The following is a 72089-nucleotide window of genomic DNA, read 5'->3' as shown; positions in this document are numbered from 1 at the left end:
AAGACTGGGTAGGCTTTGTTGAGATTTGAAAATGTAATTTGCTGATCATGCAGACATCAGAAGCCAGTAATTTAATTACCTCAATAACAAACATACCTTACCACTAAATTACTTGTAACACATGAGAGATGACTGTTTACCAAAATTCAAGAAAAAAATGAACAATAGGATTTCCAATCAAGAGCACGCTTGAGAAAAAGATCAAGTTTACACAGACAAAGCAAATGATAACACAAGTTCAATGTATTTCAAACGATGCCAAGTTGGAGGAGGCAAGTCATCTGGAGGGACAAGGGCATTGTTGAGGGTGATATGTTCATTCATATGAGACATGTTGATGGTAGAAGACAATGTTACAGAGTTACAAAAACCCCTCACAGACATTGCATAGACAGTTTATTTCTAATTTGAAAAGGTGATGTAAATGAACTAAAACTGTATCATCAAATGTTTAATCAGAACTGTGTAACTGTTCAGATATTATTAGAGAATAATAACATTTCAAGAACATATTTAGACCGTGCAATCTAAACATTGTTGATTAAGAGCCCCTGAGAGCTAGAGGACTGTGAGATAATGATGCAACAGTTAAATAAGAAGCTTGGACAATTGCTAATAGACCCTCTCCAGAGGTTATTCTATATATAAAGGTCCTATTAACAAAGTTAAATTTACATGTATGGGTTTACTAAAAGTAAATTAACTATTATACTTTTGAGTAACTTTGCTACATTTCTTTTTTACTTTTACGAGTATAGAGATACTCAAAAGTGAAGACTTACCTGTCTCCACTCTCTGAAATAGGGGGTGGAGACAGTAAAAACTTCAAATACAATTGTTAAGTTACTACTAGTAGTCACTTTAGGACTATACATGACGTTCCGCACACGTGGCAGAGATCTTCGCAATTAGGTTGGAGAGCTCCCTATAGTAAAGTATGAAGAAAAGTTTAAATTACAATAAAAAAAAAATAGAAAAAAAAAAATGTATATTTTTTTCAAATATGTTAATTGATTTGATATTTTTGGATGTAGACCAATATGAAAAAGTTACAGCATTACAAACATAATTTTACATTAAATATATTCAAATTTTATTAAATTAAAAATATATATTTTTACAAAGTTTAAACTTAAAAAAATGCACCTAAAGTTAAAATGGTATATTTTATGTTCTATGTTACAATTATTAAAAGTGATTTATAAACTTAATTAAAAGCAATTTTATTATTTTTGAAAAATATCAAAAGTTACACTATTCATTTATTTTTACAACATTTTATGAGATTGCTGAACATACTATAGCGGTAAAGAAACACGTGCATGACCTAATGCAGTAAATAGTTATATGTAGATGTCATTATTCTATATTATGATATCTATCCAGTGCTGTTGCAATAGTCTCTAAATGGTTTGCAAATATTCTTGTGTTTATTCTTTACAGGAATACTATATATCTCTGAAGTGGATTTACACAAGATAGCATATTTTACCCAATCAGTCACCCTTGGAATGGGTCTCTCTCAACCGAACACTGCAGCTCTTCTTTTAGCTACCAGTAGCAGTAAGGGTGTAAGTTATTGGATGTATTTAGGCAGGTCAGTGACATATCAATGCAATACAATCATGGGAGTACATTGTATCACATAGGTCGACATCTTATTAAGTCAGTCACCATAGCATACCAGAAATCATTTAGGGCCAGATGTACCAAAGGTTTGCGACTCGGAAACGGGCAGAATCGCAATTTGCGACAGTGCAAAATCGGAAATGGGATGCAAAAAGCCAATTTCCGACTCGCAAAAAGCGATGGGACCCGTTTGCGAGTCGCATCCGTTGCGACCCCATTTTGCGACCCGCAAATAGCAAGTCGCAATTTGCGAGTCGCAAACCTTATGCAATTGCAACTCGCAAATTGCGACTAGTCGCAAAAAGCCCAGTTTGCATGTCTCATTTACCACTAACTCAGAGCAGGTGGTAACCATTACCAAAGTATAAAAGGGGACCCAGAAGCCATCTGGGTTACTCAAGATGGCGGAGATATACCTGATAGCAGTGAGGAGGAGAGTCTACGCAGCCCAGCAGAGGAGGAGAGGGGCCACAGACAGGAGAAGATATATAGAACCAGGCAGACTCTTTTTCAGCAAACTGAAGAGGAGATCTATGACAAATACCGCCTTAGCAGCGCAGCCATTCTAGAATTAATAGATTTACTCAAACCACAGCTAGAACACCAGACTCTGCGTGGCTGCGCCATTCCTACGCATGTGCAAGTACTATGCTCACTGCACCTCTTGGCCTCAGGGAGCTATCAGGGGGTCATTGCTGTGGCAGGTGGGGTATCCCAAAGTGCAGTGTCAAGGTTCCTCAGGGCCTTCCTAGATGCCTTAGTCACGCACATGTCTCACTTCATATACTTACCAAGGAATGAGGCAGAAATGAACAGCACCAAGCTGGACTTTTACAGGATTGCCCACTTTCCCCATGTCATAGGGTGTGTAGATGGGACACACATTCAAATATGCCCCCCTGCAAATCTGGAACACATTTTCCGCAACAGAAAGTGTACCCACTCACTCAACATACAGGTTGTTTGTGATGCCCATTATGTCATCACGGACATCGTAGCTAAGTTTCCAGGCAGTACCCATGACTCATACATTTTTAGGCATAGTGGGATACATCAACGCCTGGAACGTGGGGAATTCGGAGACGGTTACCTCCTAGGTAGAGCCACAGACACTTGCAGACATACACACAGGTCACTGTGCACGACAATCTGGACTTCCTAACAGTGTACTTTTGTGCCCAACAGGTGATAGTGCCTATGCTCTCAGGCCTTGGATCATGACTCCGTTTTTAACACCCAGCACTGAATCAGAGAGGCAATACAACAGTGCGCATAAGAGGACCAGGAACCTGATAGAGCGCACCTTCAGACTCCTGAAGGCAAGATTCAGATGCCTCCACCGCAGTGGAGGCGCCCTCCAATACACCCCCATTACCGCATTCAAAATTGTGGTCGCATGCGCCATCCTCCACAACATAGCCACCCGACGTGGGCTACCTCTCACCCCTGCAGACCCAGATCCTGATGATGAAGAGCAAGAACAACCACATCGCCATCATGGGGATAGGAGTCTAGCTAATCAAGACAGACTGAGACGGTAACACATTGCAACACAATATTTTGGACGGTACGTGTCAACTCCCACCATACTCACCTATTGACCAAAAACTCCATTTGTTAAGTGGAACAAAAATAACTGTTTTATTACTGTAATTAAGAAACTATATACAAGTCGAAATTGTCCATGGGCAGGAAAATGCCAACCAGTCATGTGGCACATTAACGCCATGTGCCACATTTAATGGTCCTGGGTGTTCTCTATGAACTTCTGCCCCTCCTGCCAGCCTGGCTGGTCCCTGCTGCGTCCGTGGTGCTCTGCCTACCACTCCTGAGCACCCTGCTGTCAGTGGCAGAGACACTGCTCACTGTTGAGCCCTCCTCACTGTCTTGGGGTGTTTCCCCTGTGGCCCTCGACATTTCCTGTGTCTCCATAAGTTCGATGATGTGGGTGAGACGTCCCAGGCCCCTGGCAACATCCCCAGCAAAATGGCCCATCTCTACTTGCAGCCCAACTGTCCTCCTCGACAGGCCTGTTGTATTCATGGCGAGCCTGCCGATCGATGTGGCCATCCTGTCCAGTCTGTGCATTATCTGCCGATCTCTGCGCCGCCCAGCCTCTGCCTGGGCCAGCAGTCCTCCTGCCAGTTCCCTAATGGCAAGGGCAAGGTCCCCAGTGTTCTGGCACATCATGTCCATGCGTCTGTTGAGGTGCTGCATGCTTGCATGGTTGTTTCGCACAAAGCGGTGCAGCACACCACTAATCCTGCCCAAAATTCTGTTCTGCAGGCGCTGACCACGCAGCAGATGTGCCTCACTGGTGGTTGGAGGAAGTATCCCGGATGCAGACTGCAGCCCAGATGGTCTTGACCTGCGACGCCTGCGCAGCGGTGGCTGCCCTGTGCTCCCACCTGTGTCCTCCCTGCCTGTTGCTGGAGCAGCTTCTTGCATGATTGTTGCAGCAGGTGTGGCTACTGCAGGGATGCTGCTGACCGTGCAGGTGGGGGTGCTGGCGGGTCCTGGGGTGTCCTCCTGGGCCTGGGTGCTTGGGGTGTTGGGGTGTCTTGCTGGAGACCTGTGGGACATGGGGAACAGACTGTCAGTGTCTACTATCTATTGCACACATCCTAATAAACATTTGCCTATGAACTGCCTATTTGACTACATTTCCCATAATGCATCATTCTGGCAATTTCTACCCTGAAATGGAGCTATTTTGGTTGTGCATGCACCTGTGTACATGGTGGGTGGGGGTATGGCATTGATAGGGGTACAGGCTTATCACATGGTACTCACCGGTTGATGTGCTGGGCTCTGAGGTGTCCAGGTCCCCAAATCCACACACTGCCTCCTGCTCCAATGTTTCTTCCACCCTTTCTTCCAGGGGTGTGGGTGGTGGCACAGATGATGGTCCCCCTCCTGTGCCTCTCATCTCCCGGAGCCTTTCAGCCACCCTCTCCTTGGTCCGGGAGCGGAGGTCATACCACCTCTTCTTAATGTCCTCGATTGTCCTGTGGCTCACACCCAGGGAATTGATTTTATCCTGAATGTCCTGCCAGAGTTGTTTTTTTGTGACCTCAGGAACATTGAGGGCTGCTCTCCCAAAAAGCTCATCATGGTGCTGACAGCATTCCTCTGTCAGCACCTCCAGCTCCCTCTCAGAAAATTTGAGCTTCCTCTTTCTTGGGGTTCCCTCCATGGCAGCTGCTGTTTGTTCTGTGTGAAGACTGGCAGTTATAAAAGGGTGTGGTCCTCCCTCCTCCCAGGTGTATTTGTAAACTTCCTGGCTGTGATGTCATCATCATGTGCCAGGAAGTGTTTCCAGAGTGTTCTGGTGTGCTTTCTGGAGTGTTCTGCTGCACCTGCAAGCAATTTTCAAGGTAATCACAATTTGCGACACCTACTCGCTAATTGCGAGTTCGTTTTTTGCACACTCGCAAAAAGCGACCTCGCAATCTGCGGACTCGCACACTGCGTTGCGAGTCCGGCTGCGAGTCGCAATATCGGATCGTTTTTTTTTCTGGCATTACATATTGCGACTCGCATTTTGCGAGTCGCATCAACTCGCAAAATGCGAGTCGCAATTTTTATTTTTGCTACATCTGGCCCTCAGTTCCATGCAGTGCAGAGCCATTGGCATAAAGCTGTCAAGAAGGCCCTACATCTTGGACATGTGTGATCTCTATCAAGATTCATTTTACATAACTGCTTGGGGGGTCCTATATATCCAACGGAGAATCTTGCAATGTATCTGCTATTGTCTGTAAGTAGATAACACCTGTGTGGTTTATGCACAGGATCTATGACCATTTATCCTCTGACTATTCTTTTCATACCTCTAGTGGATATTTTTCTATTACTGGTATCTTCACATCATGCATATTGTCTGCAAACCATTTGTAGAGCCTGGTCACCCAGCCCCATTCCCCTTCTAATGTAAATAGTGTGTGTGATTAGTATTCATTCTGCAAGGTAGAATGCTTCTGTTGCACTATGGAATCTACGATATACAAAAAATATCTCACAGGCTACTGGCACCTAAGCCTATGAATTGCACTAAAGCCAGGAACTGGGAGTTCTGAAACTCCTAGCCTACACGTGTCAGACCGTGTTCTCGGAGTACATCTATCACCTCATTACTTTGTATGTGAAGGTGTTACAGTACCAGTGGTTGGCCATGTGTGCTGCAGGCCTTGCTCCAGCTGTTAGCTGGAGTACATTTGCCACAGGCTTAGATTTGTTTTGACTTTAGTAACTATTGACGTTTTGTGACTGAGAATGGGCTTACTCTTTTGTGGAAGCATGACTCTCTATAAACCACTTGCTAATCCTCCCTTAACCCCTCTTAACTCCTCCCTTAATCCTTCCGATTCATAAGTAAGTATTCCCCATTTACAAACTACTTCAATTGCCCCTTCCACATGTGCTGCTAAAACGTTGGCGTAAATGTACAGCGTTATCTGCAATCAGGGCGGTGAATTCCACTCATAAAAGATCGTAGAGGCAGAGACCTTAGGGCCGCAGATTAATGATCTCCTTACAGTCTGTAAATCTATGTTTATGGTTATGATCAAGCTAATATAAGACTCACTTTAAATGTGAAAGGCAGAAGAGATAGTGCCAAGACCCCAAAGGTCAACCCTATAGGCTAATTAGACTTAATATGATTTTTAGTTATGTCTTTATTATTTTCATTACAGTATGTTACAATGTGATCCACTCTCCAGGTGCAGGGTAAAGAAAAGAGTGAAAATCTGTTAAAAGCAAAAATATGCTAGAGAAAAGTTGACCCTCCCCTATGGTGAGAAGAGAGGGAACCAGCTGTGTTTGTTTTAAAGGAGTCCCCTGCTCTCATCCTAACATGAGAAACTAAACTTTCTTGAGGAATTTCTAGGTTGAGGGCAACTTACTTTTGGTGTTTTGTGGGCCTCTACACAATCACAGGTTTGCTTCTCCGCTAGGAAGGTTAGGGTTGGGTAAATGAAGAAGTCATTTAAGGGAAATTGTTTGTCTTAATATTGGGATAATTTAATTAGATTTCTTTGTTCTAGTTATTAGACATGCGGCTAAATGGAGTACAGTGTTTACTGCATTGAGGATTTAGTGACACTTACCATGATAGCACTCAATCAATCAATCACTCAGGATTTATAAAGCACAGCTAATCACCTGATAGGGTATCCAGGTGCTTGCAAGTCCTGGGGGCTTATTCGAACAGCCAGGTCTTGAGGGCCATTTGGAATTCCAGAAGTGAAATGATGGTCCGCAGGTGTGATGGGAGGCTATTCCAGTTTTTTGCTGCAAAACATGAGAAGGAGCGTTCTCCACTTCTACTTCGGTAGATGCAGGGAGTATGGGCAAGTGAAAAAGAAGGTCGAGCGTAGTCTTCTCGATGGTTGGTGGAAGTTCAGGTGATGGTTAATGTATGCTTGTCCTTGGTTGTGTAGAGTCTTGTGTGCATGGGACAGCAGTTTGAACTGGAATCTCTCCTGCACGGGAGCCAGTTGAGTTGCGTGAGGTGGGGTGTGATGTGGTTTCGTCAAGAAAGGCAGAGGATGAGTCTGGATGCAGCATTCTGTATGGTCTGAAGTCTCTGTAGGAGGTGCGTAGATTCCTACATAGAGGGCGTTGCCATAGTCCAGTTGGCTGGTGATGAGGGCCTGTGTCATGGTGTGTCTCATGTGTAGAGGTAGCCACTTGAAGATCTCACGTACCATGCGCAAAGTGAGGAAGTATGAAGAAGAGACAGCGTTGATCTGTGATTTCATGGTGAGCTTGTTGTTAATGGTGATTCTGAGGTTTCTGGCGTGGTCCTAGGTCTGATGGCCACCAGGGGTCGTTCTATGTTTTGGTGCTGTTGCCAAAGATCAGTACTTCCGTCTTGTCTGTGTTCAGATGCAGGCAGTTGTTTTTCTTCCAATCAGGGACGCTTGTCATGCATCTGGAAGCTGGTTCTGGTGGTGGAGGGGTCGTCGGTGAGTGAGAGGATGAGTTGGGTGACGTCTGAGTAGGAAATTATGTTGAAACCGTGGGATCTGATGATGTTGGCCAGAGGGGTCACATATGCGCTGAAGAGCTTGGGGCTGAGGGATGAGCCCTGGGGGACACCACAGGAGATCTCTTTGGGTTCAGAGATGAAAGGTGGGAGGTAGATCTTCTGGATTCTTCCGGTAAGGAAGGAGGTGATCCATCTGAGCGTGTCCCCTTGGATGCCGATGTGGTGGAGTCTTTCGATCAGCATGTGGTGGGATATGGTGTTGAAGCTGTCGAGAGGTCGAGGAGGATCAAAGCTGCTGTTTGTTCTCGGTCGAGGAGGGTTCGGATGTCGTCGGTGGCTGCAACAACATCCCCATCATGCACTGGCCCCATCAATACAGGAAAAAACACACAAAGCCATTGCAACTGAACAGAATTCAGTGTTGGATTTTGTGGACTTATGAATAACTCGAATTTCATTTTTCCAAAAATAAAATTACAGTATCTGTCATAAATACATTCGCACATGGTTTCTGAAACTCATTTTCTGCAAAGGTTCAAGAGCACACATTTGTAGTGCCTCTTTCAGCATTGTGCATGGGCTAGGGCACTTCCTTTTATGCTTTACAGCCTCTGACCCTTGAGGATGAGGGAATAAAACATCAGAGGAAGTGACTTGGTTTGACACTAAATAACATTGAAAATGCATTTTTGAACATCACCAGGGACATTAAAGATATTTAAAGAGCCCGGGCAAGGTTTTATCCAAACTTTCTATTCCTTCAGGCTAGTGGGCCTCTATGCCAATCTCATTTCTTTATTTTTTTTTTTTAGGAAAGAATCTTCCTAGTCTCACAACCTCACTAGCAATGCATTCATGAAAATGCACCCATTTTACAGAAACCTGTAAGATTTCGTCCATTTTTACATATCACTATTGATTGGACAGAAGCAAAATAATCACCTCTACACAGCTAAGTACCAGATCTCCTCTTCCCTACAGAAACATGGCTGACCTCATGGCTGGCCAACGTCACCACGGCTATCGCTGCAGAATACAGACTCGCACATCAAGACCACCAGAACAGACAAGGTGGAGGAATCAAAATCGTGTTTAATGACTCCTTTACTGCACTAGAACCATAGAAACCACAACTCTCTACATGGAGCACCTGGAATTCAAGCTACAGACATCAGCAACATACACTCTAAGTGGATCCCTAATATACCAGCCACCGGGACCTAAAGCCACTTTCGCAGACAACATCACTGACTCCCCGAGAGCCTAGAGAACCTGGGACTGACACAACACATCACCGGACCTACACACTCCACTAGACACCCCCTCGACCCAATTTTCACCACTTTCAACAACATTGAAATCTCAACAACCACATGACTCACCTGGACCGACCACACCATCATAGAATTCCTCATTGGTATATCCCGACACATACATAACCAAAGAAGGCTTAAGCAGCTTCCAGGACTCCAATTGGGTAGACACCCTGAGTCTTTATCAACCGACCTCCGCCAACGACCTAAACAGTAACGGCAAACACCTGAATGATTAGCTTACAAAGTGCCCAAACTCCCTGACACCCCATAAGCATAACGCCCAGAGAAGAACACTGAAGCAGGATGGTTGGTACGCTGAGGAAATCCAAGCAACAAAACAACACTGCAAAAACTGAAAAGGCAAAAAAGAAAATGGAGAATGAACAGTCTAGAACAAGTACAAAATGACATATAATAAAGCACTGAGATACTACCACCGACAAACCAAAGAAATAGGGGAAAATAAATCTCTGAGATCATCAAAGACTTCCCTTCACCAGCGGGCACCACTAACAGCATCACCCCCTTGCAAGAACCATGTGACAACCTCTCAGAACTTTTCAGCGACATAATCAAAGCCATATAAAACAATTTCGACTTGCAACAGAACTACTACAAGCACGCCTTCAGCCTGTGCTTAAACCCCCATGAAAATAAATACCCTAATGGCATGGGAAACACTCACCACAGAAGAAACAGCTAGAACCATAATTACCATCCACTCTGGGGCACTGACATATCCCTGCCCCACCACATCAGAAACATGGGAGCCACGCCTATCAGTGAACACATAATAAACATTTCCAATACTTTTGAGATATTCCCAGATCCCTGCAAACATATGCTGGAGCACCCGCAGAGGTCTTCTTCCCGCCTCGGGTTCAGAAACCGCAATTGCTCTGGTGAGACACCATAACTTAACACACATACTAGAAGTCGACTGGATGTTTGGGCTCAGTGAGGAGTGTGATATTTGGATTCATTCAACATAAACCAACAACATGAGATACATAGATACTTTTAAACACCATGACCAATTTAACCATAGAACAAAACTCCAAACTGAATAAAGGTTCAAAGCTTTATTACAACCACACAGCTAATGTAACATAAATTGTGTGCAAGATTAAGTTATAAACATACATAAAAACCATAGGTTGGTCAAAACGTCTAAAGAGATTAAGCCTACCTAACATCAAAACTATTAAACACTCTAATAGAATAACACAAATTAACAAGACTATAATATGTACATTAAAATCAGATTTCAAAGCAGATGATGGTGACATCAGTAAATCATCAAACTCAGTAACAATTTCTTTTCAGGGCTTGGCCATCCTTATCTCTAATACAAATATTGACTTGCATGTGTGGGAACAGACTAACACATGCAGGCAAAACAAGAGAAAAGGAAAAAATAATTTGAAAAATTATCTAACTGGAGTAACTTACTATAAAAATACAGTGGTGTAATTCTCTAAGCTGAAAAGGAAATGAGAAAACACTTATAAATGATACCTCTCCTCATGGTACAGCAGACAGGAAAGTTATGTCAGGCAGAGTGCTCACAATTTCATAGCATCAGTAGACAGCAGAATCAGGACAGTGCAGAACACGAGCTGTACATAGGGCAGGGCAGCAGTTCAGAATTTATTGGGCATAATATTATTGAACAGCATAAGCAACAGGACATATGCGTCTAAAAGAAAACTCATAACATAAAATTTAAATATTACAGAAGACTTGAAGAGGATCAGGAGGGGACAGCATGAACACACAGGAAGAACTCTCACAGACTGACTAAAAGTTTAAAAAGTCTGTCCCTAACTAGAAATGTCCATGATTGTCCGATTGCCCCTCCAGGTGGGATCATCATGCGCACAAGGATCAAGATCCAATAACAATTTCAAACGCCCATCAGGTTTGCAGCTACTCCACATTTTCTCAGGTAAGATACGTAGTCATCTCTGTGAATTCATACAGTTCTCCCAAAATATTACATTTATTTGTTGATTGAATTTTTGGGATTCTTTTCCGCAGTACCTAGGATGATTTGAACAGTTCTCATACAAAATTAATAAGGCTTCCTGTCTTGTTCAACAGCTAGAAAAAATATTGTTCCATTTGTTGACATCGAAACATGTTCTTAATCTTTAATACAATAGGACATTCACCAACACGTCAGCAACCTAGGAATTAATTCAAGTCAGAGGAAAACAGAATGAATAAGTATTTTTCCTCTACTCCTGCAAAAATGATTTTTCAGGCCTGTTCTAGCTAAGAAAGCCTAAATACACTTTAATGCAATTAACACATACAGGCCCTCATTACAACTCTGGCGGGTGGCAACCGCCGCTCGCCAAGTTGTAACCGCCGCGCGGCCGCCAATGCGGCCACTCTTCCGCGGTGGCCATCACAACATCCCCGCTGGACCGGCGGGCGGAAACCGAGTTTACACCCGCCGGTCCAGCGGGGATGTCGGCAGCAACACGGGGGCCGGCTCCAAATGGAGCCGGCAGTGTTGCGGCGGTGCGACGGGTGCAGTTGCACCTGTTGCACTTTTCACTGTCTGCTATGCAGACAGTGAAAAGCTCCATGGGGCTGTGCCAGGGGGCCCCTGCACTGCCCATGCCAAAGGTATGGGCAGTGTAGGGGCCCCCAGGGGCCCCGCGACTCCCCTTTCTGCCAGCCTTTTCATGGCGGTTCCTACCGCCATGAAAAGGCTGGCGGGAGGGGGACTCGTAATCCCCTGGGCAGCGCTGCCCTGGAAGATTAAATCCGCCGGGACCACTGTGGCAGAAAACCGCCGGTCCCGGCGGTGCCGCGGTCGTAATACACAGGATTGCACCGCCAGCCTTTCGGCAGTGCAACCGACGAAACAGCCGTGACGGTCTTTGACCGCCAGGGTTGTAATGAGGGCCATAGATTCTATTGCAAACCTTACAATTAAAATCAATAATGCAAAGCAAATTATTTAATTGCAAACATTATTTACGAAATATTAGGACACAATTTAAATGTGCATTTATTTCTCTGTACACATGTAACTTATGTTAATGAGTTCCATTTAAATCCATATAAGTATGAATGATTCATGTTCATTTAACATTCATAATATAGGTAATTTCTACTATTCCTCTATAAATAATACTATTAATATTAATTCTTGTCAATAGCTCACTCGAGTATGAATGCACAATATCTTTTATGCCCAAACACAATGTCAAATACAAATGGAGGTCACATTATCATCCATATTTCAAACGTCCACACTCTACATTTCATGTTAATTTCTCTGTTGGGCTTTCAAATGAAGGTTTGTTAGTTGCCATATGCCAACTTCTATGCCACTAATGTATTAGTAGAATTTTATCTCTATCACATACATTGGTCAATGCACTGTTAAAGAAACCTCAGGCAGACCCTACACAACTAGCAAACTACTGCCATATCTCTCTTCTACCCTACCTGGCCAACTCTCCCACCACCTCAGTGCACACAAGCTCCTGGACAACACACACCCAGTTTTCCAGCTGATCAACACCACTGAGACCGCCTTCATTGAAGCAAATGACAACATCAGGATGATCCTAGACCATGGAGAAACAGCTGTCCTTATACTACTCGATCTCTGCACAGCCTTTGACACAGTTTCCCATTCCACCCTGCTCAAAAGACTGTATGAGACATGCATACTATGACCCACCCTGAACTGGGTGCCTTCCTCACAGAAAGAACACAAAGGCCCTCATTACAACCCTGGCGGTCAGTGTTAAAGCGGTGGTAATACCGCCAACAGGGTGGCGGAAAAAAAATGGGATTACGACCATGGCAGAAACCGCCAACATAGACAGCCACTTTAACACTCCGACCGCCACAGCGGTAGAAACAAACAGCGCAGTGGACACCGCCAACAGACAGGCGGGAGACAAAGTACCGCCCACTGTATTACAAGAGGCCTATCCGCCACCTTTTCCGGGGCAGAACCAACGCGATCAAAAGCACGGCGGAAACAGTACACAGAAGGGAAAACACTCACCTCTCGACACCCAACGAGGAACCAGAACGCCATGGAGCCCGAACTTCATGTGTTACCCATGTTGGTTTACCTCCTCTTCTACCAGGAGTACGAACGGCGGCGGCGGTGACCATGGTGAGCACTGCACCTACAACACAGGGGAGGGGGGAGGAAAGAGAGTGACACTCACACGCAACACACAACACCCCCACCCTCACCCTCACACAACAACATACCCACAAATACATGCGGCAACATTACATATACACCCCCCCACCCCCTGGAAGAATGCAAGGACAAAAGGAAATGATTGTAACCAGTGTAGTAATTAAAAATCCATTAGTCAAAAGTCAAAATTCAGTATATACAAATAAGTACACCAACTACTCAAGTCCACATGGTGTACTAATCATTGTCCGTGGATCACTGGGCCCAAAATGCATGGGCGAGGGCCACACATGATACCTGACTGGAAACAGAGAGAACACTGCTGGGGCATCAGATTGAAAATATACAGGCACCTCAGCCTGATGAACGCACAACGCCACTGCTGCACGAGGGGGCTCCATGTCCATTGATGTATCCTGGGGAGTGCAAAGCCACAGTCTCTCAAGTCTCTCAAGTGGGTGGTTTGCCCACTGCTTTATCCTGGGGAGTGCACAGCCACAGTCTCTCAAGCCTCTCAAGTGGGTGGTTTTCCCACTGCTTTATCCTGGGGAGTGCAAAGCCACAGTCCCTCAAGTCTCTCAAGTGGGTGGTTTGCCCACTGCTTTATCCTGGGGAGTGCAAAGCCACAATCTCTCAAGTGGATAACAGTCTCCACTGGTTCTGGAGAGGGCTTTGTGCCCAGAGTGCTTCATCCTGCCAAGGACTGAGGTAGTGGATGTGATACTCCACTGGTTCTGGAGGGGGCTTTGTGCCCAGAGTGCTTCATACTGCCAAGGGCTGAGGTAGTGGATGCCTTTCTCCACTGGTTCTGGGGGGGGCTTTGTGCCCAGAGTGCTTCATCCTGCCAAGGACTGAGGTAGTGGATGTGATACTAAACTGGTTCTGGAGGGGGCTTTGTGCCCAGAGTGCTTCATCCTGCCAAGGACTGAGGCAGTGGATGCCTTTCTCCACTGGGTCTGGAGGGGGCTTTGTGCCCAGAGTGCTTCATCCTGCCAAGGACTAAGGTAGTGGATGTGATACTCCACTGGTTCTGGAGGGGGCTTTGTGCCCAGAGTGCTCCACATGCAGTGTGGCTGGTACAATTCCCTCACCTGGGTGTGCGTGCTACGAGATTTGCGAGGTTCATGTAGCATGATATGCCATGGAGGCAGCGACATACCCCACACTGCTGCGGCTGCGCCTTCCACCTGCAGGTGAAAAAAGTGATGGAAGAAATGCCTCATGGAAGCTGCCCAGGGTCCAGGAACTCTCCTCCAGCCTCAGACGATTGATCACTGGGGATGGTAGCCATGTCAGCGGTGGTGTCTGTGTCCGAGGACGCCGCGGGACCAGTGGCGGTGCTTGCGGCGGTGTCTGTTGCGGCGGTGGTGCTGGCGGCGGTGCATGGGTCAGCACCTGCTGAGGGACACAGCAGAACGTCTCCTGCAGCCTCGGACAGCTGCCCACTGGGGAAGAGGCTGGGGACTGTCATTGAGGCTGTAGACGTGCCGGGGGCGGTGCAGGTGGTGGTGTAGGTGGCGGTTGTGGGGCAGCTAGCGGTGTTTGCCGCCGTACAGGTTGGCGTGGTTGTGGACAGAAAGTGTGACCCTCAGTCGGTGCCACCATGCCCTCTCTTCAGCTTTTGTCCCTTCCCCAGCTTTGATGGTGCCGCAGTTGTCTTGCCACTATCCCCTTTGTTTTTTGCTGAGCCCTTGGTGGCTGGTACTTTCGGCTTCTCCCTCCTGGATGTGGGCACCATTTTCACCTTGGCAGGTGGTGGAATGTCCTTGCCCTTGCTACGTGGCACACTGGCAGCCCTGATGTGTGGCGCACTCGATGGCCTCGCAGTTGCTGGCACCACTGTGCCTGGGGATTTGGTGGCTGAGGTGCTGGGCTGGGACCTGGAAAGCCTGGCCCTAGGGGAAGGATGGGGGGAGGTGAAGGGAAGAGGTCAAGGTTTGCCAGGAAAAGTTTTTTAGACACACTGGGACGGGAAGATAGAGGGGGTTTGGGAGTGAGGTAGAGGTAGTGGTTGTAGGAGGTGTACGTCTGCTGAATTTGGGTGAAGGTGCATGGGCCGGAGGCTGTTGTGAGGTGGATGGCTGTTGGGTGGGTGTGTGCCTGCGTTTGTGTACTTTCGGAGGAGGGCTCACTGACACACTGGGAGAGGACACTGGGGATGTGTGAATGGTAGTGGGGGTGGTGAGTGCACGCGAGCGGTGTGTGGTGATGGGCGTGCTGGTGATGGAGGCAGTGGCTGAGGATGTAGTGCAAGCAGGTGTGAGTGGAGATGAGACAGGGAGGGAGGAGGAGGACATGGAGGAGGGGGCCACAGTGGAGGCACTGGATGTTGCTGTGTTTGCATGGGGATGGTGCTTGTGTGAGTGCCTGTGGGATATGTGGTGCTTATGTTTGCCATGTCCACTATTGTGTGTTGATGAGTGTGCATGCTGGTCTGATGGTCTGCTTGGGATAGGCTGAGGTACAGGGGATTGGGTCTGGGTGGAGGAAGTTTGAGGGGGGAGGCTGGACACAGGGACAATGGCTGCCATCAGTGCTAAGGCCAGAGCCTGAAATGCTCTCTGTTGGGCTGCCTGCCCAGAATGAATGCCCTCCAGGTATGCATTTATTTGTTGCAAATGCCTCTCTACATCCTGGATGGCATTTACAATGGTAGATTGCCCAACAGTGAGGGATCTGATGAGGTCAATAGCCTCCTCACTGAGGGCAGTAGGGCTGACTGGGGAAGGGCCTGAGGTGCCTGGGGCGAAGGAGATGCGGACCCTCCTGGGTGAGCGGGCACGGGACACACGCTGAGGGGCTGCTGGGAGGGCAGTGCTGGTAGGGGGGTGGCGGCTGTATCTGTTGATGCAGTGGGCATAGAGGTGCCCGCCATTGCAAGGGAGCTCCCATCAGAGGAGGAGTCTTTGTCACTGCTGTCTGCTCCTGTCCCCGCCGTGGAGCTCCCCTCGCCCTTCGTCCCACTGGTGGCTTCAGACTCCGTTGTTTCGCCCTCCAGGGCCAAGTAGGTTGCAGCTCCCTCCTGCTCCGGTGCCAATGCTCCTCCGCCTGATGATGCTATTGCACACAAGAACAGGGAGACCACAAAAAGGGGGGGGAAAGACAGAAGAAAGACATGTTCAGTGCATGCAACACCACTACCGTTGGTGGACACAACACACAGGGAGCAGCCCTCAGCACTACGCCATGCACTGACAGTACCTAGAAATTTCAGCTAACCATGGGGTACGAAGCCTAAGACCAATTGCTGCACACCCGGAAGTCACAGGAGCCTGACTAGGTGTAGATGGCTATTACCACTGGTGGGTTTCGGGTGCCACATGGCCTGCCTTACAAGGGACCTTGCCTACCAAGTTCGACCTGGCCTAGGGGAACCCACTGCCCACCTCCCCCATCCAGACACCTCATAATGAGCGCAGAGTCAGCTGAATGAGAGTGTACTCACCCCCTTGTGGCTGCTGTGATGCCCTCAAGCGCCCATCCAACTCCGGATATGTCACCACCAGGATCCGGAACATCAGGGGGGTCATGGTGCGACGGGCACCCCTCCCACGTTGGGAGGCCATCCCCAGCTGGGCCTCCGCCATCTTCTTCCTCCAGTGGCGCAGGTCCTCCCATCTTTTACGGCAGTGGGTGCTCCGTCTGTGGTAGACCCCCAGGGTCTGAACGTCCTTGATGATGGCACGCCAAATATCCTTCTTCTGGTGGGCGCTGACCTAGAGGAATGGTACAGGGGGAAAGGAAATTACTTATCCGTCAGGACCGTCATACTCATTGCCCCCCAGTTCCCACCCTTGCCCTGACGCACATACACTCCCCATCCGCACATGCAGGCCTCAGTCCCCCCCCATGTATCTTCCATCAACACCACGCCAAACAGGCATTGCCCATGCAGCATGCTCACAGTGTACTCACCTGTTTGTCTGGAGGACCGTACAGTTGCGTGTACTGGGGGAGGACCCCATCCACTAGTTTCTCCAACTCCTCCGAAGTGAAGGCAGGGGCCCTTTCCCCAGACACATGAGCCATCGTCGCGTCCAGACACAGGTCACAGCAGCACTTGCAGTGTAGGTCCTCTCCTGTTGAAGGTCAGGTATCAAGTGAGTGAACAGACAGAAAATGGCGGTCATGTCCGCAGCGGTGCGCACCGTCACCGCCGGCGTACATCGCCACTGGCTCCTGGGACCCACAGGGCCCAATGTTAACCAATGCAGAATTGCGCTGCGGTCTTCGACCGCCCACTGCGATGGTGGAGAACGCCAGCGCAGTTACCTCATATCCCCTTGTCCCACCTTACAGGTCAGGCAGCCGCCATTTCAGGAGGCCACATGGGATGGATGTTAACTGCATCACACCTATCTAGGCCGGGAATATAGACAGATACCGGCACATTGCGGATTACTAACGTTTCTGCAAACAACACATTGTGATACCACAGTGTTGGATGACTCTCTGCTCGCTGTTCTCCTCCATAGGGCACGTCCGCTGGGGCAGGTGATGAGATGGCGGCATCCTCCGGTGTACAGACCCCTCGTGGACCTGTCGACAATGGAAGAGAGACACATCCTAGTCACCTACAGACTTGATCGTGCAACAGTCCAGGAACTGTGTGCCCAGTTGGAGCTGGACCTGATGTCAGCTATCCGCCATCCCACAGGAATCCCCCCTCTAGTGCAGGTCCTGTCTGTACTCCATTTCCTGGCCAGTGGGTCTTTTCAAACAACAGTGGCCATGGCATCAGGGATGTCCCAGCCAATGTTCTCTAATGTGTTGTCCAGAGTGTTGTCTGCCCTGCTGAAACACATGCGCAGCTACATCGTGTTCCCTCAGGTGGAGGATTTGCCCACAGTGAAAGGTGACTTTTCTGCCCTGGGACATATCCCCAACATCATTGGTGCCATTGATGGTACACATGTGGCATTTGTACCCCCCACCCGCAGGAATGAACAGGTGTACAGAAACTGGAAGAGCTACCATTCTATGAATGTGCAGATGGTGTGTTTGGCAGACCAGTACATCTCCCATGTGAATGCCAAGTATCCTGGCTCAGTCCATGACGCTTACATTTTGAGGTATAGCAGCATCCCTTATGTGACGGGGCAACTCCAGAGGCACCGTGTGTGGCTAATAGGTGAGCCTAAAGTCCCCACACAGTTTCATTTGCTGTCTGGGTATGGGGCTGTCCCTAAGGGTTAGTGTGTGTCTAACAGTTGCCCCTTGACATTTACAGGTGACTCTGGTTACCCCAACCTGTCATGGCTACTGACCCCAGTGAGGAATCCCAGGACAAGGGCAGAGGAACGCTACAATGAGGCACATGGGCGAACTAGGAGGGTGATCAAACGCACCTTCGGCCTCCTGAAGGCTAGATTCCGGTGCCTCCATCTGACAGGTGGCTCCCTATACTACTCAACGAAGAAGGTGTGCCAGATAATCATGGCCTGCTGTATGCTGCACAACCTGGCTTTGCGACAGCAGGTGCCTTTTCTGCAGGAGGATGGGCCAGATGTTGGTCTTGTGGCAGCTGTGGAGCCTGTGGACAGTGAAGAAGAGGAGGCAGAAGAAGAGGATATCGACAACTGAAACAACATCATCATACAATACTTCCAGTGAGACACAGGTAAGAAGATGCCACTGCTTCCCACATCTCATTCTATTGTTGGAACTGGCATAAGCCTGTCATTTTCATTTAGTGTATGGACCCTGATTTGTCACTTTGACTTTCCATTTCACAGATCTGGGTCCCCCTTTGTGCCATCTGCTATGTTTACTGCTGGCCTACAGCTTTGTTACATTGGTATGTGAACAAGTAAATTGACATTGCTATATTCTATAGTTATTTCAATTATACATTTGTGAAAGCACAGACTGACTCCAGATTGTTTTGTGATTGAAGTGTGTTTATTCCTGTGCCAATAAGTGGAGGGGGTTGTAAAGTGGGCTAGGGGGATGGTGGAGGAATGTCCATGGCAGAGTCCAGTCTATTTGTTTCACGGGTGCATTGTCCAAAGGGTCATAGGAAGTGGAGCAATGGCAGTTTAAGGATGGACAGGGTGACATAGTGGGACAGAAGGGTGACATTCAGGGGGGTCTCATTTCCTGGCGGGGGTCTTGGTAATGTTCTCTGTCTTGTTCCTGGATCTCAGGGACCGTTTGCGGGGTGGTTCTCCATCTGCAGGGTGTGGGGTGCTGGTGTCCTGTTGTGCCTGTGGCTGTGCCTCCTGTCCACTAGGGCCGGCGGAGGTGGAGGGCTGTTCATTGTCCAAGCTAGTGTAAGGGGCCCCTTGTTGTGCCACTGTGTCCCTCCTGGTGTTGACAAGGTCTGCCAGCACCACTGCAATGGTGACCAGGGTGGTGTTAATGGACTTCAAGTCCTCCCTGATCCCAAGGTAGTGTTCCTCCTGCAGCCGTTGGGTCTCCTGAAACTTGGGCAGTACCGTTGCCATCGTCTCCTGGAAATGATGGTAAGCTCCCATGATGTTGGAGAGTGCCTTGTGGAGAGTGGGTTCCCTGGGCCTGTCCTCCCCCTTCCGCACAGCAGTCCTCCCAGTTTCCCTGTTGTCCTGTGCCTCTGTCCCCTGAACCGTGTGCCCACTGCCACTGCCCCCAGGTCCCAGATTTTCTTGGGTTCGTGGGTTTGCCTGGGTTTCCTGTAGTGGTGGACACACTGCTGATTGACGTGTACTGGGGACAGAGGGATGGGCCTGCTGGGTGGGTGCTGTGCTGGTGTTTCCTGAGGGGAGGAGGCTCTGTGGTGGCTTGTGACAGTGTCGGGGGAACCGACTGTCCCGAGGTCCCAGATGGGCCGGGCTGGTCATCTTGATCCAGGAGTGCAGAGCTGCTGTCATCACTGTGGGGAGACTGGATATGTCTGGCACCTCCTGTCTGGTGACGTTGGGTATGGGTCCTGTTGGGGTGTAAATGCATAGTTATTGTATCTGTGTGTGCCATCGTGTGCAATGGTTGAGTGACCCTCTACTCCAGTGCTTGCATTATTGGCTTGTCCTTGTGTGATTGGTGATTTTGGTGCATGAGTGAGTCTCTGTAGTGGACATGCTTGGGTGATGGGTGTCCATGCATTGGTGTTACATGCAGGGCTTGATTTTGGGATGTGTGGGTTGTGTTGGTGGGGTGATGAGTGTGAGTCCAGTCCTCCTGCTACTCCTGCGAGGCCCTCAGGATGCAGTATTGCCAAGACTTGCTCCTCCCCTGTTGTTAGCTGTGGGGGAGGAGGTGGGGGTCCACTGCCAGTCCTCTGTACAGCAATCTGGTGTCTGGAGACCACGGAATGCACCTTCCCCCGTAGGTTGTTCCAACTCTTTCTGATGTCATCCCGTGTTATTGGATGCTGTCCCACTGCGTTGACCCTGTCGACAATTCTGCGCCATAGCTCCATCTTCCTAGCAATGGATGTCTGATGCACCTGTGATCTGAATAGCTGTGGCTCTTCCCAGACGATTTCCTCCACCAAGACCCTGAGCTCCTCCTCAGAAAACCTGGGGTGTCGTTGAGGTGCCATTATGTGGTGTGGGTGATGTGTGAGGTGGTGTCTGTTGTGATGTGTGAGGGTGTGTGTTGGTGTGTGTTGTTTGAGGTGCGTGGATGTTGTGTAAGTGATGGTGTTGTGTGTCTGTGGATGCTGGTGTTGTTTTAGGTAGTGTCTCTCTCTGGCCTGCTTTCAAATTTCTGGTAGTAAGGTTTTGTGGGTAATGTAGGAGTGTGCTTTATATTGGATTGGGTGTGTGGGTGTGGTGTGTGTATGTGTCTCAGGTGTGTGTATTTTGATTTGTTCAAAGTGGTTGTGTTTTGTAAATGTGTGTGTATTTTGATTGCGGCGGTGTGTACCGCCAATGGATTACCGCGGTTGAAAGACCGCCGCGTTGATTCGTGGGTCATGATAGTGTGGGCGTATTCTTGTTGGTGTGACGGTGTCGGTTTTGTTATCGCCAGTTTATCACTGACCTTTGGTGTGGCGGACTTGTGTGGGTGTCTGTATTGTGGCGGATTTCGGGCTATGGGTCGTAATACCTGTAGCGGAATTCCGCGGCCGCAGCGATATGTTCGTGGTCTTCTGCATGGCGGTAAGCGGGATTTACCGCCAGGGTTGTAATGAGGGCCAAAGAGTCAACTTGCCACCATACCCCTCGTAGGTCAAGAATCTCATATGTGGAGTCCCTCAAGTATCATCACTAAGCCCTGTGTTATTCAACATCTACATGACTCAGCTAGCAGACATTGTCATATCTTACAAAATCAATATACTCTCCTACTCAGAGGATACCTAACTGATACTCTCCCTGGCAGTCAAGACCTCTACTACAAAAAACAGCTTTGTAACATGCATGACTGCAGTAACCACATGGATGAAAAACAACTACCTCAAATTGAACGTGGACAATCCTGAAGTAGTGATCTTCAAAAGGAAAGCCTTCGCACGTTCATCCACCTCATAGCCAGCTAACCTCAGACCCTCAAACACCCCCACCACCCATGCAAGAAATCTTGGAATCATCCTGGACGACAAGCTCAACATGATGGTCCAAGTAAACTCATTGACCTCCACCACTTCCACATCCTCAGGATGCTACGAATTATCTTCAAATGGCTTCCTGAGAACATCAGGAAAACGGTCCCACAGACTTTGATCACCAGCAGACTCAATAACAGCAACACACTCCATAGAGGAATCACTAAGAATGTCCTGAACCAACACCAGACCATTCAGAACACCACAGCAAGACTCATACCCAACCTACCCCATCACATCTACACCCCTAAGAGAACTGTCACGGCCCACAATCCACAATCCACAAACACAACCAATTCAAACTGCTCACACACACATACAAAGCACTACAAAACACGTCTTACATACCTTAACAGCCGCTTGCACTTCTACACACTTGCCAGACATCTCCGCTCAGCACACATAACCCCTGCATCCGCAAAGTCAAAGTTGGAGGCCACGCTTTCTCATCTCTCTCCCCAAAGTATGAAATAACCTCCCTGACCACATCAGAGCCTCCTCATTGCTTCTCAAGTTCCGTAAGAAGCTGAAGACCTGTCTCTTCGATTAGCCTCACCAGGATACAGCTGCAGGCCACCTGCAAAGCATCTGGATACCCTCATGGATCATTAGCATGCTTTACAAATACACATGACATAGCAAAGCTAATAGGTCTGGGATATTTTAGGGGATATTGGGTGTCATTTTGAGTTTGGTGGGCGGAAAAGCTCACCCGCCAAACTCCCATGGTCAGATTGCCCCAGTGTGGCTGCCTTCTTGTGAGCTCCATTACAAGTTTCCCGCTGGCCCAGCGGAGAGCAGCCCACAAAATTGATGCTGGCTCATAATTGAGCCTGCTGCAATGTTGTAGTACGTAGGGTGCAACAGCAGACAGTGAAAAGCGCAACATGGCTGTCCATGGCTGTGACATGGCTGTTCATGGGGGCTCCTGCACTGCCGAGGGCATGGGCAGTGCAGGGGCCCTCAGAGGGCATGGGCAGTGCAGGGGCCCACAGAGGGCATGGGCAGTGCAGGGGCCCTCAGAGGACCTACTGCACCCGGTATCTGCTAGCTTTTACATGTCAGTGCAACCGCAATGTAGTATCTGGCGGAGAGGGGCCTTGTAATCCCCAGGACGGCGCTGCCCTGGCAGATTAGGACAGCCAGCATCGCCAGTCCCTCCAGTGGAGGGAAACTGGTGGTGCTGATGGTCCGACCGTGGAGCAACTGCAGTCTTCTGTGACTGTGGTGCCTTATACTTCTTTGTCTGATGAATGTTGCTAAAAAGTGACCCATGACCTGTGTGACTATGAGGAAGTTGTGACTTTTTACTCAGCAGCAGTTTGCAAGCTAGGAAATGTAATGGTAAAAGTGAAGCCACGAATCCCAGAATTAAATATTCTATTGCTTATAAATTTAGGTTGGTTGATGCAGTTTGCACAATATGGGAATATTTGGCAGCTACGATTGCAGCTAGCATCGAAGGAGCTAGAGGGTGATGAGAAGCAGTTCCTACATCTTGTGTCCACCCTCTAAGTGTACGTGAAATATTAAGTCTTATTGGCAGTGGTGACAGAATGATTTTCTGAGTCGGTGCTAGCCAGTGAGTCACGCGCATGACCAGCAGCCTTCCACACCCCCATCAAAGGGATGTTAAACAAAGGGGATACTGAATGAGCAATTCTAGAACTAGCCCTACCTTTCTGGTGTAGAAGGATACCCCCTCCCCTTGTCCCCACCCTCCAACATTTTGGGAAGAATGTCACATAGTGGTGTATTTCAAACCACATTGTTCCAAAAATGTAGATACGATGTTGCACATAAAGCTGATTTATTGATATCACATTCACTATTAAATGACCTCCTGTTGAAGCTGAGAAGTCAGTAGAAACAAGCACTGGAAACCCAACTTATAGACTTAATGAAGTACAATATTTCAGTCTCTTTAGTGAGAGTGTGAATTTTCTTATATGTTTATTAATGATTTTGGTGTAACTAAATGTATTATGAATTAACATGTAAAAAGGGTGACTTTTGAAAATGGTTGCCACAGTTCATTTTCTGTTCCTAACTGAGAAAAACGTTAATTAAATGTCATGGTTATTTTCCATAATTCAATGCTTACATAAAAGTGCATTTCGAGCTTTAGTAGATCTGTCCACAGCTACCCCTAGTGGGTTGCTGCATTATGTCTTACAAGGCCATGTTTTAACCGAGCATTGCATAAGTTGAGTGTTCTATTGTTTGAGAATGTTACTAATATGTGATTTTTCTTCGAGGATGGAAGTAAAGTCGATACTGTAAAAGTTTCTTCCTGAAGAGAGACGTGCTTGGACGGAGATGGAACAATGGAGCTACAGACGAGATGGAAGAGGAAAAGAAACAGTTGAAGAAAATGTTCTAGTTAATGTAGTATTGTCGTATTTTAGGTTATCAATTTAGTTGTTGATTGGCTGAAGCGTAACCACTTCATAGACTGACCAATCATAAGCTTTTTAGAATTTAGTATAGCAACCTAGGTAGATTTGGAGGAAGGAGAGGGGAGAGCAGATGAGATGAGACGAGATGAGATGCAGATGACTGGAGTTTAGATGACTAGAGTCAAGATTCCAGTGTTTCTGTAGCAGTGCGGGTTTAGCCGTTGTTAGGCCCAATTCATCTGAAGACATAACTGATGGTGTCCCCTAGCTGAATTAGACTGCTTGTTGCTATCGGTTTTGGGGTAAAGTATGCCATTGTAATGTTAAATATGTCTCTTTTGCTTTCCAGGTACAAGCTGCAACTTATGGTCTGACTGCTGCATATAAATATTTTTATTTGACCCGAGTTAAAGAGTTTTTCTAAATTTGTGTTACTAAATTCTTTTCACATGAAGCCCAACATGTTGATGCTAATTCGTAGTTAGTGAGGGAATTAACTTGAAATGCTCATAACTTACATTGACATCTTTTGAGTGTTGTCCTAATGAATACTTTGCCATTATTATCAGTTTTGGTATTATTAATAAGTGTAATTCACTTGGAGATCATTTGTTTGGTTGTCTTAATTAAATTGAGATATATAAGACGTTCTAATCAACCTTTATTAATCCTATATGCTTAACATTTGTGTTTGAGAGTTATTTTCGTAACATTAGCATTGTTAATCTAGGGAAATACATTTTATAATTTTTAATAAACAGGTGTGGTTATTGACTGAGGTTTACTATCATTGATTATGTTGATTATTATTGATGCTCACATTACTAATTGATGACATCCCCTCAAACCTATGTCGCTTTGATCCATCGTCCTCTAGCGCAGAATCCACTATTCAGTGTAAATAATAGCTAGGATTCCGTGGCGCTGCAGCCCTTTCTAAGATAGATTTTAAAATGACTGATCAACACATTGTTAGCTCTACTTAAATATTCCGTTGTGCTCGTAAATCAGACTTAGTACAGTTGGCTATATTTACAACTGCAAGGAATTCTCAAAGGCGACCTTGGCTTTCTAAATCATTTTATGTCAACATAATATTACCCCACTGTCACATAATATTATGCAACAGTAAATGCCATGGGGAACAAGACATTCAAGCCGTGAATGCCTTGAAAGTTTGTGAATGCCCAGAAACATACAAGTGTGTAGTTATTTGCAAATTCCTCTCAAAGTCTTTCCAACACTGGAAATAATTGCAGATTTACTCTTTTCAAGGGCTTGGTTAAATACATTTCCTTTATATAATGGAGAACAGAACAATCCATTAAATGATGGGTTTTGAGGAATGTATTTCAGTACATCGAAATATTGTCCTGGGAGAGAAACAAAGAAATCAATGGCCAATAGGTGGACTCAAAGCCCACACTAAGGGCCATACATAGAAGAAAGTGATGCATCACTAGTGATGCGCCACTTTTCTTGTGGCCCCCTTCATCCCATTACAATACGGCGCACCATGGCACATGTTAGGGGCAATAGCTTCATTTTTTTTACGCTATTGTAACGCTATACTGGATTAGCGTAAAAAATATGACTCTAATCCAGTATAGTGTTAAGAGGCCCATTGAAATCAATTGGGAGTCTCGTGTTAACGCCTGCTTTAAGCAGGCATTAAAATGACACTAGAAATGGCGCAATGGAATCTTGTAGATTCCATTGCGCAATGTTTAGCGACTTTCTAATGAGGGAATGCCCCCTTTGGATACATCATGTATATATTACGCATGATTTGGCTCAAAGCATTTACAAGGTGGTGCAAACCTAGCTAGCGCCACCTTGTAAATATGGCACTATGGTAGTGGACCATTAGTGTCACTTTTGCGGCACAAATGTTGCTGCAAATGTGGCTCTAAGGGGTGCAAGGGCCTTGTAAATCTGGCCCTAAGACTATATTGAATACCATAGGTCTTCTTGCCAACAAAGGATTGAAGTTATCTGAAGACTTAATACAGAGCCTACAAATCCAGAGTTCCTCTGTATGCTGCTGAATAACATGTCTTTCTTGATGTACAGGGTGCCGCTGTACTGCTTTCCTACTTTGGGGCCACATGGTCTGCAAAAAACACCTGAATACAGTTAAGCTTAAACCTGGTTCACACTCAGCATTCTCACCTGAGTGGACATAGAAAATAATGAGCAATGGGGCATGAGCCTGTTAGATGCCAGACTGTGTACAAATAATTTCAGGCTGTTTGCAACTGAGTTATGAAAAACACATTTGTAAAATTGCGGTTGTCAGACACCCACGCCTAAAATGCCGCAAAGGTTGTCGGGTGAATGCAGTTTTGCAGATTACATGTTTGCAGTTCACAGGCAAACAGCAAGTACAAAAATTCATCTAGTCTGGTGGCTGCCAAGCTCTCTTCATTATGGTTTCTATGCAACCTCAGCTGAGAGAAGTCTGCAGGCATAAGCACTTATATGCTGAAAATTAGATTTCAGCATTGCAGTCTCAAAATGAGGCCCAGATTTAGTAAGCACTTGCGTTGGCCTTGCGTCTTAGCAAGTCAATTCAAGTGCTTGTAGCAATGTTGGCATAGCAAGCATAAATATGTTTATTTCTCCTTGCTGCGTCCTTTTCTGCAGTACAAAAAGAGGAACAAGTCTCTAATGATTGTTTTGTGCAGGAAGGGGCACCTTCCTGCACAAGAACAATCCTGCTCTCGAAGCAGGCACTCTTGCACTATGGCACAAGGGTGCTTTATTTGGTGCTAGGCAGCCACAAGTAAGCCAGTGCAGGGAGAAAGGGGAACAGCACAATATCTTTGTAAATATGGTGCAGTTTCGTTTTCTCCCATTCATACAGTGCTGTGTAGCAACTTGCCTGGTCATGTGGCATTGCATGAACTATTAGTAAATCTGGTACTGAGTATCTGAAGTACCTTACACTTTCAAATCATCTTCAGTTACTTGTAAACTGGATGCTGGCATGGTCTTACCCAGTTCAAGACATACTTTTATTTAGCATTCAGTGCTGAGCTCCAAGAACCAAGTGGAGGAGTGAGAAGCCAAAACATCTGAAGACCCTTTCTAAATTGTAGCCATGGAGGTCGTACTACGGGGATGTACTACAGATTGTAATGTTAATAAAATAGGTGCCATGTCAAGGAGAATTCACATCTGGGACATGGGTTTGTACGAGGGTACCTGCCCCATCTACCCACTCAAGTGCAGTGCTGCACAACTGCTTATCTTAAAGGAGATAAGCAAAAATGGTGCAATAACTTTTACACAACAAAAATAGATTATATAACCCTAGGGTAGAGATTATGTTGGTGCCCTTTGTAGTGCAAGACACTTAATTGCTGGTAGTGCTTACCACCCCCACTGAATACATTATTTCCACCACAGCTCACACCATTTTAAGCCATGTAACTCACATTTTCCGCTTTGTGAAACCAAATCATGGCCCCGGAGTAGAGGTACACAAAAACCTGTCTTTTGGCCTTCGATCGCCCATAACATACAATAGTCTCACATATTCACTCGTCCTCTTCTGTCTGTATGTGCTCTTCTCAACATCCTTTGGACGTCTTTGTGACTTCCACTGGTCCTGTGCTCTAATCACAACGACCACGCTAGTGTGTCCTTGCCATCATAAACCATGTGTGCATCCTAAAAAGTCCTGGCAGGCGGTCCCTGTGCAGATGCAGTGCACATGGAGGACTGGCTGCATCATGGCACATAGTATATGGGAACTGCAGCACAAGTGTGCCTTATATCACTGTGATGATTCCCTGACCTTCATCTTGTGGGCTGCAAGAAAACAGGGGTTGGAAGGTGGTACTCTGTTAACACCCTACGTCCCACACACAGCCCTAACAAGTTTACCAGGTTCATGAGTGATGTACTGCTCCACTCCAGTTTTTTTCTTTGAATTCTGGGACTTGTAGTCTTGATTATTTTATTTTAAAACATAAATACAAGTTCCAGAATTCAAAGGAAAAAACCTGGACTGGCGCAGTACATCACACATGGACCTGTGAACTTTGTAGCTATGCACACAAAATGAACTGTGCCTGAGGTGGTAGACCTTTTGTATGGATAACAAAAATGCATTTGTTATGATTCATAAGAAAGTCCTCTGAAGCTTGGTCAGTAAGATTGAAGCAGTGTGAGGTTCAGATTTTGTAACAATTGGGCTGGCATGCAATGTTAATATTTGACAAGCAGAGCGCATGAGAGGAGATAAAGAGGCAGTGAAAAGGGAGAGGAATGCAGATTAATATGGGTCACTAAGAGAGAAATCACCCTATTTTGTAAAATAACCAACATTTTTGAAGACTTTCAAAATAGAGAGAGAGAAAGTGGGTGTGCCTTTTTGTCTGTGTGTATGTAAACATTTCTGGTGCAATCTGACAGACACCTCACCGTACCCGACAGAAAACACCTTTACTCAACTCTTTACCTGTAAATAGATTTATGAGGGGATGTAACACCCCAAACACCCTCCCTAAAGCTACGCCCCTGAGCTTACCCTCATTATAACAAAAATTGGTATCAATTTGTGTTACTGCATGAATGCTAGTAAGGATTTAGGGCCAGATGTATCAAACATTTTTGCGATTGCAAAAATGCATTTTGGTATGTAACAAGTCCAATTTGTGATTCGGTAACTTGTTACCGAATCGCAAATTGGATTTGCGACTACATACCGATTCAGTATTAGGAAGGGGCATGTCAACGGCTTCCCTTCCTAATACCGAATCACAGAGGTATGTATGATTGTTTTGTGACCGTCACAGTTACCACCAATTTCAAATTGGTGGTAACCCATTCGCAGAGAGGAAGGGGTCTCCAAGGGACCCCTTCCCCTTTGTGAATGCATGCAAAAACGTTTTTTAAGAGCAGGCAGTGGTCCCACAGACCGCTGCCTATTCTTAAAAAATGAAAAAATAACTTTTTATTTTTCATTTTTAAACGCATCCCATTTTCCTTTAACCTTTAAGGAAAACAGGCTGCATTTAAACAAAAAAAAAACAAACAAAAAAATAAATTTCTTTATTGAAAAGCAATCACAGACATGGTGGTCTGCTGAGCCCAGCAGGCCACCATCCCTGTTATTGTAGCCATTCGCAATAGCTCACAAATTGCGACCTACCTCATGAATATTAATGAGGTAGGTAAATTTGCGAGCCCTTGGGAATCGAAGTATGAAACTCCTGGAGTTTCATACATTCCAATAGTGATTACTTAATTGTGATTCGCAATAGATCGCAAGTAGGTAATCGCTATTGGATAAAATGATACATCTGGCCCGTAATGTGTCGGGCTCACTCACACCAATTGTAAACACCTTCAAGCGTGCAGGCCTGGTGACATTCAGCACTAGAAAGTGCCATAGATGCTACTCCAGCACCAAAGGAATCAATGCTGGTTATGTACCTGATAACTATGGAAGCCCTTGGGCCCAGGAGTAGGCAGTGAAGACAGGCTTGAAGGTCCACGAATACCAACACCAACTGCAGCCTGAAGGGTTGCGGTACAAGATCAGGATGATAGTGGCCACTAGAGCAGTCAGGCAGGGGCCAACAGGCTGGTCTGACAGGTTGGAGTGTGGGACTTTTTTGGGTTGTTTGTGAGCCTGTTTTATGGTCTGTTGGGCTGTTTTACAGTTTAATTCCCTGATAGTAAAACAAACATTGCCTGGAGCAAGCTAATTGCCATGCAGTCGTCCATAACTTGGAAAACACGTATACAGAGTTTCTTTACAAGTTCAAAACTTAACTCCAGTTTGCCAATATGGGGCAGGTTTATAGCTTTCTAATTCAGTAATGGGGGCCAATTCTATTGGTGCCTGGACCTATTTTCTGTCCCTGTCTGACTCTGTACAGGATTGTACCACAGTGGCTCTTGCCACTGAAGGGCAACTCAGATGCTGTTGTTCTACCACTACAGGTCACATCTTGTGTACCAGTCCCTGTCCATTTATATAATATATATCTAGAATATGGGGAATTGACCCTTAACCCAGGGACCCGGGTATACACAATCTCAGACACAAATGGTCCCCAAGGGAGAACTGTTGCTCTTGACTTTCACGGCTATTCTGTTGTACATAAAGTGTAATCGAAGGAACTTTTCTTATAAAATTATACAGTTTTTATTAAATATCAAGAAAGCAATTTTGGTTATAATAGCATGAAATATATAGTGCTCCTATAAAGTGACGGTGCAGTGCAAAGTGACGGTGAAAAAGGTGCACTAGTGCTATGCGCATATATACATGTGACTGGAACAAAATATAGGGGGTGATTCTGACCCCGGCGGTCAGAGACCGCCGGGGCCAGAGTCGGCGGGAGCACCGCCGACAGGCCGGCGGTGCCCCGCAGGGCATTCTGACCGCGGCGGTTCGGCCGCGGTTAGATGCGGAAAACCGGCGGTCTCCCGCCGGTTTTCCGCTGCCCATGTGAATCCTCCATGGCGGCAGAGCGCGCTCCGCCGCCATGGGGATTCTGACACCCCCTACCGCCATCCTGTTCCTGGTGGGTCTCCCGCCAGGAACAGGATGGCGGTAGGGGGTGCCGCGGGGCCCCTGGGGGCCCCTGCAGTGCCCAGTGCCATGCCCCCGTAAGAGGGCCCCACTTAGTATTTCAGTGTCTGCTATGCAGACACTGAAATACGCGACGGGTGCCACTGCACCCGTCGCACCTTCCCACTCCGCCGGCTCAATTCTGAGCCGGCGTCCTCGTGGGAAGGATGATTTGCCCTGGGCTGGCGGGCGGCCTTTTGGCGGTCGCCCGCCAGCCCAGGGCAAATCCCAAAATACCCTCAGCGGTCTTTCGACCGCGGAGCGGTATTTTGGTGGGGGAACTCTGGCGGGCGGCCTCCGCCGCCCGTCAGGGTCAGAATGACCCCCATTGTGTTGTACTGGGATATCTATTCTTTGGATATCCACATCCTCATTCGTCAATTTGAAAACCAGTCCACAATTATATGTTTTGTCCTCGTTTCAACCCTATTTCTGGATTAATCAGTGCAGGGCCATCATCAGGACGATAAATATAAGCAGAGTCACTGGAAAATGCTTTGTAATTCTCCTTTAATGATCTACACCAGGTCCAGCGGAATGGACTTTCCCACAATTGAAACAGGCATGCGGGCACCAATCCTGAACCGCAAATGGAAGGAAGGCCGGGAGTTAAACGACCGAGTTCCACCACTCCATACATAGCACCAGTGCACTTTTTTCACATTGTCACTTTGCATTGTGCAGTCACTTTATAGGAACACCGTATATTTCACGCAATTATAATTAAAATTGATTTCTTAATATTTAATAAAAAATTTATAATTTTATAAAAAATGTTTCTTCTATTACACTTTATATATACACAACAGAATAACCCTGGAAGTCAAGGGCAACACTTCCCAGTTAGGGACCTTATGTGTCTGATACCATTTACTTAATGTCTTTTACTTCTCACTGGGGACATACTACCGATCCTTGGAGGGATGGTATATGTTGCAGAGCAGTAGTGACCGGAGACCGACTACTTTACCTCCTGCTAACTCACCCATTCCTATGCAGACCCACACATAAGGAAGAAAAATGCAGCTATTCACAATGCCTGACATTCCAGAAACCAATGGTTGTCAAGTGAGCTGGTCCAGAATGAAACTCGCAAAAGAGCAATGTGTGAAGAAGGCTGGCCCATTGCCCCACTCTCTGTATGCTGGCCCGTAAACTGATTGAAAATCTGAATGTCATTTCCTGTGAGCAATAGATGGACTGGATCGATATTAACCCCTTCTGTGCCTTGGACGAGATGATCTCGTCCAAGGCTACAGTTCCCCTGTGCCTTGGACGAGATCATCTCGTCCTAGGCACAGGGGAACTTGGGGGCGCGCTAGCGCGCCCCCCGTGCACCCCCCTCCCCCCCCCAAGTCGGGGATGGAAGGGGAAGACCTTCCCCTTACACCCCTGACCCCCCCCCCCCACCCCCCCGGTGACGTCAGCGCGCGCGCGCGCGCTGATGTGTCACAGGGGCCTCTCTAGTCACGCTGGAAGCTCTGCTTCCAGCGCGATTGAAAAAGAAATGCAAAAGCATTTCTTTTTCAATCACTGGGAGGCCCGGAGGGGCTTCAAAGGGAAGGAAAAGTATTTCCTTCCCTTTGAAGTCCCTCCGAGGGTTTCAAAAGCCGGATTGCTTGCAATCCGGCTTTTGAAACCCCACTAGACACCAGGGATTTTTTTTATTTTTATTGAAAGTGACAAAAGGGAGCGACCCCTTGGGCAAGGGTCGCTCCCAGGGGGGGTCATTTTTTTTAGAAGGCCTTTTCTGCCCCCCCTGGGCACCGGGGATTTGTTTTTTGGCGCCAATGTCACGCAGGGGGAGCGACCCCGTAGGCAAGGGTCGATCCCGGGGGGGGGGTGGGGGTTGGGGGGTCAAATTTATTTTAGGCCATTTCTGCCCCCCCCGGGGGACAGATCGGCCTATTATTAGGCCGAACTGCCCCCAGGGGGGGGCAGAACCCTCTAGGCGCCAGGGCAATTTTTTTTTGGTGTTATTTTTTTTTTGTTGTTTCTTTTTTTAGAGATGGGGAGCGACCCATCAGGCAAGGGTCGCTCCCCTGGGGGGGGGGGCAAATTGTATTTAGACCATTTCTGCCCCCCTGGGGGCAGATTGGGCAATTTTAGGTCAATCTGCCCCCAAGGGGGCAGAAACCACTAGGCACCGGGGATTTGTTTTTTGGCGCCAATGTCACGCAGGGGGAGCGACCCCGTAGGCAAGGGTCGCTCCCGGGGGGGGGGGGGGGTTGGGGGGGCCTAATTTATTTTAGGCCATTTCTGCCCCCCCCGTGGGACAAATCGGCCTATTATTAGGCCGAACTGCCCCCAGGGGGGGCAGAACCCTCTAGGCGCCAGGGCAATTTTTTTTTTGTGGTTTTTTTTTGGGTTGTTTCTTTTTTTAGAGATGGGGAGCGACCCATCAGGCAAGGGTCGCTCCCCTGGGGGGGGCAAATTGTATTTAGACCATTTCTGCCCCCCTGGGGGCAGATTGGCCAATTTTAGGTCAATCTGCCCCCAAGGGGGCAGAAACCACTAGGCACCGGGGATTTTTTTTTGGCGCCAATGTCACGCAGGGGGAGCGACCCCGTAGGCAAGGGTCGCTCCCGGGGGGGGATGGGGGTTGGGGGGTCACATTTATTTTAGGCCAGTTCTGCCCCCCCCGGGGGACAGATCGGCCTATTATTAGGCCGAACTGCCCCCAGGGGGGGGCAGAACCCTCTAGGCGCCAGGGCAATTTTTTTTTGGTGTTATTTTTTTTTTGTTGTTTCTTTTTTTAGAGATGGGGAGCGACCCATCAGGCAAGGGTCGCTCCCCTGGGGGGGGCAAATTGTATTTAGACCATTTCTGCCCCCCTGGGGGCAGATTGGCCAATTTTAGGTCAATCTGCCCCCAAGGGGGCACAAACCACTAGGCACCGGGAATTTGTTTTTTGGCGCCAATGTCACGCAGGGGGAGCGACTCCGTAGGCAAGGGTCGCTCCCGGGGGGGGGGGGGGGGTGTTGGGGGGGCAAATTTATTTTAGGCCATTTCTGCCCCCCCGGGGGTCAGATCGGCCTATTATTAGGCCGATCTGCCCCCGGGGGGGGGGGGGGGGGCAGAAACCTCTAGGCGCCAGGGGAATTTTTTTTTTTTCTTGTTTTTTTTCTTAGAGATGGGGAGCGACCCATCAGGCAAAAGTCGCTCCCCTGGGGGACAAATTGTATTTAGGCCATTTCTGCCCCCCTTGGGGGCAGATTGGCTGAGTTTAGGTCAACCTGCCCCCAAGGGGGCAGAAACCACTAGGCACCGGGGATTTGTTTTTTGGCGCCAATGTCACGCAGGGGGAGCGACCCCGTAGGCAAGGGTCGCTCCCGGGGGGGGTGGAGGTTGGTGGGAGAGAAATTTATTTTAGGCCATTTCTGCCCCCCCGTGGGACAAATCGGCCTATTATTAGGGCGATCTGCCCCCGGGGGGGGCAGAAACCTCTAGGCGCCAGGGCAAATTTTGTTTTGTGTTTTTTTTTTTTTTTTTTGTTTGTTTTTTTAGAGATGGGGAGTGACCCATCAGGCAAGGGTCGCTCCCCAGGAGGGCAAATTGTATTTAGACCATTTCTGCCCCCCTGGGGACAGATTGGCAGAGTTTAGGTCAATCTGCCCCCAAGGGGGCAGAAACCACTAGGCACCGGGGATTTGTTTTTTGGTGCCAATGTCACGCAGGGGGAGCGACCCCGTAGGCAAGGGTCGCTCCCGGGGAGGGTGGGGGTTGGGGGGGCAAAATTTTTTTGGCCATTTCTGCCCCCCCCTGGGGCCGGCTGAGCTACAGGCCAAACACCACAGGTAGGCACCTTGCAAAAAACACCTCTGTTTTCTGTGGAAAAATATGTTGTGTCCACGTTGTGTTTTGGGCCATTTCCTTTTGTGGGCGCTAGGCCTACCCACAGAAGTGAGGTACCATTTTTATCGAGAGACTTAGGGGAACGCTGGGTGGAAGGAAATTTGTGGCTCCTCTCAGATTCCACAACTTTCTGTCACCGAAATGAGAGGAAAAAGTGTTTTTTGGGCCAAATTTTGATGTTTGCAAAGGATTCTGGGTAACATAACCTGGTCAGAGCCCCGCAAGTCACCCCTTCTTGGATTCCCCTGGGTTTCTAGTTTTCAAAAATGCATTGGTTTGCTAAGTTTCCTCAGGTGTCGGCTGAGCTACAGGCCAAAATCCACAGGTAGGCACTGCTTTTTATAAAAAAATGTGATGTGTCCACGTTGTGTTTTGGGCCCTTTCCTTTCGTGGGCGCTAGTCCTACCCACACAAGTGAGGTATCATTTTTATCGGGAGACTTGGGGGAACGCTGGGTAGAAGGAAATTTGTGGCTCCTCTCAGATTCCAGAACTTTCTGCCACAGAAATGTGAGTAACATGTGTATTTTTAGCCAAATTTTGAGGTTTGCAAAGGATTCTGGGTAACAGAACCTGCTCCGAGCCCCGCAAGTCACCCCTCCTTGGATTCCCCTAGGTCTCTAGTTTTCAGAAATGCACATGTTTGGTAGGTTTCCCTAGGTGCCGGCTGAGCTAGAGGCCAAAATCTACAGGTAGGCACTTCGCAAAAAACACCTCTGTTTTTTTCCAAAATTTAGGATGTGTCCACGTTGCGCTTTGGGGTGTTTCCTGTCGCCGGCGCTAGGCCTACCCACGCAAGTGAGGTATCATTTTTATCGGGAGACTTGGGGGAACGCTGGGAGGAAGGAAATTTGTAGCTCCTCTCAGATTCCAGAACTTTCTGCCACAGAAATGTGAGGGACATGTGTTTTTTTAGCCAAATTTTGAGGTTTGCAAAGGATTCTGGGTAACAGAACCTGGTCAGAGCCCCGCAAGTCACCCCTCCTTGGATTCCCCTAGGTCTCTAGTTTTCAGAAATGCACAGGTTTGGTAGGTTTCCCTAGGTGCCGGCTGAGCTAGAGGCCAAAATCTACAGGTAGGCACTTCGCAAAAAACACCTCTGTTTTTTTCCAAAATTTAGGATGTGTCCACGTTGCGCTTTGGGGTGTTTCCTGTCGCCGGCGCTAGGCCTACCCACGCAAGTGAGGTATCATTTTTATCGGGAGACTTGGGGGAACGCTGGGTGGAAGGAAATTTGTAGCTCCTCTCAGATTCCAGAACTTTCTGCCACAGAAATGTGAGGGACATGTGTTTTTTTAGCCAAATTTTGAGGTTTGCAAAGGATTCTGGGTAACAGAACCTGGTCCGAGCCCCGCAAGTCACCCCTCCTTGGATTCCCCTAGGTCTCTAGTTTTCAGAAATGCACAGGTTTGGTAGGTTTCCCTAGGTGCCGGCTGAGCTAGAGGCCAAAATCTACAGGTAGGCACTTCGTAAAAAACACCTCTGTTTTTTTCCAAAATTTAGGATGTGTCCACGTTGCGCTTTGGGGTGTTTCCTGTCGCCGGCGCTAGGCCTACCCACGCAAGTGAGGTATCATTTTTATCGGGAGACTTGGGGGAACGCTGGGTGGAAGGAAATTTGTAGCTCCTCTCAGATTCCAGAACTTTCTGCCACAGAAATGTGAGGGACATGTGTTTTTTTAGCCAAATTTTGAGGTTTGCAAAGGATTCTGGGTAACAGAACCTGGTCCGAGCCCCGCAAGTCACCCCTCCTTGGATTCCCCTAGGTCTCTAGTTTTCAGAAATGCACAGGTTTGGTAGGTTTCCCTAGGTGCCGGCTGAGCTACAGGCCAAAATCTACAGGTAGGCACTTCGCAAAAAACACCTCTGTTTTTTTCCAAAATTTAGGATGTGTCCACGTTGCGCTTTGGGGTGTTTTCTGTCGCCGGCGCTAGGCCTACCCACGCAAGTGAGGTATCATTTTTTATCGGGAGACTTGGGGGAACGCTGGGTGGAAGGAAATTTGTAGCTCCTCTCAAATTCCAGAACTTTCTGCCACAGAAATGTGAGGGACATGTGTTTTTTTAGCCAAATTTTGAGGTTTGCAAAGGATTCTGGGTAACAGAACCTGGTCCGAGCCCCGCAAGTCACCCCTCCTTGGATTCCCCTAGGTCTCTAGTTTTCAGAAATGCACAGGTTTGGTAGGTTTCCCTAGGTGCCGGCTGAGCTAGAGGTCAAAATCTACAGGTAGGCACTTCGCAAAAAACACCTCTGTTTTTTTCCAAAATTTAGGATGTGTCCACGTTGCGCTTTGGGGTGTTTCCTGTCGCCGGCGCTAGGCCTACCCACGCAAGTGAGGTATCATTTTTATCGGGAGACTTGGGGGAACGCTGGGTGGAAGGACATTTGTAGCTCCTCTCAGATTCCAGAACTTTCTGCCACAGAAATGTGAGGGACATGTGTTTTTTTAGCCAAATTTTGAGGTTTGCAAAGGATTCTGGGTAACAGAACCTGGTCCGAGCCCCGCAAGTCACCCCTCCTTGGATTACCCTAGGTCTCTAGTTTTCAGAAATGCACAGGTTTGGTAGGTTTCCCTAGGTGCCGGCTGAGCTACAGGCCAAAATCTACAGGTAGGCACTTCGCAAAAAACACCTCTGTTTTTTTCCAAAATTTTGGATGTGTCCACGTTGCGCTTTGGGGTGTTTCCTGTCGCCGGCGCTAGGCCTACCCACGCAAGTGAGGTATCATTTTTATCGGGAGACTTGGGGGAACGCTGGGTGGAAGGAAATTTGTAGCTCCTCTCAGATTTCAGAACTTTCTGCCACAGAAATGTGAGGGACATGTGTTTTTTTAGCCAAATTTTGAGGTTTGCAAAGGATTCTGGGTAACAGAACCTGGTCCGAGCCCCGCAAGTCACCCCTCCTTGGATTCCCCTAGGTCTCTAGTTTTCAGAAATGCACAGGTTTGGTAGGTTTCCCTAGGTGCCGGCTGAGCTAGAGGCCAAAACCTACAGGTAGGCACTTCGCAAAAAACACCTCTGTTTTTTCCCAAAATTTAGGATGTGTCCACGTTGCGCTTTGGGGTGTTTCCTGTCGCCGGCGCTAGGCCTACCCACGCAAGTGAGGTATCATTTTTATCGGGAGACTTGGGGGAACGCTGGGTGGAAGGAAATTTGTAGCTCCTCTCAGATTCCAGAACTTTCTGCCACAGAAATGTGAGGGACATGTGTTTTTTTAGCCAAATTTTGAGGTTTGCAAAGGATTCTGGGTAACAGAACCTGGTCCGAGCCCCGCAAGTCACCCCACCGTGGATTCCCCTAGGTCTCTAGTTTTCAGAAATGCACAGGTTTGGTAGGTTTCCCTAGGTGCCGGCTGAGCTAGAGGCCAAAATCTACTGGTAGGCACTTCGCAAAAAACACCTCTGTTTTTTTCCAAAATTTAGGATGTGTCCACGTTGCGCTTTGGGGTGTTTCCTGTCGCCGGCACTAGGCCTACCCACGCAAGTGAGGTATCATTTTTATTGGGAGACTTGGGGGAACGCTGGGTGGAAGGAAATTTGTAGCTCCTCTCAGATTCCAGAACTTTCTACCACAGAAATGTGAGGGACATGTGTTTTTTTCGCCAAATTTTGAGGTTTGCAAAGGATTCTGGGTAACAGAACCTGGTCCGAGCCCCGCAAGTCACCCCTCCTTGGATTCCCCTAGGTCTCTAGTTTTCAGAAATGCACAGGTTTGGTAGGTTTCCCTAGGTGCCGGCTGAGCTAGAGGCCAAAATCTACAGGTAGGCACTTCGTAAAAAACACCTCTGTTTTCTCCCAAAATTTTGGATGTGTCCACGTTGCGCTTTGGGGCGTTTCCTGTCGCGGGCGCTAGGCCTACCCACGCAAGTGAGGTATCATTTTTATCGGGAGACTTGGGGGAACATAGATTAGCAAAACAAGTGCTATTGCCCCTTGTCTTTCTCTACATTTTTTCCTTCCAAATATAGGAGAGTGTGTAAAAAAGACATCTATTTGAGAAATTCCCTATAATTCACATGCTTGTATGGTCACCCCGGAATTCAGAGATGTGCAAATAACCACTGCTCCTCAGCACCTTATCTTGTGCCCTTTTTGGAAATGCAAAGGTTTTCTTGATAGCAATTTTTTACTCTTTATATTTCAGCAAATGAATTGCTGTATACCCGGTATAGAATGAAAATGCACTGCAGGGTGCAGCTCATTTATTGGCTCTGGGTTCCTCGGGTTCTTGATGAACCTACAAGCCCTATATATCCCCGCAACCAGAGGAGTCCAGCAGACGTAACGGTATATTGCTTTCCATAATCTGACATTGCAGGGAAAAGTTACAGAGTAAAACGTAGAGAAAAATTGATGTTTTTTTCACCTCAATTTCAATATTTTTCTTTTTCAGCTGTTATTTTCTGTAGGAAACCCTTGTAGGATCTACACAAATGACCCCTTGCTGAATTCAGAATTTTGTCTACTTTTCAGAAATGGTTAGGTTTCTGGGATCCAGCATTGGTTTCATGCCCATTCCTGTCACTGACTGGAAGGAGGCTGAAAGCACAAAAAATTGCAAAAATGGGGTATGCCCCAGTAAAATGCCAAAATTGTGTTGAAAAATTGGGTTTTCTGATTCAAGTCTGCCTGTTCCTGAAAGCTAGGAAGCTGCTGAGTTTAGCACTACAAACCCTTTGTTGATGCCATTTTCAGGGGGAAATCCACAAGCCTTCTTCTGCAGCCACTTTTTCCATTTTTTTTTAAAAAAAACGAAATTTTCACTGTATTTTGGCCAATTTCTTGGCCTCCTTCAAGGGAACCCACAAAGTCTGGGTACCTCTAGAATCCCTAGGATGTTGGAAAAAAAGGACGCAAATTTAGCTTGGTTAGCTTATGTGGACAAAAAGTTATGAGGGCCTAAGCGCAAACTGCCCCAAATAGGCAAAAAAGGCCTGGCACAGGAGGGGGAAAAGGCCTGGCAGCGAAGGGGTTAAGCCCCTCTATGTATTATCGGTATGCGTTATGAAATATTTACACGAATTTTTGAGAGACAGCAAACTCTGTCTCTAACTTAAACCTAAAAAAAGGGGTGAAATATGCTAAATTCAATTTTGGTATCAAAAAGATGTCCCTTGATCTATCCATTACTGTAAAAAGTACTAACAAACAACTTTAAAAAGTTAAGCATTTGCACTTAGATCGCACACAGTAGAAAAGAGAAGAACGCATACTTGATAATTAATACATATTAACCATTTCCAAGTAAATGCATTTTGTTCTTTAAGAGTGTGTTTTGTCTGAAGGAAAACAACATTAATGTCATGCACCCACCTCTGACGGACAAAGGGCAAGCATACTTGAATGTCTATTTACATGTCAGCCTGAAAAGAGTAAAAATAAAAAGCATTCCTTTCTCCCGTGCTTACTCGTTTTTCTATTCTGTGTTTACAGGCATATTCACACACCACGCATTTGATATTATCAGGCAACTGGACTTCAGCTAACAAAAGAATGAAGATGTATTTTTTAGTTCCAGAACCTTGTAATGTGTTTCATAATTGCTGATGTAAAGCCTTCAAGATTGTTCGCGAAAATGTTCCATAAATGTGTATTTGTTTAATTTCTGTTTTTGCTTGCGTAACCATTTTGTACTCTAAAATTCGAAATAGAGCATTTTCTCATCACTGTGCTTTCTCTCATTTGCCCACAATACATTTCTGTCACCCTCTCCACCGTTCTGGGCCCAATTCTACACGGTTATATTCAACTTAAGTGAAATAAATGAATCATGATTGTCAGAAATGTAGCCAACAAAGGCATTTGTAAATGAAAATGTTCTGCTTGTATGGTGGATTAATCAGAAATCGGACGTAAAGTGTTTCTTGTCGAAATTTCCAGCACAAATGAACAAAAAGGCTCCTAGGATTATAGGTATTTATTCACAAGTTGCAAGAGTTTTCCACTCCAGAAACACAAACACACATAGGGCCTGATTTATACTTTTTTAGCGCCACATTTGCGTCATTTTTTGAGGCAAAAATGGTGCAAACACACAAAATAAAATTGTGGGCCTGATTTATACTTTTTTAGTGTTGCATTTGCATAATATTTTGACGCAAAAGCGGCACAAACTTACAAAATACAATTATAGGCCATATATATACTTTTTTGACACAAAACTGCGGTAACGCAGTTTTGCGTGAAAAAATGTGACGCAGACTAACCCCATTTCTTAGCGCCACCCGTGCGTCAAATTTATACTTTGACGCACGGTGGTGCTAAGAACAGGATAGAGTACATTTTTTGGGCGATAACCATTGCGCCGTGTCGTAAAGCAAAATGACGTTAACGCAGGAAAAATGACTCTAATCCGGTTTGCGACACGGAAAACGTTGCAAAACAGATATGCACAGTTTTTTCCCGCAATAGCGTACAAAAGCGTTTCAAATGCAGCAGTCAGTGCTAAGGAGCCCCAAAATAGATCCCAGAGGCTAGGAGAGACCCCAGGGAGACCTCAATCTACCAGGAGCCAGCCAGAAGGACACAGACAAGACCCAGGGGAGAGACAAGAAGAAAAGGAAGTGTTGTTTCATCGTAGAGGAGCATGAAATACTGATCGGAGCGGTAACGGAGCACAAGCATCAACTCTTCATCACCTCTTAATTGCCAATTGGGAGGAGAGAGGCAAGTTGGCAACACATTGTGGACAAGATAAACAGTGTGGCAGAGGTCAGGAGAACTGCCACCAAGTGTAAGAAACGCTGGCATGAATGCAAGAGCAGGACAAAGGAGAAAATGGCCAGGAACAGGAAGGCAGCACTGCAGACTGGAGGTGGGAGTTCAGCACCGCAGGAGGCCCTGGACGAGATAGAGGAGATGGTTGCAGCCGTCTCCCGGAGGAGATCGTCACAGGAATTGCAGAACAAGACAGTGCAGACTTTCAGGAAACAACACATATGCAGGGTAAGTTGCACTGGGGAAAGAAATGCCTAAGGGGGTGATTCTAACCCTGGCGGCCGGTGTTAAAGCGGCGGCCAACCCGCCAACAGGCTGGCGGTAAAAAAAATGGGATTCTGAGCCTGGCGGGAACTGCCAACACAGACAGCCACCTTAACACTCCGACCGCCACGGCGGTACAAACAAACAGCGCGGCGGTCACCGCCAACAGACAGGCGGCAGACAATGTACCGCCCACACTATTACAACTCACCAATACGCCACCTTTTCCGGGGCGGGAGCACCGCCGATAAAAACACGGCGGAAACAGACTACGGACGGGAAAACGCTCACCACTACGCACTCCAGGAGGAAGGAGGACAGCATGGAACCCGAATTAAACATCCTACCTGCTCTCGTCTACCTTCTCATCTACCACAAGTACGAAGTCCGGCGCAGACGACAACGGTGAGTACTGCACCTACGACACACGGGAGGGGAAGGACGAAAGGTTACGGGCACACACATATGCGACCCCCCCCCCCCCCAACTATGTACTCACCAATGCAGAGCACCAAGTCACAGTGACACCACCCAAACACCCCTGAAAAATGCTAGGACATAATCATATTTGGAATAAATATTTATGTACCAAAAAGCTCCAGAAAATTATCGTACAACCATGAAAGATATTCACAACAAAACTAATGACATACACATCAGTGTATAACTGAAGTACCAAATCCTGCACATCCTACGAATTCAGCATGTCCGTGGGCCAAAGTCTTGAGAAATAAGGGCAAAGCCCACACAGGAGACCTGAGTCCTTTGGAGAGAACACTGCAGGGGCATCAGATGTAAAAACTACAGGCACCTCAGGGGGAAGGGAAGGGGGGGGCACCACAGCCACATGAGTCCACGACGCCAGATCCACGAGGAGCCACCATGCCCACTGGACCATCCTGGGGAGTGCAAAGCCACAGTCTCTCAATGTCTCTACAGTGGGTGGGCTGCCCACTGGACCATCCTGGGGAGTGCAAAGCCACAGTCTCTCAATGTCTCTACAGTGGGTGGGCTGCCCACTGGACCATCCTGGGGAGTGCAAAGCCACAGTCCATCAGGTGGATGACAGTCTCCACTGGTCAAGGAGGAGGCATGGTGGGCACAGTGAACCATAAACGGTGCTTGAGACGGCGGTGCCCAGCGGAGCGGTGCTTGAGACGGCGGTGCCCAGCGGAGCGGTGCTTGAGACGGCAGTGCCCAGCGGAGCGGTGCTTGAGAGGAAGGGCCCAGCGGAGCGGTGCTTGAGACGCCGGTGCCCAGCGGAGCGGTGCTTGAGACGGCGGTGCCCAGCGGAGCGGTGCTTGAGAGGAAGGGCCCAGCGGAGCGGTGCTTCAGAGGAAGGGCCCAGCGGAGCGGTGCTTGAGACGGCGGTGCCCAGCGGAGCGGTGCTTGAGAGGAAGGGCCCAGCGGAGCGGTGCTTGAGACGGCGGTGCCCAGCGGAGCGGTGCTTGAGACGGCGGTGCCCAGCGGAGCGGTGCTTGAGAGGAAGGGCCCAGCAGAGCGGTGCTTGAGACGGCGGTGCCCAGCGGAGCGGTGCTTGAGACGGCGGTGCCCAGCGGAGCGGTGCTTGAGACGGCGGTGCCCAGCGGAGCGGTGCTTGAGAGGAAGGGCCCAGCGGAGCGGTGCTTGAGAGGAAGGGCCCAGCGGAGCGGTGCTTGAGAGGAAGGGCCCAGCGGAGCGGTGCTTCAGAGGAAGGGCCCAGCGGAGCGGTGCTTGAGACGGCGGTGCCCAGCGGAGCGGTGCTTGAGAGGAAGGGCCCAGCGGAGCAGTGCTTGAGAGGAAGGGCCCAGCGGAGCGGTGCTTGAGAGGAAGGGCCCAGCGGAGCGGTGCTTGAGAGGAAGGGCCCAGCGGAGCGGTGCTTGAGAGGAAGGGCCCAGCGGAGCGGTGCTTGAGAGGAAGGGCCCAGCGGAGCGGTGCTTGAGACGGCGGTGCCCAGCGGAGCGGTGCTTGAGAGGAAGGGCCCAGCAGAGCGGTGCTTCAGAGGAAGGGCCCAGCGGAGCGGTGCTTGAGACGGCGGTGCCCAGCGGAGCGGTGCTTGAGAGGAAGGGCCCAGCGGAGCGGTGCTTGAGACGGCGGTGCCCAGCGGAGCGGTGCTTGAGACAGCGGTGCCCAGCGGAGCGGTGCTTGAGAGGAAGGGCCCAGCGGAGCGGTGCTTGAGACGGCGGTGCCCAGCGGAGCGGTGCTTGAGACGGCGGTGCCCAGCGGAGCGGTGCTTGAGAGGAAGGGCCCAGCGGAGCGGTGCTTGAGAGGAAGGGCCCAGCGGAGCGGTGCTTCAGAGGAAGGGCCCAGCGGAGCGGTGCTTGAGACGGCGGTGCCCAGCGGAGCGGTGCTTGAGAGGAAGGGCCCAGCGGAGCGGTGCTTGAGACGGCGGTGCCCAGCGGAGCGGTGCTTGAGACGGCAGTGCCCAGCGGAGCGGTGCTTGAGAGGAAGGGCCCAGCGGAGCGGTGCTTGAGAGGAAGGGCCCAGCGGAGCGGTGCTTGAGAGGAAGGGCCCAGCGGAGCGGTGCTTGAGAGGAAGGGCCCAGCGGAGCGGTGCTTGAGACTTCGGTGCCCAGCGGAGCGGTGCTTGAGAGGAAGGGCCCAGCGGAGCGGTGCTTGAGACGGCGGTGCCCAGCGGAGCGGTGCTTGAGACGGCGGTGCCCAGCGGAGCGGTGCTTGAGAGGAAGGGCCCAGCGGAGCGGTGCTTGAGACGGCGGTGCCCAGCGGAGCGGTGCTTGAGACGGCGGTGCCCAGCGGAGCGGTGCTTGAGAGGAAGGGCCCAGCGGAGCGGTGCTTGAGAGGAAGGGCCCAGCGGAGCGGTGCTTGAGAGGAAGGGCCCAGCGGAGCGGTGCTTGAGAGGAAGGGCCCAGCGGAGCGGTGCTTGAGACGGCGGTGCCCAGCGGAGCGGTGCTTGAGAGGAAGGGCCCAGCGGAGCGGTGCTTGAGACGGCGGTGCCCAGCGGAGCGGTGCTTGAGACGGCGGGGCCCTGTTCAGCGGTGCTCTTCTGCACCGCGGGCCCTGTTCAGCGGTGCTCTTCTCCACGGCGGGGCCCTGTTCAGCGGTGCCTATCTCCACGGCGGGCCCTGTTCAGCGGTGCTCTTCTGCACCGCGGGCCCTGTTCAGCGGTGCTCTTCTCCACGGCGGGGCCCTGTTCAGCGGTGCTCTTCTGCACCGCGGGCCCTGTTCAGCGGTGCTCTTCTCCATGGCGGGGCCCTGTTCAGCGGTGCCTATCTCCACGGCGGGCCCTGTTCAGCGGTGCTCTTCTGCACCGCGGGCCCTGTTCAGCGGTGCTCTTCTGCACCGCGGGCCCTGTTCAGCGGTGCTCTTCTCCACGGCGGGGCCCTGTTCAGCGGTGCTCTTCTGCACCGCGGGCCCTGTTCAGCGGTGCTCTTCTCCACGGCGGGGCCCTGTTCAGCGGTGCCTATCTCCGCGGCGGGCCCTGTTCAGCGGTGCTCTTCTGCACGGCGGGCCCTGTTCAGCGGTGCTCTTCTGCACCGCGGGCCCTGTTCAGCGGTGCTCTTCTGCACCGCGGGCCCTGTTCAGCGGTGCTCTTCTCCACGGCGGGGCCCTGTTCAGCGGTGCTCTTCTCCACGGCGGGGCCCTGTTCAGCGGTGCCTATCTCCACGGCGGGCCCTGTTCAGCGGTGCTCTTCTGCACCGCGGGCCCTGTTCAGCGGTGCTCTTCTGCACCGCGGGCCCTGTTCAGCGGTGCTCTTCTCCACGGCGGGGCCCTGTTCAGCGGTGCTCTTCTGCACCGCGGGCCCTGTTCAGCGGTGCTCTTCTCCACGGCGGGGCCCTGTTCAGCGGTGCCTATCTCCACAGCGGGCCCTGTTCAGCGGTGCTCTTCTGCACCGCGGGCCCTGTTCAGCGGTGCTCTTCTCCACGGCGGGGCCCTGTTCAGCGGTGCTCTTCTGCACCGCGGGCCCTGTTCAGCGGTGCTCTTCTCCACGGCGGGGCCCTGTTCAGCGGTGCCTATCTCCACGGCGGGCCCTGTTCAGCGGTGCTCTTCTGCTCCGCGGGCCCTGTTCAGCGGTGCTCTTCTGCACCGCGGGCCCTGTTCAACGGTGCTCTTCTCCACGGCGGGGCCCTGTTCAGCGGTGCCTATCTCCACGGCGGGCCCTGTTCAGCGGTGCTCTTCTGCACTGCGGGACCTGTTCAGCGGTGCTCTTCTGCACCGCGGGCCCTGTTCAGCGGTGCTCTTCTCCACGGCGGGCCCTGTTCAGCGGTGCTCTTCTGCACCGCGGGCCCTGTTCAGCGGTGCTTTTCTGCACCGCGGGCCCTGTTCAGCGGTGCTCTTCTCCACGGCGGGGCCCTGTTCAGCGGTGCTCTTCTGCATCGCGGGCCCTGTTCAGCGGTGCTCATCCAGCAGGTCAAGGGAGCCAGACCTGGCCTGGACTCCCTGCTCAGTCGCCCTCGGACCGTGACGTTTCTGGACCCTTCGGGGACGGACTCCTGGCCTCCTTAGTGTCCTCCTTCCCAGCTGGGATGTGGCATGTGGGGTCCACCTTCTCCGCGCTCCTGCTGCCCTTCCGCTCCTTTGATGGGGCTCTCGGGCCCTTGCCTCCCCTAGATGGTGTGGGTGGTGAAGTGGCCGCACATTGCTCCTTGGGGGCAGCCCTGTCGGTCCTCGCACGGCGGCCCTTGTTTTTGCGGGTCCTCTTGCCGGGGGGGGGGCTGGACGTGTCCTTGCTGCTGATCGATGTGTCACTGCTGGCAAAGGGTGGGCTCCAGAACCCAGGCACAACAGTGACACCCGAAGCTGGGCTGGTGGTGGCTGCGGTGCTCTTGGGACTCTTTGAAGATGGATGGGGGAGCTCATCGGGGGGAAAGAGGTTAAGGTTAGCCAGGAAAAGTTTTTTAGGGCCAAGGTAAAGGGTAGAAGAAGTGGAGATGGAAGTGGAGGTAGAGGAGGTGGTTGTAGGAGAGTCAGGTGTGCTGTCATTGGGTGAAGGTGCTGGTGCTGTAGGCTGTCGTGAGGTGGATGGCTGTTGGGTGGGTGTCTGCCTGCGTTTGTGTGTCTTGGAAGAGGGGGTGACAGACACAGTGGGAGAGGACACAGGGGATGTGTAAATGGCAGTGGGGGTGGTGACTGCACGAGTGTGCACTGTCCTGGAGGGTGAGGTGGTGATGGAAGCACTGGCTGATGTTGGGGTGCATGCAGGTGTGAGTGTAGACGTCACAGGGAGGGAGGAGGGAGACGAGGAGGAGGGGGACACAGGGGTGGCAGTGGCTGTTGACATGTCTGCATCTGGGTGTTGCTTGGGTGAGTGTTTGTGGGATCTGTGGTGCTTGTGTTTGGATGAGCTGCTCTTGGGTGTTGAGGTGTGTGCAGGCTGGTCTGATGGTGTGGATGGGATAGGATGAGGAACAGGAGACAGAGAAAGGCTGGAGGCAGTAAGAAGAGGGAGGCTGGAAACAGGGACAATGGCTGCCGTCAGTGCTGAGGCCAGAGCAGTGAACGCTCGTTGATGGGCAGCCTGACCCGAATGAATGCCCTCCAGGTACGCATTGCTCTGTTGCACCTCCCTTTGCACACCCTGGATGGCATTCAAAAGGGTCGTCTGCCCAACAATGAGCGTCCTTACCAGGTCAATGAGCTCCGCACTGAGGGCAGCAGGGGCAACAGGGGCAGGGGCTGAGGTGCCTGGGGCGAAGGAGATGCGCGCCTTCCTGGGCGAACCTGCACGGAGCGAAGACTGAGGGGCTGCTGGGAGGGCGGGGCTGGTGCGCTGGGTGGCGGCTGTACCTGTAGAGGCGGGGGGCACGGATGTTGCCGCCACCCCTAGGGAGCTCCCATCCGAGGATGTGTCGCTTTCGCTGCTCTCACCTGCGGTCCCCGTCGTGGTGCTCCCCTCGCCCTCCGGATCACTGGTGCCCTCGGTGTCTGTTCCTGGGCCCACCGGGGCCTTGTGTCCTGCAGCTCCCTCATGCTCCGATGCCAAATCTCCTCCGCCTGATGATGCTAATGCACACATGCACAAGAAGATGAAGAGAAAGGGTGGGGGGAGAAAAAAGAAGACCAGGTTGAGAGCATGCAATGTCAGACAGACACAGGTGCCTAATGCACTAAGCCGCGCATTCGGGGTACACTACTCAGTACTACTGACTAAGACAACAGGCCAAGAGACATCAAACGCGCACATGGGAGATGCTGGACCTTCAATGGCTGTACTTGTCACCTGTACTTGTCACCCTACCGAGGTGGGGGCCGGGGGCACAGGGCCATGCCTAAGGGAGAGGACTACACTACACAAAGCGCCCTGGCCTAATGTCACCCACAGCCCTCCTCCCCCACCCAGACGCCTCCACTGCGCAGAAAGATAGGAGAATGTGCTGATACTCACCCCCTTGTGTCTGCTGTGATGTCTTAAAGCGCCCATCCAATTCAGGGTAGGCCACCGCCAGGATCCGGGACATCAGGGGGGTCATGGTGCGACTGGCACCCCTCCTAGGTTGGGAGGCCATCCCCAGCAGTGTTTCTCCGGTCTTCCTTGTTCCGCGGCGGATGTCCTCCCACCTCTTGCGGCAGTGGGTGCCCCGTCTGTTGTGGACCCCCAAGTTCCGGACTTCCTTGGCGATGGCACGCCAAATCTCGATCTTCTGATGGGCGCTGACCTATTTGACATGTACAGGGTGGAAAGGAGGAAATCATCAATGACCTGCATGTTAGATGTAATTGGCCCCCCCCACCCACTTTGCCATATGGCACATGCTCTCATCTGTCGGGCGTTACACTCCTCATTCGCCCCCCACCCCACAAACTTACATCCACCCCAATCCACACAGGCATTGCCCATTCCATGTGCACCCGGTGTACTCACTTGTTGGTCTGGAGGACCGTAGAGTAGCGCATACTGGGGGAGGACCCCATCCACGAGCTTCTCCAACTCTTCAGACGTGAAGGCAGGGGCCCTTTCCCCAGTCGCAGCAGCCATTGTATCTTCCAGACCGAGGTCACAGCAGCACTTGCAGTATAGGTCCTCTCCTGTGGATGATCAGGTCTCGAGTGATTAAGCAGATAGAAAATGGCGGTCACGCCCGCGGCGGTGCGTACCGCGGCGGTGCGTACCGCGACCGCCGGCGCACTTCGTAATTGGCTCCTGAAACCCATAGGCTTCAATGTTAACCAATGCGGCTTTGCGCCGCGGTCTTCGACCGCCTACCGCCACGGTGTGCCACGCCAGCGCATTGACCTCACATCCCATTGTCCCACTTCACAGGTCAGGCAGCCGCCATTTCAAGGGCCTACATGACTTAATTTTGACTGCGACACACAGGCCTAGGCCTTGCATTGCCACACATACACGCCTTTCAACCTATTGCCATTCTTTAACTGTGCAAGCTGTCTGTACGTACCTGTGGTTTGGCTGACTCTGTGCTCCATGTTGTCCTTCCTAGGCACCGTCCGCTGGGACTTGCGATGAGAAGGAGGAATCCTCGCGTGTACCGACCGCTGGTGGACCTGTCGACAATGGAAGAACGCCATATAATACTTCGATACAGACTTGACCGTGCCACTATCCATGAACTGTGTGCCCAGCTGGAGCCAGCCCTGATGTCCCCCATCCGCCAACCCACAGGGATTCCCCCTCTGGTGCAGGTTTTGTCAGTCCTCCATTTTTTGGCCAGTGGGTCATTCCAGACCACAGTGGCCATGTCATCTGGAATGTCTCAGCCTATGTTTTCTAAGATTTTGAGCAGAGTGTTGTCTGCCCTGATGAAACTCATGCGGAGCTACATCATTTTCCCCGAGGAGGGTGAATTGCCTACAGTGAAGGGTGATTTCTATGCCCTTGGACATATCCCCAACATCATTGGTGCCATTGATGGGACCCATGTGGCTTTGGTACCCCCAAAAGACGATGAGCAGGTGTACCGAAACAGAAAAAATTATCATTCGATGAATGTCCAGGTGGTCTGTTTGGCTGACCAGTACATCTCCCATGTAAATGCCAAGTTCCCAGGGTCAGTGCATGACGCGTATGTGATGCGAAATAGCAGCATCCCCTATGTGATGGAGCAGCTACAGAGACAACGTGTGTGGCTAATAGGTGACTCTGGTTACCCCAACCTGCCGTGGCTACTGACCCCAGTGAGGAATCCCCGGACAAGGGCAGAGGAACGCTACAATGAGGCCCATGGGCATACTAGGAGGGTGATTGAGCGAACCTTTGGCCCCTTGAAGGCCAGGTTTAGGTGCCTGCATATGACAGGTGGATCCCTAATGTACTCACCAAAGAAGGTGTGCCATATCATCGTGGCGTGCTGTATGCTTCACAACCTGGCTTTGCGAAGCCAGGTGCCTTTCCTGCAGGAGGATGGTCCAGATGGTGGTGTTGTAGAAGCCGTGGAGCCTGTGGAGAGTGAAGAGGAGGAAGACTCAGAGGACGACACAGACAATAGAGACAGAGTGATACAACAGTATTTCCAGTAACACCCAGGTAAGAATCACCCACGCCATTTCCCAATTGCTTCTAGCCTCCTGCATCTGTACTTTCTGTAGTTCCCACCAGATATTTTTGGGTAATTTTTGATTTTCCCTTCCCTTCTCAGTGCTGTATGATGCAGTGCCTGACTTCTGCTTGGTTTGCCCGTGAACTACAGCGTATTGACATTGGTATGTTGTCATCACTAATTGACAGAACAGATATTGAACAGTAATATGTAATACATTTGCTAATAATACAGCATGACTCCAAACTGATTTGTGTGCAATATGTGATTTATTTACAGGGCTAGATATTGGTACATGTGATTATAAGGGTGATGGATGGGGGTGGAGTAATGTCCATGGCAGAGTCCAGTTCTCAGTCTCACAGGTGCATTGTCCTTTTGCCTGTGGAAGGATGGAGCAGAGGCAGTTCATGGTTGGACAGGGTGGCAATGTGGGACAGTGGGAAGAGTTCAGGGGGTATGTCCTGCTGGCAGGGGTCTTGACATCCTACTCTGTCTTTTTTTTGGATCTCAGGCTCCTCTTACGGGGTGGTTGTTCTTCAGCAGGAGGTGGGGTTCTGGTGGCCTGCCGTGGTGTTGGGGCCTCCTGTCCACTAGCGCCGGCGGAGGTGGTAGGCTGTTCCTGGTCCGGGCTAGTGACAGGGGCCCTGTGTGGTGCCACATGGTCCCGCAACGCGTCTTCTATCCTGTTGAGGGCCAGGACGATGGTCCCCATTGCGGTCCCGATGATTCTCAGCTCCTCCCTGAACCCCATGTAGCGTTCCTCCTGCTGTGCCTGGATCTCCGTGAACCTGGCCAGTACCGTCGCCATCGTCTCTTGGGAGTGGTGGTAGGCCCCCATGATGGTGGTGAGGGCCTCTTGGAGAGTGGGTTCCCTGGGCCTCTCCTCCCCCCCCTGTCGCACAGCAGCCCTCCGAGCTGCCCGGTTTCCCCCGGCCTCTGTCCCCTGGACGGTGTGCCCGCTACCACTGCCCCCAGGTCCCTGTTGTTGTTGGGGTGTTGGGTTAGCCTGGGTGCCCTGTAGTGGCAGACACACCGCTGATTGAGCTGTCCTAGAGACAGAGGCATGGGCCCGCTGGGTGGGAGCTGTGCTGGTGTTGGCAGAGGGGGTCGGGTCTGGTGTGGCCTGTGGCTGCCTGAGGGGAACCGACTGCCCAGAGGTCCCCGATGGTCCGGGCTGGTCATCAGGTTCACTGTCGACAGAGCTGCTATCCTCAGTGTGGGCCTGTTCCGGTGGTGGGATGGACACTTCTGGACCCTCCTGGCTGGTGTGTTGTCGTTCGGGTCCTGCATGGGGTAAGAGAGTTTGGTTATTGTTTCTGTGTGTGCAATAGCGTGCGTGTTATGGGTGCCCTTGTCCCCCAGTGCAGGCATTCCCTTGAGGGAGGTGTTGTGAGGGTAGTTAGTGGGGGGGGGGGTTAGTGCAGTGGTCATGCTTAGGTGATGGGTGCCCATGATTTGTGTTGGCATGCAGGAGTTGGTGTTGGGATGGGTGGGTTGTGCTGGTGAGACATTGTCAGGGAGGATGTGTGCTGGGGGGTTGTGGGTGAGGGTGGGGGTGTGGGTTGGCATGCTGGTGGGGTGGGGGGAATATAGTAGTTGAGATGGGACTTACCAGAGTCCACTCCTCCGGCTACTCCAGCGAGGCCCTGAGGATGCAGGATGGTCAAGACCTCTTGCTCCCACGATGTAAATTCGGGAGGGGTGGGTGGGGGTCCGCCGCCAGTCTTCTGGACCGCGATGTTGTGCCTGGAGACCATCGATCGGACCTTCCCCCGTAGGTCGTTCCATCTTTTGCGGATGTCCTCCCTATTCCTGGGATGCTGTCCCACCGCGTTGACCCTGTCCACGATCCGCTGCCATAGCTCCGCCTTCCTGGCTATACTGGTGTGCTGCACCTGCGAGCCGAAGAGCTGGGGTTCCACTCTTAGGATTTCCTCCACCATGACCCGGAGTTCTTGCTCCGAAAAGCGTGGGTGCCTTTGGGGTGCCATGGGGTGGTGTGGGTGAGGTGTGGGGTGGTGTATGTGATGAGGAGTATGTTGGTGAGTGGTGCTTTGTGCTACTATGTGGTGTGTGTGATGGTGTAGTGTGCCTCAGTGTGTCTTGCTATGGATTGTCTGCTGTGTCTCTCTCTCCTTCTCTCAGTAATTATGGTCGCAGGGGTTTGTGGGTGATGTGGGTGTGTGTTTTATAGTTGGTTGATTGTGTGGGAGTGGTGTGTGTATGTGTATCAGGTGTGTGTATTTCAAATTGTCCAATGTGGCTGTGTTTTGGTGATGTGTGTGTATTCTGACCACGGCGGTGTGTAGCGCCAATGGAATACCGCGTTTGAATGACCGCCGTGTGGATTCGTGGGTCGTAATGGCATGGGCGTATTTCTGTTGGCGTGACGGTGGAGGTTTGGTCATCTCCAGTTTATCGCTGCCCGCAGATGTGGCGGGCTGCAGTGGAGGACGGATTTTTGGAGGTTTGGCCGCTGTGGGTCAGAATGATCGTGGCGGTTGACCGCGGCCGCGGCGGTGTTATGGCGGTCTTATGACCGGCGGTAAGGGCATTTTACCGCCGAGGTCAGAATGACCCCCTAAATGTCAATTGTACGAAGGGGGAGGTACATCCCTACTACACAATGCATGTCAGCCATGGAAATCAGGCAGTGGAAAGGGTAAAGGGGCACGGCATGGGTGCATGGGCTGTGCAGGGGCACAGCACAACACAACACCAACAACCTTTGCATGGGGGTACACCTCCATGCCAAGGCTGCTGGAAAGGCAAAAGCAGTCCAGGAGGGTAGGCTAGAAGATAAAACTGGGTTGCTGTCACAGGATAGCTGGTATTGTCAGAATGTGAACTAGGGGACAATGCCCAGTCTCAGGCCATTGCCTCAAGCAGCATTTACCATTGACAACACTTGCCACTACTACCTGTGCTGTGTGTGCTGGTCAATTAGGAAATGACAGTTAGGTGCCCATGGCACAAACACACTCAAAATGAGGGTTCGGGATGACTACGTGATCAATCCCCTTCAATTCCTATCCAAGTGCAACTCCTGTCAACTGCTCATGTCCATAGACTCAATAAACATCATGCACTGTCACTTACATTATGAAGTACACAACAGTAATCCCATACCCATGCTGCCCCTTCCAGGGTCTACCCCATGCCTGTGTTACAATAGCTGCAATACCACCTTGCAACATCTCAACTGTCGTACTGCTAAGACAATAGCATTGGGGGGCGGGGACATATGTGTGTAGCTAGTGAAACACACCTGCACAGTCATAAAAGGAAATGGAACTCCGCCAAGCCCATCGGTGAAATGCAATGTAGCACACATGCACAAACATCAACATGACAAACTACCAATGCTGACACCTGTATTGTGTCATGCCAATGCAATTCATGGTATGGTGATAGGTCTCAGCAACATATAGGTGTATGTGAAATATCATAGACTGGGTCAGGGCCATTTTGTTATGTGTGGTGCATGTGGCATCAGAACACCAACAAGCATTGCAAGGCCTCACCATGCTAATGGTAGCAGAGGGAGGGTTGAGTAGTACAAGAAGGTGGCAAGACACAATTTTGACAGAACCTACACCTAGAGGATGTGACGCAGACAGTTCCCCAAACTGCCCGCACTACATGTGACATGCAGGTGGGGCATAGGCCTGCGAGAATGCAAATATTAATGACAAGAACAATGAACGGGAACCCAGATTACAATGTTTCACTTATAGGAAGTCAGTGACACCACATTACAACTGCCACAACAAAGACACACTAATTATACAATATCTCATTGCAGAGGACAATGGCTCTCCTGTGGATCTGCCTGTCCTGGACTACCCTGATGACATGGATGACGAGCTGACAACCATCAGCCAGTTAACCCTCCAAGATGTCCTGGTAACCCTCCGGACACCACCTCCAGTCGCAAGGAGGAGCACACATGTAGCAGCCATCCCAGAGGACCCACCCACCACCCCAATAGTATGGCCTGCCAGCTCCAACACAGCTGAGGACTCTGATGACACTGGGACAACCTTTAAGAGGACAGTTGTGGGAGTACAGCGGGAGCTGGCCAAGGAGGTGCGGGTGGGTATGCAAAATATGGCAGCCAGCCTTGAGGGGATGCGCATGTGCATGATGACATCTGCAGAACAATCAGCAGCCATGCAAGACCAACAATCACTACTGCAAGGACTCCACCAGTGTGTGAGGGACCTCACCATTGCAGTGTGGGAGTTGCCACAACACCTGGCTTTCCAAACTTTTCACTGCATGCATGACAACAATGAGGACTCCCTCAGGGCAGACAAGGCTGCCTACCACAGGGATGTTGCTGCCATACTCAATAACCAGCAGCTCCTCCTTGCTGCAGTTATGCACTTAATAGTTCCAGGTTGGCAGCTACCGGGAATTCAGAGTCCACTTCTCTAAACACTGACGTGTGCATTGCCCCCTCAAAACCACCACCACCACCATCAAGGGCAGAAGAGACAGCACACATCAGAGGATGAAGACGTGGAACTGATCACCTTCACCCATAGGAGTACCAGGTAGCACCAGCCCATGCCACAGGGTCACTGTTTTTCCTTTGTCCTGTGATTGACAACACACAATCTTTCACAGTTGGTGACATGCACTCTTCTCTGACACACTGTTAACCTTATCACTACGGACTGCAATTATCTCTCACTACCCAATTGGCAATTCATGTTCCTCTGCACCGAATTACACTCCATCGCAGCATGCCCAATGGGATGTGGATGCAGGACGGAATACACAGGCAAACACAAATTTGCCACTGTACACTCATGCAAAGGCCCAGATCCCCAAGCATATGACACATACCGTAAAGAAGTACCTAAAACTTTATTGACTATGTATAAAAGAAAACTTAAAACTATGTCACACACCTATACTAACCTAACCTATCCTAACTATACATTACCCACAACTGGCCCTAACTACCCTATGCGAAACTTACTTACCACATGTAACTAAACACTCTAAACACTAACCTGCCCAACCCCGCTGATATGACGGAACACATGTAGGACAACATATATTAACCTAAACAGATACTAACTAATACTAAACAAATATATATTTTTTGTATTTTTTAATATATTTTTATAATTTTTTTATTTTTATGAAAGAATGCACAAAAACCCCAACATCAACCCCCACCCACCCACCCACAAACTAACATGTAATAATATAACTGCCCCAACCCCCAACCTTCTTAGCCTATCTAAACTAATAGTCTACTCTAACCTATCACTAAAGCCCCTAAACCCGCTAATAAACAGTATAAGGAAAGAGGACGGAGGGCTGGGCATTAGGGATGAGGCAATGAAGGACTTAGAGGTTCGCCCTCCTCAGAGGTTTCTGGATAGATTTCAATCTCCGGCTATTGCGAGCAACGTCACGCTGGAGACTGTCCATTCTGTTTCGGACCTTACGTATGTCCCGCTGAAGCTGCCTGAATGCGGCCATGTCCATACCAGCTTCTGTGTCCAGCACTGCTAAGTTCCATGGATCCCCTTTCATGTGCATTTCTGGCCTCTCCCTGTACTTTGGCAGTAGTACATCTGGCACAGTCCATTGTTGGTACCCTTGTATCATGGTATGAAGATGTGGGATTTACCGGTATGCTTGTTGGTGTGCTGTGAGGTGTCCATTCCTGCACATAATCTTCCATTGATGGTGATGTTGTATTTCAATGTGTGCTGCACTATGAACCACACAAGGGAAAGTTATACACAATGAGTATACCCATTATATTTAGGTGGTATGTAGATTGTGATGGGACCACTTGGGTGGTAATAGATATCAGGGCTGCCTGAGACTTACATAGCAGAGTGATCAGTGTTTTATGTGTGTAGGATCTGTGTTTTGTTGTGTAACTGTGGACACGTATCTGTTTGACTCCAGGTTTGTATTTATAGGGGACATTGCTCCACCTGTCCGTCCAGTGATGTGTCAGTCATGTGGTGCCAGGGACTTGTAGATATGGGCGTATTGAGGGTGATGTGCATTGCATGTAGTGTAGGCTGGCATGTGGCTTATGTGTTGTGGTCTATATATCTGTGTTTCCCTGTATGTTTGATGTTGTGTTTGTATTGTTTGTACTTCAAGTGTGTTGGGTTGTGTGTGTTATGATTTGTATGGTATCTTACCTACAAGTAGGCCATTGCCATATTGTCCATCCTGGAATTGTTGGTTTATAGTGAAGTGCCTGAAGATGTAAGCAACATGGACGCTTCCAGGATATTTAACAAGGATGTTGGTGATAAGTCCACAGTGGTCCATGATGGCCTGCACATTGATGGAGTGGGTATGTTTGCGATCCTGTAGAGGTGTTCAGTTGCTGCAGGAGGGACAAGTTAGACATGGGTGCAGCCCATAGCACCAAGCACATGCAGTAAGCCATCATTCTGATAGTAACCTTACTTGGTCTCCTGCTGCAGTTCCTGGGTGTAGGGGACGCAGATGTGGTGGAGTGTGAGTCTGATGATGGGATCCAGAACCGTCGTAAGGAGGTTCATAGAGAGATGGGTGTGAGATCCCACCCACTTGTGCGGCAGTTGTCTGGAATGAACCTGATGCCATCAAGTGGAGGACAGCCAGGAAGTTGGTTATGGGTGAAATTGCTCTGTGACTCTGCACTCTTGCTGGGGTGTCTGAGCTATGTAGTGGAGCAAACGTACAAAGGACTCACCCCTCAGACGGTAGAGTCTGATCACCTCTTCTTCCCTGAGGGCCAGGATACTTGCACACTGGCGAAAGATCCTCTCCTGCCTTCTACGCTGCCTTTGTGGCTGCTGTGGTGGTCTTTGCGGTTGCTGCAATGGTGGTAGTAGTCTTCGCTGTCATCTTCTCTGGGTGCCAAGCTGTAGGATTAACACTTCCATGGTGTCCTGTTGCTTTCCAATGCTCCTTCTGTGTGATTCCCTTATGTAGTGGTGTGTGGGTCTCATTTTACCACCTGGTCTGGTCGGACTACATTTTTTAAGCTGGTGCTTTGCGTGCGTCATTTTTCTATCAGGATGTGAATTTGGCACTCGCGGGCTAGCATAGTTTTTAGGAGGGAACGCCTACCTTGTATATCATTGTCATTAAACGACGCAAGGTGAAGTGGCTCTCTCAAAAAATGACGCTAAGTGAAACATTTTGATGCTAGACTGCTATAGCGTCAAAATCTAAATATGCTGTTAAGTTAGCACCGCTTTTGCATTAAAAAAATGGCGCAAACATGGCGCTAAGTTTTCTTAAATCTGAGCCTTAGTTTCCAATAAGGCATTGTGTTGCAAACACTTAGATTATATTTTTAGCAGAGTTTTTCACTGCTTTTCCTTATACCATTTTGTGCCTGTGATTATTCCCCCAGTTTTGCAACAGGATTTTTCTGCTACCATTTTTGTTAACTTCTGTATGTCCAGATTCCTTTCAGGAATTGCCTTGTGAGATATTCTGACTTTCCATCTGGAACTGCCAACTCCTTTAGATTTACTTAGCACTTTTATTGAGTTTTTTTCAAACCTTAGGCCCCCCATGACACTTCTTAATAAAAATAAATATACTTCCCTGTCCTTACCTTACTCGCCAGAGGATGGGTTCACCCGATTCTCTGGCGTCCCTCTGGTGTGGGTGTGGGTGGGGGTGTCCCTGGGCTAGGGAAGGGCACCTATGGGCCCATTCCATGGTCTCTGACCATGGAAATAGGCCCACAGGTCTACTAACGTCTGCCCTGACCAGGTGTTAAATAATGGCGCTAAGCAAATTTAGCACCATTATTTAAGGCCCCCTTCCTTAAATCAAGCACGGGGGATTGATATGGTGCTAAGGCCATATCGTCATTTTTTGCCCAGGAATGCCTACCTTGCATCTCATTGACACAAGGTAGCAAAAAATGACTTTAACTCCAAAACTTTGGCGCTAGACGAGTCTAGCGCCAAAGTATAAATTTGGAGTTAGGTTTGCGCAGAATTTGCGTAAAAAAATTATGCAAATTCAGCGCAAATAGGGTATAAATATGCTCCCAAGTTTGTTCACATGGTAGGGCAACATTTGTAATAGCAGAGATGCATGAGGTACCCGAATGCCTGTATTCCGAGATCACTTGGCATGTCCAGATCCATCTGAAGGAAGTCTGCTGAGTCATGATGAGAACTGGGGCATTGTGTGTTGGCACCTGGAAACATCTTGCCAGTTCTATCTAGGGAAATGTATGTATGATGAAAATAATTTAATTGTGTAAAGCGGAACCAAGCGCTCAGCGAAATCACTTTGAGGGAGATTACACTTCTCTGCCAGGTAGAGTTCATCAACTCTGTGTGTAAACTGTCTGCCCACCAGTCCCTAAGTGTTCAGTGGAATGTATCATAGGGGTCCCGATTCAGTGTGCTATATAAAACTGAAATTACCAGTTGCAAACTTGTGAATGGTCAGCATCAGTTCCAGCGGCTTGTCTATCCGCCTCAGATCTCTCTTTGTATGTCACATTCTACCAGCCACATCACTGATGGCTGAATATTACAAAAACTGCCAGGGTTTAAGTTGCCACCCTCTAACACATCCTCAAATGTGAGTAGTTTACCTTCCACTATCATGTCTCCCCATTTCGTTTATCTCACTGCCACCTAGTCTTCCACTGAGTGAAAGGTCAGTAGAGACCCCCAAAGTGGCGTTCCCACAAGGGTAAACTGGGTGTGTATGGGATTCCTCTCCGGGTGTACTTCCTCCAGCACCATGCAGCCACTTTCAGTAAGACATTTGGCACCATGCGGTGAGAGTCACATGTCAGGAACCACCCGAGTATGGAACTGTCTCCAAGATCAAGACCCGTGTGTCTCTTTCCAGGCAAGAAACAGCATGTTATGTTATAATACTTATATAGCGCATAGCTACCCGAATGCCTCTCAGCACTCGAGGACAACTCTCCAGAATAGGGGGATAGATGGCCAAGCCTATTAAAACAGCCAGGTCTTTAGTTTTTTCCGAAAGTTCATTTCGTGGCTCGTAGCCTGAAGACCTTGTGGGAGAGAATTCCACAATTTGGCACCAAGATATGCCATTGTGGTCCCTCCCCATCTTGATTTTTTAATTCTGGGTACCGTGGCAAGAGATGCCGAGGTAGACCTGAGTTTTCTGGTTGGGATGTTAAAAGCTGCCATGGTCCTTAAATGACTAGGGCCTCTGTTATATAATGATCTGTGCTTACAGCACATGGATTTAAACACTATGGGGGTCATTCTGACCTCGCGAATGACGGAAGCACCGCCAACAGGCTGGCGGTGCTTCCAAGCCCATTCTGACCGCGGTGGTAAAGCCGCGGTCAGAAAACCGGGGCCGGCGGTTTCCCGCCGCTTTTCCCCCGGCTGGGCGAATCCGCCAGTGCAGCGCTGCAAGCAGCGCTGCCATGGGGATTCTGACCCCCTTCCCGCCAGCCTGTTTCTGGCGGTTCTCACCGCCAGGAAGAGGCTGGCGGGAACGGGTGTCTTGGGGCCCCCTAACAGGGCCCCATGAAGCTTTTCACTGTCTGCTTAGCAGACAGTGAAAAGCGCGACGGGTGCAACTGCACCCGTCGCACCGCCGCAACACCGCCGGCTCCATTCGGAGCCGGCTCCTGTGTTGCGGCCCTCATTCCCGCTGGGCCGGCGGGCGCTAACTTGCTTAGCGCCCGCCGGCCCAGCGGGAATGTCAGAATAGGGGAAGCGGTATTTTGTCCGCGTGGCGGCCAAATGGCGCTTCCCGCCTGGCGGGCGGCAACCGCCGCCCGCCAGAGTCAGAATGACCGCCTATGTGCTGTTCCACTGGGAGCCAGTGCAGATCAACAAGGGCAGTTTTAACCGAGATATGCATCGGTGTATCTAAGATGAGCCGAGCCGCCGCATTTTGTACTACTTGTAGCTTTCTTTTAACATATCTTGGGGAATCAAGCAGAAGACCATTACCATAGTCCAACCTGGAGATAATGAGGGCCTGGACGATAAGTCTTTTGGCCAAAAAAGGAAGTATGGCAAGGACCTTTCTCAGGAGCCTCATTATACCAAAACAAGTGGCGGAGATTTTCTTAGCTTGGTATTCCATGGTGAGTTGGTGGTCCAGCCAAACTCCTAAGCTTTTTACATACTTCTTAGGTGCAGGCAACTCTCCCAAGGAAGTCAGTAACCCAGGATTCATACTCAGATGAGAGTTGTGACCAAGTATCATTACTTCAGTTTTGTCTGTATTTAATTGAAGCTTGCTATCATTCATCCATCTAGATACTGTCTGTAAACAACGAGGCAGAGGGCATTCATCAGAATCTGAATTTGAGGAGCATGAAGTCATCCTAGCGGCCATTGGAGCAGAGCAGCCGCATAATAAAACTCATAATTGGAAATACCTAGGCCCCCCAACTCAAGTGTTAGGAATGAATGTGCATGCTTTACTGAGATTGCCATCTATCAAATCTTTTTTGAGGTGGTAGATATGGACCCCCTGGAAATTTAAAGGTATTGTACACCCACAGTAAGGGGGAGCAAAAATTCAGATCATGAATTGGCGCAGGTGTCTGTAACAGTGGAAAAAGGCATGACTTCCCCTAGTCGATCCAAAGTCAGGATACCTGCCCAAAGTCATCTAAGGCCGACGTAACTGCTGGTAAGATTTGCCTTCACACAAATCAGTGTATCATCGGCATACATAAAGATCATCTGAGAAATGTCTGCAGACTGGTATCCCCATGTAAGCGCTTATTCCCTCAATAGGCATGCCAGGGGTTCTATGGCCAGAGGGAACATTAATGGAGACAGGGGACATCCCTGTCTGGTTCCACATTCAATGGGCAAACCATCCGATATTTACCTCCAGTGCGCACCCTGGCACAAGGGCATCATACATAATCTGTATCCATGTACAGAACACCTGGTTGAATCCCATCTTACATAAGATATCCCGTAGAAAGGTCCATCCTAGGGTGTTGAATGCCTTCTCTATATCTAAAGAGGACACTCCTCCTGAGTATCCGATTTACACGCCCAATCCATGACACTGACTAACCTGCTGATATTAAGGAATGTATTTCAATCTGTCTCTTCAGGGTGAATCACCTTATGCACCATCGTAGTCAGTCTATTCCAGTCTGCTAGAACTTTCCCTAACACTTTGGCCCTCATTATGACTTTGGTGGTCTTTTCCTAAGACCGCCGAAGACACGGGTGCCATAAGACCGCCAGTGCTAGCGGTCTTCCGACCAACATATTACGAGTACTGAAGGATTTCTGCCAAAATTTGGGCGGAAATCCTCCAGTAGTCGTGCTGGCGGCCGGAGGCGCAGAGGCTGTTCCACCACTGGCCCCGCCCCGCCAAAAGGACTCCGCCAGCCGTATTATGACCTGTAATACGGCCTGGCGGTGTCCTGATAGAGGGCCACTGCCGGCAGTGGAAGTGCCTGTTCCTGTCCCCTGGCGGACGACCTCCTTGCCGGACAAGGTAAGTCTATTGTCTGGCAAGGGAGGGGGTGGGAGGGTGGGGGGTGTTGTGTGTGCGTGTGTGAGTCAGTGTTGTCTGCGTGTATGAATGTAAGTGTGTATGCATGTGTGTATGGTTGTATGTATGGGTGTTTCAATGTGTGTTTGAATGTGTGTGTGTATGCGTGTGTGCATGGTTGTTTGAATGCGTGTGTACATGCGTATGTGTATGGGTGTTTGAATGCGTGTATGATTGTTGAAGTGAGTGCATGTTGGAATGTTTGTGTGAATGCATGTATGTATGCGTGTGAGTGAATGCGTGTAGGTATGTATGTGGGTGAATGTGTGTATGTATGCATGTGAGTGAATGCATGTATGTAAATGTTGGTGAATGAGTGTATGTGGGGTGCGTGTGATGTGTGTGTGCTCAGGGATGGGGTGCTGTTATTGAAGGGTTGGGGGGACAAGGGTGCTGTCATGGAAAGCAGGTGGGGGCAGGGGGGTACTATTATGGAAGGGGGTGGGGGAAGGGGTGCTGTTATGGGAGGGGGTGCTGTGATGCAAGAGGGGTGGAGGGTTTTAGGAATTGCAGGGGGTTTGGTGGAGTCATCTGCCATGGACAGCAAAGAAATTTCCTGTCACTGGTAGCATTTCAGCCAGGGTTTTCATGGCGGTGCTACCGCCATAGGAGACTCGTGATACCGCCGGCAGTCTTCAGTGGACCGCCGGGTCGGAGATGCTGAACTCTGGCCCGGCTGTCCAACTGCCCTGGCAGTACCAGCAGGGAAGTGGCGGTTTGGCAGAGGCCAAACCGCTGCACTCATAATGTGGCGGTCTTCACTGCTGGCCCGTCAGCGGTGAGACCGCCACCATGGCAGGTCGTAATGAGGGCCTTTATTTGTCACTTCAAGAGGATCTCTGCTCGGTTTTGCGAGTATTATGATTAAGGCACTTTCTGGTAGGATACCATGCTCCTTGGCTCGCTTATATAGAACCAGCAAACAAGGTGCCAAGAGGGCCCGGTATGCAGTATAAAAATCAATAGGTATCAGATAGGTGGCAGGTGTCTTACCCCTGGCAATATGTTTAAATGCTAAGGAGATCTCCTCAGAGGTCAACAAAGCATCTAAGTCCTGCACCTATAGTGGAATGATAAAGGGGGATCTCTAGTGGCTGTACCTCCTTGAGGATCCCGGGCAACCCGATATAGCACCCTACAATGCAGTTCAAATTCCTTATTGATATTTAGCTGGGAATTCACTAGGCTGTCCACTAGGGACTGAATAGCTCCAACCATAGTACATGGGTGGTCTGAGTTCAACAACCATGGTAGTAGACTACTAGCTTTATCACCCATTTCATGTTGGCACTTGGTATGTTCTTTGAAGTCAAAGGTGGCTAGTTGTCCAGGCAGAGCTCTGTAGCCTGTGCAGGGTGCGTATCCAATCTGATTATCCAGTTCATTTCCGCTGCCTCCAATTTACCCTGTCATAATTTCCCCTTGACGAGCATGTCTTATGCCGAATTGTATTGTCATGCACTCATCCCTGATTACCACCTTGAAGGCATCCCACTCCACCATCTCATCTGAAGCGGAGCCCTCATTTTCCTTTAATTATCTATCTTAAAATATCTATAAAATATCTATCTTTTTCCTTAAAATATCTATTTATATCTATCTATATTCCCCACTGGTAGTCAGAAATGCATTTTCACCTAGTGCTTGAGGTTATAGATGCCAGGTGGGAATGGTTGAACTTGGTCTCCCCTACAGAAAGGACACCAACAGGGGATACTGATCAGATAATGTCTGACCGAGCTACTCAGCATGTTTGCATTTAGTCACAAGTGTCCCAGTGCCATAAATCAGGTCTCTTCAAGTGTCGACAGCATGCAGTGTAGAATAATGGGAATACTTCCAATGAAGCGGACATAATGTGTGCCAAACATCCAACCCTTGTACATTCTGGTACCATTGTTGAAAGTGTGTAGAGGTACCGTGGGATTGAGTTCCCGGGACAGGAGGAGTGGATCTATCTAGGTCCGAATCTGGGAAACAATTAAAGTCCCCACACCGGAACGTGGGTGATTGTTCTGAACAAAGAAGGGCTAGAGATAGGGAGGTCACAAAAAGGGGCTGACCCATATTAGTTGCATAAAGCACTGCCAGGGCAAGGAGTTCCCTGTCCGATGTGCCCTCCACAATCATATATCTACCTTCTCAGATGATTGAAGTATGTTTCAGTACAAATGGGACTCCAAGGGCTATCCACAAACGGACTCCCCTGGCATAGACAGAATAAGTGGTACACAGTACAATGCCCTACCAGCATTTACATAATTTCAGGGGCTCCCCAGTGGTTAACTGTGTCTCCTGCAAACAGGTAAATTGGATACATTGCAGTTTCAAATAAGAGTGGATCATGTGTCTTTTCCTATATGCGCCCATGCCTCTCACATTTCATGTGAGCATGTTATAATCATGTTTAGTCATGTATTTGGTATATGATAAAAGACCCCAACTATGAGCTGTATGGTAAGGTGGAGATGGAGCAGCAAGGAGGCTGGGCTATGAAAGGATTATTTGAAACTTTGAAAAAAAATATTAACATTCCTAAAAACAATCCCCAACAGACCCCAGAACCCAGGCCACACCCTCAATTGGTCACAGCCAGACATCGCCATCAACGATTGGACAACTAAAATACAGTCTATTTGATGGTGGGGGGAATCCAATATGATCAACCTTCAAAGACACCAAATATCTCTCCTTTGATAACACAGGATGTTCAAAGCTTCTCCCCCCACCCGCACTGCAAAGGGAGTCCCTAGGTCTCATCCCAAGGGTCCCAAATGCAAGAAATACAACATAAGAAGGATATATGCTTCATCATCAAAAGTTTTACAGTAGGTCTGTAGTCATTGGGGTAGCCAGAGGGCCACCTCTCAGGTCCTCTGGTAGGTTAATCTTCTGTGAAATGTCATGCAATGGCCCTGTCTCCGCATCTAAGGTCCTACCATCTGTACCGGGTAATGAGGTTTGGCTCGCTGCTATTAGGGCCTCTGCTCTGCCCTGTGTCTCTTGCACTTTTGATGCTTTGCCTCAAACAGTTCTGGTAGACCGCTTCCCGGGTTGTTGAGTTTTCCATGTTCCGTCTTGAGATGATTAAGAAGAGCGCTGAAAGTCATCTCTAGTTTCCAGCCAGGCCCATACCTTATCTAAGGACTGGAAGAACATAGGGGGTCATTCCGACCCCGGCGGTCAAGGACCGCCGGGGCCGGGGATGCGGGAGCACCGCCAACAGGCTGGCGGTGCCCCGCAGGGCATTCTGACCGCGGCGGTTTGGCCTCGGTCAGAAGAGGAAAACCGGCGGTCTCCCGCCGGTTTTCCGCTGCCCTGGGAATCCCCCATGGCGGCGCAGCTTGCTGCGCCGCCATGGGGGATTCCGACCCCCTCACCGCCATCCTGTTCCTGGCGGCTCCGACCGCCAGGAACAGGATGGCGGTGAGGGGTGTCGTGGGGCCCCTGGCGGCCCCTGCAGTGCCCATGCCAATGGCATGGGCACTGCAGGGGCCCCCTAAGAGGGCCCCACTTTGTATTTCAGTGTCTGCTTTGCAGACACTGAAATACGCGACGGGTGCCACTGCACCCGTCGCACGTACCCACTCCGCCGGCTCCATTCGGAGCCGGCTTCCTCGTGGGGAGGGGTGTCCCGCTGGGCTGGCGGGCGGCCTTCTGGCCGTCGCCCGCCAGCCCAGCGGGAAAGCCAGAATGGCCTCCGCGGTCTTTCGACCGCGGAGCGGCCATATGGCGGCTCCCTCCAGGCGGGCGGCTCCCGCCGCCCGCGGGGGTCAGAATGACCCCCATAGTCTTGGCATCCACAATGACTCTGAGTTTTGCAGGGAACAACAGAGCATATTTGATGTTCCAGGTGCATAGTTGTTTTTTTACTGCATGGAACGAGTTAAGTTGTTTCTGTACCTCCATTGTATAATCTGGGAAAGCTGTGACAGTGGCACTTCCCATGGTCTATGGGTCTCTGATTCTAGCAAACTGCAGGATATTGTCTCTGTCTCGAAAGTTAAATAATCTTGTCACTACTGGTCAGGAGCGGGCTCCCGGGTTCGGAGGGCAGGCACACACACTAAGTGCTCTTTTTACAGAAAAGAACTTGGATAGCCTCTCATCCAACACTTGCTCTGCTAGCCATGTTTCCGGAAAAAGATCAACACTGGGACACTCTGTGGCCCCTGGAAGGCCGACCACTTTGATATTGTTGCCGTGGGAGTGCCCCTCAGCATTGTCAGTTCTGGCTTGTAGCTAAGCCACCTCTTTCTGCAACTTCTCAATCTGTTGTTGGTGTTCTGTTATTGATGAGCGAACTTCTGACAGCTCCACTTTGTTGTTTTTCACTCTGTCTTTGAGTTTTTTATGATCCTCACGGAGAAACCCCACATCCATCACAAGTGAGTCCAATGTAGGTGCCAAAGAGGACTTTAGGTTATGAACAGCTGGTAATAGTTCTTTAATTTCTCTGTGTGGTCTCTTAAGTGTCTCTCTATTGAGGCATGGTGCGCCTGAGAGTCTATGTCTGAGTGAGCACGCACAGTAACTTGGTCACCCCCTCTATCAGACTTCACTGTGGACATGATGGCATTGTGACTCCAGGAATACACTCACTGGGCACTGAATGCAGTAGAATTGTGGCAGCGGTCCAGTGAGAAATCCCAGAAGCACTCACTCTGTGAAAGTAGCTCCCACTAGGGCAGCGGCATCAGTGGAATTTCATCACATCCCCTTGGTCTCCACTGATGTATCAGATGTCCATATCCTCATGAATGTCTATCAAGGAGCAATGTCCTTTGGGAATTAACAGTCGTGTAATACATGGAGCACAATTCACAGTGCGTCACAGCTATATTACAGTTCTTGGTGTCTAAAAAAGTACTTCAGGTATTGGTTTATGCAAGCTGACAGCGCAAGCTGACAGCACATCAATAGGAGCGCAAGTAGTATTTGAGATACAGCGCGGTCATAAATCTCCATAGGAGAACATTGATGGGGCTGTTGTTATCCTGTAGGGACCAATCGAGCATGACCAATAATAAAGATTCCAACAGAAATGACAGGGGGGTTGTCCCTGCTAGCAGCTCACCTCGACAGCGAACACCATCAAACCCTCCATTGATACCTAAGAACAAAGAGGAGCACAGTCTGCAGGAGCAAAGAGGGAGTGCCCTATGGGGGACGACAGTAGCAAAACCGTGTCACCTAGGCCCCAGTATACTGTAAGGTAATCTCTCATACTCATATTTCTTTGTGCACTGTCCACTTGTTGCAGGGGAGGGAGGCTGTTTGGAGGGGGAGAAAGGGTTCTGCAGCGCTCACCTAAGCATCAAGAAAGATGAAAGAAAATGCCTCCGTATTTGTGATGGAGGGCTGCCAGCAAGGAGCACAGCCCTGAAATTGTGTCATGGCCTTCTCGTGGTAGATGTCTGCCGCATAGCACTAGGAGGTTAGCCGGAGGAGCACCGCCAGTATATAACCCTATTGACGCAGGGGACGTGGCAACCACCTGCATGTCTCTATCAGTCCTTGCACTCCCCTGGTAAGGCCTCCTTCACTGGTTGGAGACTCAGAACCCACAGGGAACAGGTAGGGCAGGAAGAGACCAATGCATCTCACCGGTCGAAGCCTACCGTATCATGCAGAGGAGACACCAACAGCAGTCGATATCCGCAGATCTGCTGAAGGAGGCATCTGTCTGTTGAATGCGGTAGTGGAGGCGCTCAGAGTCCGAGGCAGGGATCAAGCAGGCTCCTTCCTCAACACAGAATGCCAGCCCCAGCAGCATAGGCTTGTATCGCTTCCATACACCAGAAACCCTTGCATGAGGCAAGTGAGGGAGCCTATTCTTCTCCTACATATAAGGAGCACAATTTAAAAAACATTTGCTTTTGTGGAAGGGGGTTATGGGCATATAAGTGTGGCGATGGGTCAGAGTTTGGATTCAGGCTACTGTCCTGCCCTCCATCTTGGACATGCCCCTGAGGGAATCACCCCTTGATAAAGCCCAGTGAATCCCTGCTTGGGGATCACTGCAGGAGGGCGATCCCCACTAGCCATCAGGAATGAAGGAGCAGCCTCTTGAGCAAGGGCTTGTGCTCCCCTACTATAATTTTTTTATGCAGTCTTTTTGCTCCCCTCACCTGGGGTGGGCAAAAGGCCCATTAGACACCAGGTATTTTTTTTTTTGAGTAAAGTATAGGGGTGGGGGCTGACTAGAATGGGCATGGCAATGCCCCCATCCCCCAAAATGGGCAAACAGTCTTTCTCCCTGAGGGGGGAAGATGAGGGTTATTACCGCTGATCTGCCTCCCAGAGGGACAGAAAGCCCGCTAGAAACCAGGGAATTACTTAAAGAGAATAAAAGAGGGGTGAGGGCTTCCCACCATGGACATGGCAATATCCCCACCACAAATAAAAGGGGGACACAGTCTTTCTGTCCCACCTGGGGGGGCGCTGATGAAGTAATTACACCAAATCTGCAAAACCAGGGGGCACAAATCCCACTAGATGCCAGGGATTTTATTTCGAAAAGAAAATGGTGTGGGGCTGCCATTCCAAATAAATGGGGACACTATCTTTCTAACCCTGTGGGGGGCATATGGGGTAATTACCCCTGATATGCCCCCCAGGGGCAGAAAGCCCACTAGTCTCCAGGGAAAGTTTTAAAACAAAATGATAGAGGGTTATGCCCTCACCCCAACTGAAGGGCACAACAGTCTTTCTTCCTCCAGGCAGTAGATTGAGGTAAGTACCCCAGATCTGCCACCCCCAAGGGGGCAGAAAGTCTACTAGATGGCAGAGATTTTTTTTAAATATATAGGAGTGAGGTCTCCCCAACAAGGGCATGGACATGCCACCGAAGTATATGGGGCAATGGTCTGTCTGCCTCCCTTGGGAGCAGATGAGATAATTGCCCGCCAGTCTGTACCCCATGGGGCAGAAAGACCACTGGATGGCAGTAAAATTTTAATAAAATAATTGGATGTCTCTTTCCCATTCTAAAATTAGGCCCCATCCTCACCCCAAAAACCTTAATAGTCTTTCTGCTCCCCTGCGGACTAAAGCATCCCAACCCAATGGCAAACAAGAGGAGACTTGGGTGGTCATTACAACCTCGGCGGTCTTTTAACAAGACGGCCGAGGGACCGCCGTGCGGAAGCCCGCCAGTAGGGGCGGTTTGCCCCTCGGCGTATTATGACCGTTGGCTGCCCTCCGTCATTTTTCCAACGGAGAGCCACCAACAGCCGTACTTGCTTGCGGCGGGGAAGTGGAGGTTGCTCCACCTCCACCGCCATGCAAACAGAACACCGCCCAGCTAATCACGTCCTGTGATTCTGCGCGGTGGTGTTCTGTTGGCGGTGTGGTGTCGGCGGAGCTGCCCCCATGGCTCCCATTCCCTCCCGGCGGATCGATGGAACAGGTAAGTCGATCGTCCGTTAGGGGAGGGGGGTGGGGAGGTGTTGTGTGTTGTGTGGGTGCATGGGGGTGTGCGTCTGTGTATGTAGAGGGGGGTGTGAGTGCGTGGATGCTTGCGGGTTTGTTGCGTGTGTTGGGAATGAGTGCGTGTATGTCTGTATGTATGTCTGTATGGATGTGTGCATGTATGTCTGTATATGGGTGTGCGTGTCTGACTGAGTGTGTGGATGTAGACATGTATGTTGGTGTGTGTGCGTGTATGTGTGTTGGTGGTGGCTGCGTGCGTGTCGTGTGTGTGTGAGTTATGTGATGTTGGGGGTCATGGTGGGGAGGGGGGCCCTGCCACCTTTGGGGGGTGGCAGGGGTGGTGGGGGGTGTAGGGGAGGGAGTCGGGGTGGGGGTGGGGGGTGGGGGGTGGGGAGACCCCTATCAGTGCCAGGGAAGGAATTCCCTGGCACTGATAGTGCTTACCGCCATGGATTTCATGGCGGTTCCTACCGCTGGAAATCCACGGCGGTAAGCCGGGTCGAAATACCGGCGGCGGTATTGTGACGGCCGCCGGGCTGGAGACCCAGGTCTCCAGCCCAGCGGGCGGAACGGTGAAGCTGCGGATGACCATGGCGGTAACCGCCATGGTCATAATACTGAAAAAAAGTCCCCCAGCCTGTTGGCGGTCTTACCGCCGCTTTAACACCATCCGCCAGGGTTGTAATGACCCCCTTGATTCTTTTGGGTGTTGATTTTACATATGAGCCTGGAGAGTCTAGCTAACGCCCAATTTCATCTCACTTGCAGTGGTGAACGAGTGCACTTTTTGGGCTTAGGTAGGCAGCCACCTGGAAAACCCAGACAGTTTTGAAAACTAGAGATCTGGGGGAGTCCATGGTGGTGTGCTTCACATGCATCCCACAACAATTTTTTACCTACTCACCTGCAAACCTTAAACATTGACAAAACACACAAATTTTCCTTACATTTCTGTGAGGAAGACGTCAGGAATGTGTGGGGAGCCACACATTTCCTATTATACAGCATTCATCCAAGTCTCCCTATAAAAATGTTACCTCTCTTGTGTGGGTGGGCCAAGATACCTTGACACAAGAGGCCCCAAGTGCTACTTGGAGAGATCAGCAACAGGAGTAGCTGCAGGATTTGGGTCCATGCTTGGCTGCTTGGTCCTTGTGTCTTGTTGTTCTAGCATGTGCGCAGAGGTCTAGGCACATTCCTAGCAATGCAAGGCCCAGAATTTTGAAGGTGCACCAAGCCTGGCCTCAAGCATAGCAGTGGTCATAGCATTATTTTGAAACTAAAGTGTAACCAGACCTTTTGCAATGTGTTAAGAAAAGGTTCTCCTACAGAACATCTAGTGTAAAGATCTCCCGTTATGTGAAAACCAGAATCTTGTGTAGTGTGTGTATTGGTAGTGAGTGTGTAGCACATTTGTGATAGTAGGACCCTGTGCCTTGCATGAGACTCAGTACTGTGCTCCTGGTTTTACAATAGCCCAAGATAGAGGATGGAGACAGCTTCCATAAGACATTTAAAGTGTATTACCTGCATTCCTGTAGTTGGAGGATGGAGACCCAGGCACTGAAGTGATGGGGGATGTAGATAAGGCTAACTTTAGAAATGTAATGAGGATCTTGTTAGCAAAGGGCTGCTGATTAGTTCTTCCAGAGTGTTGCAGTTTGGTAAATAGTACGGGTAAGAGGTGGAGCACCAGTTTTTGTTGTTCAAGGCGAGGAAGCTTCTAAGCAGTACCTATCCCTTTGTCTGTTCTTGATTACTGCTTTCAGAAAGCTGGTGACGGCCATGTTCAGAGACACCACGTTTTATGCTGCCACCTTTTACATAGTTCTTTGAGCCATCACCATTGCTACCACCAGTGAGAGCCATCACTTTTCCAAAAAGCTGTGTCTGAGGAGCAGTTAGAAAATGACAGTTGAAGGAGAAATTATGTCTGGGGCTGTGGACACCAGACTCACATATCCTACCTGGAAAGTGTGAATAAAGATGGGATCCAAACCCCTCCCCTTTGTTCTAGTTCCAGATTCTTCTTGACCTAGAATACTCAACGAACTGCTGTGCGAGCAGAGCTGGTGTCTGCATGGCAGCCAGTCCCCCAGAGGCAAAGGTACATCACCTGAAGTCTGCAACTTGCAGGAGAAGCTGAGGTTCTGCCTGCTCAACAAGAGAAAGAGAGGGCATGGCCCACAGAAGGAAAGGCTATCTAGTAGGAGAAACCCAGTTTTTTCTAGAACACCCAGATTTAGTTGACTACTGACAGAGAGTGAAGCCAGAACAGACTTGACATGTGAGGCTTCCCCGTCTCATGCTGCATCTTCTGCTGTGATCTGTGCAAAAAGTTGCTTTGCCAAATTGTCACTGTGTTACCTGGCATTACCTCTGATGGCCGAAGTCCAAGTGCTGCTGCTGCCAACAAAGGTGAAAGTAGTGGCAAATGTATTATACACAACAATATGATACGAAGATCCTTCTATAAAATAGTATGTGATGGAGGTGTACATACAAAGATATGTTGCGAAGAACATCATAGCTCAATTCCTAGTTTTCTTTACTTGTCTGACATTTCTATTATATGTATTGAACAACAATAAAAAACATTAAAATGTATGGTACCCCTTTTATTGATATAAGAAATTAAAAAATATATTTTGTTGTTGTTTCTAAGTGGATTAAATAGACAATTAACATGACATTGTGTTTTAAGCACCCATAAAAATAACATGCACTCAACTACTTAATTGCAGTTCAATAAAGCATTTGTTATTTATTGGCAGTTTCACATTGGTGTCCATGTGTTGGCTGTAAGTGTTCCTCATTCTGTTTATTTGTGTTGCAATACAAAGCCTTTGTTAGAATTTGTGAACTGTTTTATTTTTTTTTTGTTTCAGGGGTATATACATAGCGTGGACCAAGTCTAGAACGGAAGTATAGAATGTTACAAGCAATGGAATGTTCAAACTAGGCTGGTTATCAGGGTTAATTACATAAGTCATAAGTTTTGCAAGGTAGCATAAATGTGACGTAGACTAGAAAGGAATGTTGTTGGAGTGTAATTTTTGTACTCAATATTACCATGAAAAGCTTGCAACTAACGTATAAATGAAGCTTCATAGAAAATGTTTTAGTGTAATGCATGTGTTTGAAATGTGCTCACGAGGAGTGGCCACCAATGTATACGATGATTAATGAAACTGACTAATAATGA

The sequence above is a fragment of the Pleurodeles waltl genome, chromosome 2_1 (genome assembly GCF_031143425.1).
Source record: "Pleurodeles waltl isolate 20211129_DDA chromosome 2_1, aPleWal1.hap1.20221129, whole genome shotgun sequence".
NCBI classification, from domain to species: Eukaryota; Metazoa; Chordata; class Amphibia; order Caudata; family Salamandridae; genus Pleurodeles; species Pleurodeles waltl.
The sequence above is the reverse complement of the archived record's forward strand: the minus strand, read 5'-3'. Positions refer to the sequence as shown.